The sequence below is a fragment of the Typopeltis vanoorti genome, chromosome 11, assembly GCF_054136105.1.
Source record: "Typopeltis vanoorti isolate ZY-2024b chromosome 11, IOZ_Tvanoo_1.0, whole genome shotgun sequence".
NCBI classification, from domain to species: Eukaryota; Metazoa; Arthropoda; class Arachnida; order Uropygi; family Thelyphonidae; genus Typopeltis; species Typopeltis vanoorti.
In genome coordinates, this window is record NC_143559.1 from 52619329 (window position 1) to 52691417 (window position 72089).

A 72089-nucleotide genomic window follows, 5' to 3' on the forward strand; every position below is an offset into this window, starting at 1 on the left:
ACTGCTTTATAACCTCTAAACCTATATACATTCTAACTATGCAGTACACAGCATATGGTCTTATCATCACAGAGCATATAATCTTACATTTTATCACTTAAATGTGGCAAAATGTAAGATTTTGCCACATCCTTTGCCTATCTAAATCATTCAGCAGAAACTACTACATCATTTTTATTGACTATTTAAATAGACTAAAGATCCCAGGACTCATAACTGCGTGTCTCATAACTGCCACCTCAAGCATGGCCTAGCAACCTATATCCGGCTTGGTCTCAAGGATATAACCCAAAGCGCTGATACAGAATACTTCAAAGGTATTAAAGTTCAAAATATCACCATATACAATGTCTACAAACCTCCATCACAATCCTAGCCTGATCAGATGGACCGACCTCCTTCTCACCCTGCTATCTATGTTGGTGACTTCAATTCCCATCACACCATGTGGGGCTATTCCTCTAACAACCAGGATGGTAATAATTTAGCTAACAGGATGGATACATATAAATTGTATTTGAATTATGATGCCAAGCAAGACGGCACTCTTTACTCAGTTAGATGGAATAGAGCCTACACCCCCAGATCTGTGCATAGTCACTAAAGACTCCGAAGACCACCCTCTATCAACCAGAACCATCCTTAACAGATTCCCTAATAGTCAACATCGTCCTACATTAATAGAGATAGCAACATCAATCCCAGTCAGCGGAACACCAATCGTTAGATGGAATCTCCGCAGGTCCAACTGGACTGCATTTCAGAAACAAATCAAGCAAACCATTAGAGCAATTCCACCCGCTCCTAGTTGCTATCCTAGATTTGTTAAACTACTCAAATCTGCAGCAAAAGCCTCTATCCCTAGAGGCTACAGAAAACAATATATCCCATGTTGGAGTAGAGAAAGTGAGGAACTCCTAGCCAAATATTAGGAATATGATGATCCAACTATTGCTAAGGAGCTCATATCAACCCTGGATAAAAACAGAAATGAAAGATGAATCTCAACCATCAATGAACTCGATTTCATTACATCTAGTTGGAGAAGCTGGTCACTTCTGAGAAAATTAGGTGGAGCAGAGCCAACAACACACAAAACAACAGAGATAACTCCTGATCAAATGGCTAACCATTTATCGAAAATCTCCAAAATTCATCCCAGCTCTACCAGGAAAATTCTGTACAAGCTTCCACCAGACAAATCCTGAGGATGGAACCCGAGTTTCCTGAACTCGTACACCCAGTATCCTCGGGAAGAGGTACAAATAGCCTTAAAACTTACCAAGAATGGCAAAGCTGCAGGAGTGGATGGTATACTCCCTGAGTTGGTAAAACATCTTGGTCAACATGCCAAACATGGCTGGCTGCCCTTTTCTCAGAAATCATCATGACTGGTAAACTACCAAAGCTATGGCAGGAAGCCAAAATAATTGCCGTACCCAAACCAGGGAAAGATCTAAATGATGTGAAAAACCTGCGATCTGTCTCCTTGCTTTGCACCACCTTTAAGCTCTTTGAAAGAATTCTCCTTAAAAGAATATCACCACTCATTGAAAGAGCACTCCCGACTGAACAAGCTTGCTTCAGGCCAGGAAGAAGTTGCTGTGATCAGGTCCTGGCCCTGAAAACTCAAATTGAAGCAGGCTTCCAGAAGAAACTTAAATCTGGAGCCACTTTCATTGACCTAACATCTGCTTATGACACTGTTTGGATCAGGGGCCTCCTCCTAAAACTAGGAAATATTATAAAGTGTAAAAAAAACTTTACAACTTTTTGATTCTATTCTCTCCAACAGAAAGATCAGGGTCCATATTGGCAGAAAAAAGAGCAGGCCCAGATTCCTTCACAATGGTCTTCCTCATGGGCTCTGTGCTATCCCCTATACTTTTTAACATCTACATGTATGATCTACCTCATACCAGATCAAGCAAGTATATGTATGCCGATGACCTAGCAATCTTACATCAATCCACCTCCTTTACCAACCTAGAATCAACCTTCAATACAGACCTGAACACCCTGGAAGAGTACTTTAAGCAGTGGTACTTGGAGCCAAATCCAATGAAAACAGTCTCCTCAGTATTCCACCTGTACAATGCAGAGGCAAATCGACAACTCAACCTTTCTTTCTGTGGAAAAATGATAGAACACGAGCCTCACCCAAAATACCTTGGGGTGAGCCTGGACAGAAGCCGAACCTATAAAAGACACATCATCAACCTCTCCAATAAAATTAAAACCAGAAATAATATCATTTCAAGGCTTGCTGGAACAATCTGGGGTTGTGGTGCAGAAGTCCTAAGGTCGTCTGCACTAGCCCTTACATTCTCTGCAGCAGAATATTGTGCCCCTGTCTGGGAAAGAAGTACACACACACTAACATTATAGACACCCAGCTAAACTCTACCATGCGCACAATTAGTGGGACAGTGAGAAGCACCCGTCTCTCCTGGCTGCCTGTTTTATCTAATATTGCTCCACCACACACATATGGAGAAGACAAGCCTCGATTAAGGAATTTAATAAAGCAGTGAGCAACCCACTCCTGTCCCTACATCAGACTCTCATAAATCCACCTAGTCTATACCTCAAATCTAGAAAGCCTCTCTGGTCCATGGACGAACTCTCTTCAGCTGCGCTGCCATCAATATCTGACATATGGAGAGAACACTGGTCCAACAATCTACCAACAAACGGCTTCCTGGTAGAAGATCCCTGTGCTCTGCAGCCTGGTTTTGATTGCCCTAGGAAGATTTCATCATCAATAAACAGGATCAGAACTAGTCAGGGCAGATGTGGCTACCTTCTACATAAATGGGGCTGTCAGATCACTCTTATTGTGATTATTATTATTATTTATAATAATAATCACAGGAGAATAATAATTGTAATTATTATTCTCCCGTGGCTCAGACAATTACTCATATTGTGTACGACTGCCCAAGGCGCCAATTTCACAGTGGTGGCCTACAGGACATCCACAAAGTGACAGATAAGGCCTTAAATTGGTTTTCCAGCCTGGACTTGGACCTATAGTTGGTGTGACGGTGGTTATGGAAGAAACAGAAAGATCACAGACCCGTCTCACGATGAAGACGTTATTCTCGTAGTCATTCTCATAGTCCGTGTCATAGTATCAACAGAACTCCTCCTCATGTTAGAAGATGATGTAATGTGAAATGGGGCTCCCCTCTAATGGATCACGTTTTCTCACACAAGACACAACTGCTCTCTAATTAAACCTAGGATGCAGCTACATTTATGTTGTGAGAACATGCAGCCTTGTCATACTTGTTACAGTAGGATGATAATTGCCCCTGGCTTGATTATGACAGGTTACTTTTGGTTTATTTAAAAAAAAAAAAGAAAAAGGAAAGACTTAGAAAGCTGGCTGTGCCTTTTATGTGATGAACTTTTATATGTTAAGATTTTCATCATTTATTGCTGGAAATTGTGATTGTACTCTTCACTTACTAGCTTCATGTAGCCATAAGCATAAATAAATAAATTAACTATTAACCTATCTGTTTTGCAATCAACAAACAAACAACTGGATATTTCCCTGTAAATCATTTCTTATATCAATAATATGCAAATTAAATAGACGCAGCCAAAGTGCAGAGCCCTGCAGCACTCTAGGGCATTATGGAATGGATCTCCACATGCAGTATCCTGTCAAATGCCTTTGTAAAATCCAGCAATAGCCATTTAATTCCTCAAACTGAACTGCCACTTTATTGTAAAATGTGAGAGAATTACAAAGGAAGGATCCCCCCACTTTCACAAAGCTGTGCTGCCCTCCATATATTATCATATTTCTTATCCACCATTCCTGAATTCTGCCTCTGATCAACTTCACCTCTAGGACACCAATCAGCCCATAATGTCTACATCTGTCTTGGTGCCTCCTTTAAAATCATGGAACTCCTCCTACTTCCTTGAAATGTTATTATCATTATTAGAGAGGGACTGGCATAATTCAATGAGGCTGGAAAATCGATTAATCTGACTGCTTCCTCCGAACAGCTTCGAGCAATGATAGTGAGGCTTTGAGTACACAACCCCAAATGTGTAAGCAATATTCCATATTTGGGTAGATTTGGGATTTATAAAATAGTTGCACAGGGGAAAAAGTGGAAAATAGTTTTTTGGTGGAGCAGCTGTGGTTAACATATGTGTGTCTGTTCCAGGAAAGACTGGAGCAGCAGGTCAATCCAAGAAGAGAAATCTGAAAATCTGATCGTGTTTTGATATCTGAGTGTTATCAAAAATAAGGAGAAGTGGTGTGAGATCATTCTTGCAGGAAATTATACAGCACTGTGTTTTTAATAGCACTAAAGTTCACAAGGTTATCCTTGCCCACTGAAGAACAGTGAAGGGAAAAGAATTTAAGGCATCTGTTATAGAAGATCTTGAAGCTTTGAATTATTAGGTTCTACAAGGTTTGTCAAATGAGATGGAAGAGTGGAGTGTACAACTGTCAGCATCGCTACTGAACTGAAGTCAACAAAAGCATGCCATTTATGTACAGGAGAAGAGAGTTGGTGAAAGTATAGAGCTCTGGCACAAGTATCTCTCAAATGAAACCATCTGCCATGAATACACAGCAAACAAACAGAGAGAAAGCCAACAACCAGTTGCAAAAGTTTCTATAATGGTATAATGATGGAGGACAGCATGGTTTTTGTGAAGGTAGATCATCCCTCAGTAACTTGCTCACATTTTATAACACAGTGACGGCTAAACTGGATAAGAGTAATGGGTTTGCAGTGATTCTAATGGACCTTTGCTAAGGCCCTTTGACAGGATACCACATGGAATTCTAATCATTAAACTGCAGTATATGGGAATGGATATAGGGTTGGTGAGATGGATAGGAGGGTGGTTGATGGAGAGATATCAGAGAGTGGTTTATTCAGGAGTAGAGTCCAAAAGATGGCCTGTGACTAGTGGTGTTCCGCAGGGTTCTGTTCTTGGACCACTACTGTTCAATTTGTTCATTAACGATATAGGAAAGGATCTGAGAGGAACTGTTCATTTGTTTGCTGATGATACAATGAGTTGGGTAGAGCAATAGTGAGTGCACAGGATGTCAAAATTTTGTAGGATGATTTGGATAGTTTGGAGGACTGGGCTAAAGAGAATGGATGTCAATTTAATGTGACAAAGTGTAAGGTTATGCATTTTGGAGTGAAAAGATTAACAGCAGTATACCACATTGGTGGAACTGTACTCTAGGAGATTGACGAGGCCTGGGATTTGGGAGTGTCGGCAGATAGGGAGTTGAAGTTTAGGGGGCACATCACAAAAGTGGCTAAATCAGCTCATCAAATCACTTGGTTGCTGAAAAATACTTTAACAAGCAGAGACAAACAGGTTATTGTTCCTCTGTATTGAGCCTTGATAAGACCCCATCTAGGCTACTGTGCTACATCCATATCTGGATGTAGCACATCCAGATATGGGCACCAGGGTTTCTTCTTGATGAGTGACCAAGATGATAGCAGGTCTATGGAATGAACCTTATGAGAACAGGTTGAAGATTTGTGGGTTGCAGAAATTGGTTGATAGGCAGAAAAGGGGTGATATGATTGAGACATTCAAATTACTGAAGGGTTTCTATAAGATTAATTCAGAAGATATTTTTGAGAATAGGACTGGTGGTGGGAGGACTAGGGGCCATAGATGGAAGCTGGGCAAGAGTGTGGTTAGCAAGGGTGTTAGAGCTAGGTTTTTTACTTGGAGAGTGGTAAATGAGGCGAAGTATGATATATACTGTGTGAATGCCGAATAGTTGTTCTTGACATGATGTTATATCAAGGAGTCCTTGACATAACATTTTGACAAGGAGTCCATAGACTCATTGAGGCCTCCCTTGATGAGTCTATGGACTCCTTGGAGTTGCCCGTAATAATAATAATAATAATAATAATAAAGATTGAAGACAGACCATAGAATGATAATTTGCTATGCAGATGTCTATGTCAAACCTGATCAAATGCTGAGATGTAAAGATTACAGTAATGCTATTACAGGAAAGTCTCATTTTACAAAGGGGTTAGGCCCCCAAGATACTTTTCATAAATTGAATAAATCATTTATAAATTGAGATAAAATTATAATGTATTCAAATGAGACTGGTTCCTATAGTACAAAAACTGACGTCTACAAGTTAATAATTTTGCAGTTTTTATAAAGAATTACAGTTATTTTATAACTATTTTATATAAATAATGTTTATAAATAACATAAGGTAATAAGTTATAAATTAAAGTAATATTACTGTATACTGGCATAATGGATAAGCCTTAATAAGATGGGCCTGGTTGAGGATTGAGAAATGGTTTCAGAGCATTTATCACAGCTCTCTGGATGGAAGAGCTACATTCTCAGTCAGGATCATCATCATTATCACAAAGAGATTTGTATCTGGATTAAAGGTTCTTTAAGTGTCTTTGTGGTAACCCATTTCCTGCACTTCCTCATCCTCCTCACTGTCCTTCTTAGCAAGTTGCACTTCCAAATCTTCCAAATTTTCCTTCGAAAGTGACTCTCAGTGGCTTTCTAGCAACTCACTGACATCCTCAATGTTAAGACAGCCATTCTATACACATCATCAACCACTTCTGAAACAGATTCAAACCACAGAAAACTCAGAAATTGCATCAGGCCACACATTTCCTCCAGACACCATTTATACATGACTCTGACACTTCTTCCCAGGCTGCTGCTGCAATTTCTGTTATGCCTTTAAGGATAATAAAGGGCTTCCAGTAGTTTTTCATACACAAAATATCAAATGCCTGCACTGCCTCAACAATCCCTTTAAAGGTTGTACATTAAGTAGCATGCATTTAAGGCTGCAATGGCACGCTGGTCAATTGGCTGTAAAAGTGACGTTGTGCTGGATGGCAAATAAACAAAACTTAACACCTTAACTTTTAGATCTGAATATAGTGTTGGAGGGGGGAATTTAAAGACATAACTGTTATGTCTCTGGTTGGTGACAGTGATCACCCAGTACTCACTTAGAAAGTGGCTGTTTATGAATGTTCCATTCAGAAAAGAATGAATGAATGAATGGAATGTTCCATTCCATTCATTTGGAATGCTGAATTCCAAAGCAGAAGTTGTAGCAAACTGAAGAGTATGCCAGATTTTGCACCACGATATCAGTTGTTGCATGGAAAGGATACTGACAGTGCATGGGAAATGTTTAAAATATACTTAAATGATTCAATATCAGAATGCGTCAATAGAATTCAAACAGTAAGTAGGAGTGAAATGGATGTGTAATATTATTAAGCAAGAGATTTGTAAGGAAAAGGTTATGAGAAAGGCATAAAGATGATGTCAAGTATGAAAATTATAAAAAGCAGGCCAGAAGAGTTGCAAATTGTACAGAAAGCTAAATCTTAGCATGAAAAGAAATGACCTATGCAAGTTAAGACAACCCAAAAGAATTCTGTCATTATGCTTTTAAAAGAAAGAATGAATATGGAAGAATAACTCTACTGAATGCAGATGCAGGTGACACAATTAATGAGTGTGCCCAATTTGCCAAATGCTACCAACCTAGTGTATGCAACATTACTCACTGCCTGGATGAAAAACTCAGGTATATGAGAAGGAAATACTAAAGCTGTAGCACAAACTGAATAAAAATTTGGTAATAAGAACAGATAGGATATCAGCATGGATGCTAAAAGAGTCTTTAAATGAACCGGCTATTCCTTTAACCAGGCTATATACTTTGAGTCTCAGAACAGGGACGATTCCACAAGAGTGGAAGGAATGTATGGTAATCCTATTGCACAAGGGTGGTGCAAAGACTGATGTATCTAACCATCAACCTATCAGTATCTCTAGAATTATGGTGAAGATTTTGGAAAAGTTAGTTAGTTATGGTTTGCATTCAGAAATGGGTTGACAGAGAATCTCTACTTTGCAATGAACAGCATCGGTTTACTGAGGGAAGGTCATGTTTTAACAACTTGCTCACATTCTATAATAATGTTACTATTGAGTTAGACAATGGGGTATGGATATACCATGATACTTTTTGGATTTATGTAACAGTTTTCCATGTTACAGCATGGAAGACTGTTGCATAAATCAGAGAACAGGGATTGGATTATAAAATACTGAAATAGATAAGAGGATGGATGACTGACAAATATCAAAAAGTGATATAAGGGGGATGCGAGTCTGCAAGATTTAAGGTAAACAGTTATGTACCATAAGGATCAGTTCTTGGTCTATTGGGAAGTATTTGACATGGGACATACAGCTATTTGCTGATGATGCAAAGATACAGTAGGTATGTAATATGGAGTGCTCCTAATATGCAGTACTTGCAGAATGATTTGAATAGGCTAGTATTGTGGGCATGTGAAAATAGCTATCAGTTTAATGTTACTAAATTCAAGTCATGCACTTTGATGTGATTAGATATCCAATGTCATATTATTTTGGTGGGATTATGCTAGAAGAAACTGATGAGGCTAACAATCTTGGAGTTTTACTAGACAGTTGAAGTTCAAGGACCACATAGCAAAGAATACAAATACCACTCAGAAAATAATTGCAATGCTGAAACAAATCTTGACATGTAAAGATGAAGGAAGTCATTTTGCCTCTTTACAAGGCCTTAATAAGACCTTACTTGGATTATTGCATGTAGGTCTGGTCTCCTGGTTTCCATGCTGATTCTGATACAGTGGAGAGAGTGCAAAGGAGAGTGTTAAAAATGATATCAGGATTGTGGAATACAGATTACACAGATTGAGAATTTGTAGACTGTAGACACTAGAAAACAGGAGAAAGACCGGTAATATGATTGAGACTTACAAACTTCTGAAAAGTTCATACAGGATTTCAGTAGATGGAATTTTGTATTTTATGGAGGGTGGTGAAAGGATGCAAGGCATCTGAGAATGAATGCTGTCAAGAAAGGGGCAGGGGATGGCTAGAGTTTTCTCTCGTAGAGTGGTGTGTGATTGGAATGGGTTGCCACTAGATGTTGTATGCAAGTAGTGTGAATGAATTCAAGAACATGTATGATAGATGATGTGAGCAGTAAGCGACCTCCCTCAATGAGTCTCTGACTCCTGGAGGTCTCTCTTAATAATAATAATAATAATAGTAATAATATGCAAGACATCAGTATGTAAATCTTCAAACTTTGTACAATGGTGTTGTACAAAATCAATTTTATTAGGCAAGTTATTTGAAGCATAAAATTTGACACTTCTGGACAAATGAATGAATGAGCTATTCGGCAAGACTGTCTGGGTCAGTCATGCTTTTTTTATTAAAACAACAGACGAAAAGCAAATGAGTGTGTCTGCGTGGCAGTGATTTTAATGTGAATATGCCTTATGTATTATCACCCAGCAGCAATGAGAGTTGGTCTTTTGCAGTCTTAACCAGGACTAGCTTTTTCTTCATAGGCTATGTATATCCTACTAGGCATCTTTCTCCAGTACAGACCTGTCTCACATTAAAAACCAAGTGAAGGTTGTAGCCACCATCATTAATTATTTTCTGGAATTCAGTTGGATTACTCATTTGCTGCGGAATCATTAGTACTTCACCAGAAATTTTAATAATGTGAATTTTTGTCTAATTTTTGAATTGGAAAAACCAACCCTTGCTTGCCACAAATGACTCTTTTCCACCAGCATATTCATCTATTTCATTAAAAAGGACTTTGCCCTGTCCATGGTTACTGCTTGAATTATAAGAATGTTGTTTCCATTGATGTTGTCAATCCATAGCTGTAATAATTTTTCCATTACTTCGTTCCTTGAATATGATGTTCTTGACATTATTGCAATAACAATTCCTGCGTGTTAACAATTTATCTTATCTGCATTGGTTACTTTTGTTGAAACTGAAGAAGATGTTAACTTTAATGCTTTACACACCTAATCAGGTGAGAATGATACTCACCTGATTCAATGCACCAAATTCACTCCCATTTTTGCCTCAGTAGTAAGTGATTTTCTGCTTTTTTTTTAGATGAGGAAAATGTTGAATTGGAGTTATGCTTGGATGACATTTTGAATGCACTGATTAAATACTAATTTAGTAAAACTTTCGCTTCTTTTAATAGTCCATACATAGTTCAGAGTGAACCAAATTGTAAACAAACTGTTTTATAATCTCTACCCACAATGCCATAGAATATAAAACAAAAGCCAATTGACCACTGCAATAAATGCAATGCAGTATTTATGGTTTTGTTTTTGTCATTTGTTTTGTTGTTTATGTTTTTGATTTTTTTGCTATTCGTTTTGAATGTTCATTAATTTTATTATTATTATTATTATTACATGACACCTCCAAGGAGTCCAAAGACTCCTCGAGGGAGGGCACCTACTCTACAACTCTCTGTCTCCACCACTTAATCCACCAACTACAGCAAATCACCACTATCATCATATCCTACACCAACACCACTAGTATTTTTTTGTTTGTAAATTGCATGTGTTCTCAAGATTGATTTGTCTGTATGCAGGATGAAAAACCTGAGTTTCCAGGAGGAAAAAACCTGCTACCTCCGTATGAGATTGGCTATCTCGAAAGGCCTAAGTTCGATGAAAATTGAACTTAAGCCTTTTACAATCAAAGAGCACAATGTACCATCATTCTTCCAAATGTGCTATGGAGGCACTTGAATCTTTATAAAAAGAGGAAATGAAAAATTAGACCTTCCTATACTATTCCCAATATATGAGGCACCTCAGAAAAAAATAGCAACAAATTTAAAGAAATATGATCTCTTCACTGCTTTCAAACTCTATATGAAACTGGCTACACTATCTGCTCTCTAAGACCAACTCCCTCCTATCTCAGTGCCAGATGTATACAAGGTTCCTTATTCTAGCAACCTGTCATATTAAGGCAAACTGGAAGATCTGCCAACATCTATCTTGAAGAAAATAAGAAATGTAACCACTGCCATAATTGCAGTTAGTCTCTGGTCTAGGTGACCATGCCTTGAACACCTCACATGGAATCCAAGGGAAGAAAACTACTTTACTTCACTGCAATAAATATAAACATGAAAGATGTTTTTTTGAAACTCAGCTGCAGATTTAAAAAACCAATCAAATCTTAATAAATGTAGTTGTGTGAAACTATTCAATATTTGGAAAACACTAATTTTTAAACCTCCCACCCAAAAGCGAAGGCTGCTCACCAGTACCCATAAGCTTTATGGGTACTGGTGAGCACTCCCCCACCCACAACCAGGAGTTTAGACTTCCAGTCCACTTACTTTTTGTGTGGTTTGTAGACATTATTACAATTCTTGCACTGTATCTCAGATCATCATCTGGTATGCAGTGAATATGTGACAGACAAAATATTAGAACCATTAAACTGGTCTTTAATTCATTCGGTGTGCTGTTCCATTACACGATGATATGATATTGGTAAGTAAGCCTACATGTTTTACATTTTATTATTATTATTATGTAACACTTCCAAGGAGTCCAAAGACTCATCGAAGGAGGGCACCAACTCTACAACTCTCTGTCTCCACCACTCGATCCACCAACTACAACAAACCGCAACTACCATCATCATCTACACCAACGGCATCTACCGCCCATCATCACCACTAGTATTTTCACAGACAATCACAAACATCCATGCCCACGGCAGGATTCGAACCCGCAGCCTTTTGGCTGGAGAGCAAATATGCTGACCACTCAGCCAACCAGGCCGACAAAAAAAATTAAATGGGTTTTAGTTTTGAAGTAATTTTTTCATTATCACCAGCACAGTGCAAACCTGTTTTGTTTTTGTTTGCATCTTCATCATTATTACTATTAATTAACACGTTCGCTGCCAACTACAAGTGTACTCGTAGTTGGTATATGAGCTTCACAAGCCAGCTACGAATATACTCGTAGTCAGTTACCATAGGCAACGAGATTACCCGTACTGACCTTGAAGAAGTGAAATTGCTTGGCATATGGGAACAAACTATGCCCGCGTAGTGTGGCAGCAAATGTGTTAACACCTCCAGGGAGTCCGAAGACTCATCAAGGGAGGGCACCTACTCTACAACTCTCTGTCTCCACCACTCAATCCAACAACTACAATAAACCACAACTATTATCATCATATACACCAATGCTATCTACTGCCCATCATCACCAGGAGTATTTTCACAGACAATCATACACATCCATGCCCACGGCAGGATTCGAACCCGCAGCCTTTTGGCTGGAGAGTGGATGCTGACCACTTGACCAACCAGGCCATCAAAAAAAAAACCTATCAGATATACTAACCTATTTACTTCAACTTCACACCACACAAATTCAAAATCTATGCATTCGTTATCAACTTCCACACTTTGTGGATTCCTCTGCAATCATAAATAGCACTTCCCCCCGCCCCTCTTTTCACATTTCTATTCTTCCGTAAAATTACATATCCCTCTAATTCTATTCCCAACATGACATCCTCTTCAGACAACCAAGTTTCACTTATTCCAATTATCTTTGGGCATACTATCTCAATCAATGCAACAAACTGAGCTCTTTCGAATACTTCTTAGATTTCTGTATAAACTTAACAATCCTTGCATGTTTGAGGCCATTCTACTAGCCCCAATATTCTTTATTCTAGCTGCTATACCACACCTCTCTCACTCTCTCTCTCTCTTCGGTGTGACCACTCCCGTTTTCTGATACTAACTCAGATTTCCATTCTTACCTGTCTCATCCTCACCTTTATGCATTTCATCATCTTGTGCTGCTACAACCACATCTTCAACCTCATATCCATCTTCCTCCTGCCATACAATCTAGCACAAATCTTGATTCGTGCTATCCTGCTTCACAGATAGACGCTGATCATTTGCTACATTAACTTCTTGACTCTGAGCCTTCTCAGAAAACAATAGACTTTCCAAAATGCCCAACACCAAACCCATTCAAATGTAATTCATCAGCTTTATACTATTCCACCTTCCCTTCAAATTCACTCCACAGATTTACAAATTGAACCCCCTTTGCCTCACACAACTCAGCAATTTGATAACCGTTATTCAGAAGCCAAAAATTACAGACCAATTAGTTGGTTATCAGTTCTGTATAAAATACTTACAAAAACAACTAACAGAATAATGCCTATTCTAAATTTAAAACAATCAGTAGAACAGTCTGGATTCTGAGAAGGATATATTACAATCGACCATATACATGCACTGAAGCAAATCATGGAAAAAATGGAAGAATATCAAAAACTTTTGTGTTTAGCATTTATAGATTAAGAAAAATCCTTTGACAGCATCAAAACTTCTGCAATAATAGAAACTCTAGAAAATCAATCCATACCAAGTAAATATGTGGAAGTGTTAAAAGAAATATACAGAAATGGAACAGCAACCATAAGACAACAAATAGAAAGCAACAAGATCCCTATACAAAAAGGAATAAGACAGGGAAATTCTATATCCCCTAAAATTTTTACAGCAGCATTTCATGAGATGATTAAAATATTAACTGGAGTTCCAAAGGAATGACAATAAAAAGTGAAAAATGAACCATTTTAGATGCTCACATGATATTGTATTAATTTCAGAATCAACACAAAACAAAACCTACAGGAAATGATAAATATTCTGAATATAGAAAGCAAGGGGATAGGTCTTAAAATAAATAGAGAAAAAACAAAAGTAATGATCAATAGGTACTTAAGAGCAAAAACAATAAAATTTTGATGAGCCAATAGAAATAGTCTCCTCTTACAAGGGTGGTCTGAAAAGTTCTCAGCCTAACAATGAAAATACGAATTTATAATTTCAAAAATTATTTTTATTTTTCAACATAATCTGCCTTAAAACTAATAAATTCATTATAGCAATGTTCCAGCACCATTATCCTGCCCCTGTAGTCGTTCTCAGTAAGATCTGCAAAATACCCCTCTACAGCTGCAATCACCTCTTGATTCAAAGAAAAATGCTGACCAGCAAGGAAAAGGTTTTAGTTTTGGGAAGAGATAGAAGTCAGAGGGAGCCAAATCTAGGGAATATGGTGGATGTTCCAACAATTCATAGTGCAGATCCCTTAATTTTCCCATTGCCAAAACACTTTTGTGGGCAGGTGCATTGTCCTGATGAAAGATGATTTTTTCTTCTGCAAACTTGGGTCTGTTCTCACAAATGTTTTCATCTCTGGTCAAAAGATCGGAATAATATTCCCTGGTTATTGTTTTACCCTCTTCAAGATAATTAATAAACAAAATGCCTTTAGCATTCCCTTTCCTGCTGATGGAACCGATTTTGTCTTCTTCTTCGGCATTGAACAACCGGCTTCTGTCCACTGATTTGACTGCTGTTTGGTTTCTGGTGTGTAATGGTGAATCCAAGTCTTATCCATAGTAATAAATCGAAGCACAAAATCAGTTTTATTCTTGTTAAAACACTCCAGGCACTGTTCAGAGATTTTCATAAGAGTGTGTTTTTGATCTGCCTGTGAGCAAGTGCATCACCCATCGTGTGCAAAGCTTTTTCATGTGCAATTCTTCATGCAAAATACATCCTACATGTTCTTTTGAAATGCCTATAGTCTCAGCAATTTCACTCGCCAGTCATCCAATACCATATCGTGCACTTGATCAATGATTCCTGGTGTTGTTACACTTTTTGGACGTCCCTCACTTGGATCATCTTCAAGGCTGGTATGGCCACATTTAAACTTGGTAGGCCATTTCTTAATTGTCAAAAACTTCTTAATTGAAGAGTGCCCATAAACTTTTATGAACTACGAATGAATTTCTTTTGGCGTTAAACCTTGTTTTACAAAGAATTTTATAACCACATGATACTCAATTTTATTCATTTCAAGGAATATAGACAACACTTTTGCTTCAGACAGCTGTATAAAACAAACTGCTTGATAGAATGACTTGCAATTTCCCATGGATGCTTATGACAGACGTACCAACTTAGAAAAAAAAATCTCTTGCCGGATAGTGTTGCCATCTATGGGCGAGGCTGAGAACTTTTCAGACCATCCTCGTATATGTACTTGGAGCAACTTTTTGACATTGAAAATGAATTACAGAGTTAAATTAAAAGAAGAATAGTTAGACTTCTATTCATTTGGGAAATTGAACTACATCTTCAAAAATTGCTTACCCACCCATCTACCTGAAAATTAAAGTATTCAGCTAATGCATATTGTCAATACTAACCTGTGGCTCAGAAACCTGGGCACTGACTAAACAAATGAAAAAACAAATACTGGTGATGGAAAGAATGGAGAGAGCCATCCTAGGAATAACACTAATGTATAAAAAGAGGAAGGAATGGATCAGATCACAGACAAAAGTCTTGGATGCAACAGAAGTTGTAAAAGTATCCAAATGAAGATGAGCAGGACATCTGGCTTGAGGAACGAACAATAGATGGAAAGTAACAGAATGGATACCAACTGGAAAGAGAAGACAAGGACCCAAAAACAAGATGGGCAGATGAAATAGAAAAACTGGCCGGAAAGAGATGGATGGCAGAACCAGAAGACTGGCAAAATCGGAAAATCATGGGGTGGGGGGAAGGCCTTCATTCAGCAGTGCATCAAAAATGGCTGAGAAAGAAGACTCATTTCATAAACTTTGAAAATAATCATCAAATCACACTTGTTTGCTTGTTTGACGAGTTTTCCGGATTGCAACCAAATATGAAAAAAAAAAAAAAATGGACCATCAAAACTTTAGAAAGGAATTCCATAGAAGTGCTAGAAACATTTATTTGATGCAAATTTCAGAAAATCATGAACTCTGGATAATAAATAAAAGAAAACAGTGATGATGGAATTAACTTGAAAAATAGGTAATGAAAAATTTTCTGATGAACCTCAAAATGGGGGAGAGGGGAATATGTTGTTGTTAGTTAACATCTTCTATAGCAATAAGGAAATTAAATGCAGAATCTTTTCCTTCATGGTGGCATGGTGATCAGAATTCATTACAAAAATTATAGAAACAACTACTGTGTTAGAGTAAAATTTCAGTTTAATATAAATAAATTTCTATATCAATGATCTGAATCAAAAAAAAAAAAAATAAGAAAGAAAGAAAAAGAAGAAAATCGGAGATATTATTAGATGATCTAATTGGGAGATACTGGTTAATGTAACTACTATCTGGCTAACAGACTGTGGGCTGAATCCTACAATGTGTGTGGATGTGTCTAATGTCTTTAGGTTGGAGATTAACTTCATTACCCAGCATGAGTTACCCTACTTATTGGAGGCCTGTAAGTGGCTTGATATAAAAATACAGGAAAAGCAAAAATACAAAAAATAAATAAATAAAAAATAATAAAAAAATATATATAAATCCTTTACTCTTTTCACGATACTAAGATACATGGGTGGGACATAAAAAAAAAAAAAAACTACACATATGACCAAAACAAAAGTGGAAGAATTTATATAGAAAGACTGAAATGAAAGCAGAGAAGTCATCTTGTACATCAACAGCTAGAATAAGAAAAAATAACTGAATAAGAAATCAATTAAGAAAAAGAAACTGACTAGCTGGATAGATGGAATTTAGAAACTGAGCAAATAAATGAGAAATATATTTCTAGGATAAGAATAATTAAGAGCAAATGGAAGAAAGTTTGACAGTTTTGTTAAATAGTACGCACACACAAAATAAAAACAAAGGAAAAAAAGTAGCTAAAAAAGATCTGGCACGTAGAATAATTAATCCTACATATATTTCATATTTAATACACTTCAGTACTTACTCAGCTTCTAAGTTACTCAAAGTAGTATGTCCAAATTTTTTAGTTTCATCCTCTGTAACAATAAAATAATACTGATAACTTTTAATAATATTTAATCAAGAATTAATATATAAATCAGCAAAAATCAATGATTTGATTGATATATAATTACACACACACGCACACACACGTGTGTGCGTGTGTGTGTGTGTGTGTGTGTGTGTGTGTGTGTGTGTGTGTGTGTGTGTGTGTGTGTGTGTGTGTGTGTGTGTGTGTCAGGGCAAATATTCCGGGTGTGCTAGGTGTGCAGTGCTCATCCACGAAATATCAGAATCACCCATATTATATTTTGCATTTATTCCCGTTAAAGACTCCCCCAATTGTTTGCAGAATAACAATTGAACACAATATACTAATCCTTCATTGTCCTCTTCAGGAAGGTAATAAAGCATTAGTGCTTCATGAAGAGGGCACTTTATGCTGCATAAGCATCGCATCACATTCGCGTTAATAGCCCAGGTGAGCTTTCGAAATGCATACACCTTTGCACCCTTTGAAAATATGTAAAAAGGGCACAACAGGTCAAATTCTTAGCATTGTAGTATTTTTAAACCGATGAGAAGGCATGACTAGGTGAGCTAAAATTCTGAGTTCACTCAGCACCTAGCATCTATGATTGGTTATTGTGTCAACCAATCCAATTGAACGTTATTACTTGTCATGAGTTGAGAGTTTTTCATATCCGATGTATATTACAAACAGTTGTTATGCATGTTTTCTGGTACTGAAAATTTGAAAGTGGATGTTAGGAAAAAAATGCTAATTGTTTTTTCTTTTGCTTGTGTAGTATAGCATCTGTTGAGGTTGCAAATTTTTTTAACAGTATATAGAGACATTTTTATTCTAGTCTTCGGAAACAACAGACTAAAAATATCTATTCCTGAATATAAATGAATATTCTGTGAATTATAAGACATTGTTGATCTTCAACAAAATACCAGCATATCTAAGATTGATAAGACAGAAGAACCTGCAGATACTAAAAAAAAATTATGAATTTAGGATTCCCAAAAGTGAGGATAATTCTGATAATGATCGGATGTTATGTATACTGAGTCTCAGTAAACAAAATAAAATTCTTGGAAAACGAAGCGAATACACAAACCAGAGAAATACACAACATGTGCAACAAATTTTATGAGATGATTTGCTGCTCCATCAAACCATATTTATTCCTGCAATACTATCTCTCTCTCTCTCTCTCTTCATAAGTTTTTTTTTTTTAAATTATGGCATCATAAATTCACTTATTCACGTTTAGACTTTATAGGATCATGCTATTCACTCTATCCAGCAACTTATTCACACTTATTCTTTCCTATTCTTACATGTTAAAAAATGATGGTTCACATATTTTCATCTTTGAGTATTTCAAATATACCATTCTCCTTCATTGTTGTTTCTAATAAATCCTAAAACAGATTGTTCCCCCACTCTATGCAGAAGTATTCAAAGTTATCCTGCAATTAATTGCATTGAACCAATTAAGATGAATGCTGATGCACTATGCCCTCTCAAAACTTTCATACATCGATAAAATGCAATCACACAATCATGGGCGGGGGTGGGGGGTGGGGGTGGGGGCAAACCAGGCACCTCTTCCTGGGATTGATTAAAAAATTCAACAAATCATAATCATAAAATTTATTGAGATATGTAATCTTACACCCTTGACCCAGAGAATGCTTTTTCTGTCTTACAATTTTATTATGGGTTGGTCTATTTTGGCCCATGGTGGAGTAGCCATAGAACATGTGTTTTATTGCAGCAATAAAACATATATTCTTATTTCTGGTTCATCTTTTTCTGATTTGTGAACAGTGAGCGGTTAGTTTGCCTTCTTTGTCTAGTGAGTTACTGAGTGAACTGTGAACTGTAAATTTATAGTCAAACAAATTTAAACAGAAAAATACATTTTTGTCTGGACGATTTCAATCGAAGGTGAGTTAGCCGATCTCATACGGAGGTAGCAGGGTTTTTTCTCCCGGAAACTCGGGTTTTTCATCCCGCATACAGACAAATCGGCCCTTCAGAACACACGCAATTTACAGACAAAAAATACTAGTTGTGGTAGTGGTGAAGGTGGGCGGTAGATGGCGTTGATGGGGATGATTCGTAGTGGAGGTTCGGTGTAGTGGTTGAGGCAGTTGTAGGTGTCCTCCCGCGATGAGTCTTCGGACTCCTTGGAGGTGTCACGAATAATAATAATAATAATAATAAAAGGTAAGTATATGTAATTTAATATTATTTTAGTTGTTAGTTTTATGATTATTTTGCTTTTAAACTGAAATAATTTAATTTAGGATTAATTAATTAGTTGAATTTTAATAAAATATGCCAGTCAATTTATATATATATATATATGAAATTGTGCTAAAAACTATTAATTCTGAATACCTTCCCCCCCCCCAAGAATCAAAGATCATTAAAATCGATGCAAAACAAAAATAATGTAGTTATAATCTACATCAATAAATAATTACATCAAAAAAAGCTAAAAGACATTTATTGATGTAATTATTTAATTAAATCAATAATGATAAAAATTTATTGATGCAATTATTTGTCTGAAAGCTCCCCCCCCCCCGGAAAATTTTCTGCAGGCACACAACCATCCATACGGTCAAGTTGACGTGAAATTTGTAGTGCGGTCGCATAACCCACACGACAGCACACACCCAACCGAAATGAGCACGGGACACCACTGATATACAGGGTGTCCCAAAATTCATGCAAGAAGTAATTTTGATAGAAAACACAGGTTTTTAATTAAAAAATTGTAATTTCTTATTGATTCATAAAGTATACAGTGTAGGTTATGTATGGAATAGCATATCGGGTAAATGCCTACACGGCTTGGTGGCACATACGCACTCTTTTGTCGAAATTTTCCATGACCGTTTTGCATAAATGTGGCTGAATTTCGTTGATACAGCGCTCAATTTCCTCCTTCAAGGCGTGGGTGGTCGTGGGCTTGTTGGCATAAACCTTAGACTTCAAAAAACCCCAAAGAAAAAAGTCCAACGGCATTAAGTCACATGATCTGGGCGGCCAATTCTGATCACCAAAACGGGAAATTACACGACCAGGAAATGACTCATGCAGTAATTGAATTGTTTCTCGGGCTGTATGGCATGTGGCACTGTCTTGTTAAAACCACATGTCCACATCCATATCTTGCAATTTAGGCACAAAAAACTGGATTATCATGTCGCGATAGCGAGCACCATTAACTGTTATTGCCTTACCAGCCGCATTTTCGAAGAAGAATGGACCGATGATGCCTCCAGCCCAAAATCCGCACCAAACAGTGACACGTTGTGGATGCATTTGTTTCTCAACAATCACTCGTGGATTTTCTGAACCCCAAATGCGAAAATTTTGTCGATTAACGAAGCCATCAAGATGAAAATGAGCCTCATCGCTGAAGATGATTTTATTCGAAAAATAAGCATCCAATTGTTGTTGTTCCATAATCCATTCAACGAACTCTCTTCACTGTGTGTGGTCATTTTTAATAACCCTGAACTGTCAGCTGTCACGCTGTCTTTTTTTTTCTCGTTGGCAGCACTTTACCGCACAAATGGCGCTAAATTTAAATCTTGCGTGAATTTTGGGACACCCTGTATATATATATATCATATAGTTATTTTAAATATTTATAATGCAGCAAACTGGTAAGGATACCAGAATAATTTATTATAACAGTTTACGACTCTTGTCCCAGTGTCAATCCAATTCAGCAACATTTGTCCCATATTTTTTATATTTTAACACTATCTTCTTTTTCATGGCACAATGTAACTATCACTTCTTTTTAAAGACAGCATGCAGAGTATTCACACTGCATGCTCATCTCCAAGGAATGCTTGATAAAGCATTCCTTGGAGATGAGCAACTAGAGACAGTCAACTGTTTTAGGTAAGGGTGGTGTGAAAATTATTCAACACTGCAGCCCTGCTGACCACTTGAGGTGCCAGCCTGAAATAATGAAAATGGATAGACACCTTATGTTCAGCAATTCTGATGTTGGCTGTCCTGCCTGTATGGCCACGGTAGGATAGTTTATAACTACAAGGGACTATATAAAAAACTAGAATTCCTTATCTGCTCCACCAAGACCAGCCATAGTATTCTCAACACTTTCTCAGCCAATGACTATCCCCCCACAAAAAAAATATTGAAACCAGTAAACCACAATCCCCCCCCCCTCACAACAAAGATTACTCTAAATCCATCATCACTATACCCTATATCCGAGGCACCTCAGAAAAAATTACAAAAATCCTAAAAAAAACATGACATAACTTCTTGTTACAGACCATATAAAAATATTGGCATCCCTTATCTGCTCTACTAAAGATCAACTCTACAAAGCTCTACAAAAATCCTAAAAAAACATGACATAACTTCTTGTTACAGACCATATAAAAATATTGGCATCCCTTATCCGCTCTACTAAAGACCAACCTCCCCGCTAGACCTACCTAGTGTATACCAGGTCCCTTGCAGCTGTAAGCTGTCCTACTTTGGCCAAACAGGCAGGACAGCCAATATCAGAATTTCAGAACACAAGGACTACATCCGGTTTCACCAGTACAGCCACTCTGGTTTTGCTGACAATGTGCTGGATACATGCCATAGAATACAGTGGAAGAAAGCCACGATAGTACACCGTAGTAAATACAAGTATGAAAGGCTTTTCATGGAATCAGCTTCAGCCCTAGGAGACAATCCGAACCTCAACAAATTTGGCTGCATGAGACTACCTCAAATTTGGGAAACCTACATCAGAAGACCTTTAGCCCAATCGCCCAAGAATACCAACATTGCCTGCTAGGGGGCACCATCAGGACTTTAGGAAAAATAATAGCTTCTTGCTTCTTCCTCATTTACTGTGTGTTGTGCCTGCGTGCACGTGTCTTATTCTTAAGTTTCTTGAAAATGGCAATGTGACGTTGCCAAAATATTGAAGTATACTAAAATTTATTTTAATGTATATCCTAGTGACGTTGTAATTTCCTTAAATTACTTAGTAAAAAATGCATAACCAACGTGTAAGCATTTCCACGAGAATTACGATAATTCACGGAGATGATATTGCACGTCAAGCACGCCATTATGGTAAAATGAAGTTAAAGCTATCAAGACAATTGATTCGTCTTGCCTTCCTAAAACGCTGCCAGGATAACCAGATAATTCCTAACTGTGTGAAATTCAAACACTGTTTCTCTTCGCAAAAGGTACTTCGTATTTATAGCCGTGCCAGCCAAGCCTTACTCAGAGAACAAATGACCATGACTTGCCGTTTCCTGAATGATGCTAACTTAGTTATACAGGCACTCGAAGATGACCTTTCAAGCACCTTAAGCCACGAAATTTGGTCTATTTTAAACGATATCTCATGCACTGCAGCAGAGAAAGAATTTAAAAAAGGTCCAAGATCGACACATCAAAAAATTTGAAAATTTAAAAAAGAACTCGATCTCGAAACCACAACTTCCTACCGAAACGGTAGTCAACCTTTCATCAATTAGTGTAAAACCTGAAGCACACAACGCCCTCGCACGTAGCCACAACTTCGCCATTGTGCCCACAAGAATATCTGCTGAAGATATTATGATAAGAATTGAACACAGGATACGACACATTCCAAACCACGTCGCCAACGATATTAGACTGAATGTAGCTTGTGTTCTGATCAAAGCTAAACCACCGAAAGCCAACATGTCCAGCAAGGAAATTAAATCTCTACTGTTATTAAAGAAAAAACATGAAAATAATAATCACCAAAGCTGATAAAGGGAACGCCACAGTATTGCTTAACCAAAAGGATTACACAGGTAAGCTGAAAGCTTTATTGTTAGATTGGGCTACTTACCTCCCTATCAAGTACAATCCCACAACTCACAAATTAGAAAACTCCACAGGCTCCTTAAGAAGGTCACTTCTTGGCCTGTGGAAATCACTAACAAATTAAAACCATTTAACTCCATACCCCCCCCCTGTATTTATGGACTCCCAAAAATACATAAGGAAAATGTGGAATTACATCCCATAGTGAATGGCATTGATTCCCCCCCCACACACACACACACATACAAACTAGCTAAACATTTGGCCAAAGCTTGCTCACACTATACTGGCAACATACCTTCACACATAAAAAACTCAGATCACTTCAAAGCCAGCATAGAAAACCTTACACTCAAACACAATGACATAATGGTCAGTTTTGATGTCTCCTCCTTATTCACAAATGTCCCACTCAAAGAATCCTTAGAGCTAATCCAAGCTAAATTTCCTCCCGATATCACAGCCCTTTTTCAGTTCACAATGAACTCAGGCTATTTTGTTTGGCAAGGAAAATTTTACAAACAAATAGAGGGGACAGCCATGGGTTCTCCACTCTCCCCACCCTTGGCCAATTTCTTTATGGAGACCTTTGAAGAAAAAACCTTAGCCTCTGCCCCACAAAAACCAACCATTTGGCTTTGCTATGTTGATGATGTGTTTGCTATCTGGCCACATGGCTCCGATGCACTCCTCTCTTTCCTAACACATATAAACAACCAACACCCCAGAATCAAATTCACCCTGGAAGAAGACAAAAACAACTGCCTTCCTTTCTTAGACACATTAGTCACCTGCCAGCCTGATGGAACCTTGGTTTTCTCAGTCTATAGAAAACCCACCCATACAGGCATATACATTCACCAACAATCCCACCACCCCCTCTTCACAACAATATGGAATCATTAAGACACTACACAACAGGGCTAAACTTATGTGTTCAAATGACAATGCCCTAACCACAGAACTAAACCACATTCTCAACACTTTCTCAGCCAATGGCTATCCCCCCCCCCCCAAAAAAAATCCAAAAAATATTGAAACCAGTAAACCACAATTCCCCCCCCCACACACACACACAACAAGGATTACTCTAAATCCATCACTATACCCTATATCTGAGGCACCTCGGAAAAAATTACAAAAATCCTAAAAAAACATGACATAACTTCTTGTTACAGACCATATAAAAAATTGGCATCCCTTATCCACTCTACTAAAGACCAACCCCCCCCCCCCAGACCTAACTGGTGTATACCAGGTCCCTTGCAGCTGTAAGCTGTCCTACTTTGGCCAAACAGGCAGGACAGCCAATATCAGAATTTCAGAACACAAGGACTACATCTAGTTTCACCAGTACAGCCACTCTGGTCTTGCTGACCATGCGCTGGATATCTGCCATAGAATACAGTGGAAGAAAGCCATGATAGTACACCGTAGTAAATACAAGTATGAAAGGCTTTTCATGGAATCAGCTTCAGCCCTAAGAAACAATCCGAATCTCAACAAATTTGGCTGCATGAGACTGCCTCAAATTTAGGAAACCTACATCAGAAGACCTTCAGCCCAATTGCCCAAGAATACCAACATTGCCTGCTAGGGGGCACCATCAGGCCTTTAGGAAAAATAATAGCTTCCTGCTTCTTCCTCATTTACTGTGTGTTGTGCCTGCATGCACATGTCTTGTTCTTAAGTTTCTTGAAAATGGCAACGTGATGTAGGCGAAATATTGAAGTACAGTGGTATCTTGCTAATCCGAACCTCTTTAGTCCGAACCCTCCAGTAATCCGAACTGCAGTTTGAAAGTAAAAAGTTATGTATTATTATTTTGTGTACTATTATTTTATAAAATAATTATTATTTTAACTATTATTATTTATTTTATTATTATTACAGTACAGTATTTTTTTCATACTGTGGATTGTATGGTTATACTGGAGAATACAGTAAGTACTGTATTGTCGGAATGAATCACTGCTGTCGTTAAAAACTGTGGCCTTCTAGAATTTACCAAGATAACTACAGTGATAAACAAAAAGAGGAAATTCAAAACGTGCATAAGTTGGTTAAAAATATAAATCCAGATGTTGAAATTTCACAAACAGATGTTACGGAATGGATTACAGGTAGAACCGAAAGTGAATTCGAAATCAAATCAAATCAGATGCTGAAATTATAAATATGAGGTTACAGAATGAATTAGAAGATAATGATGATGATAAAGAACTCAAAGAAAAAAAAAAAAGTAAAACATGAAGAGGCAAGTTGACAGTTTTAATGAGTGAAAGAATGGGCTAAGCAGAATGGTACGCCATTCCACAATATTTTATTGCTGATAAAAATACTTTTTTGTGTATGCTATTTGGTGAAACTTTTTTTGTGTGTGTGTTGTGTACAAGAAAGTGATATTTTTTACGCAAATTAAGTTATGTACTGAACTACGCAATTTTATTAAATCAGAATACTCAACAATACAGATATATATACAAACTAAATTTTTTACTAAAATAAACTTGTGTACTGTATTATTTTTTAAGTTTTACATTACAGTACAGTAGCTTTTTTTCTATCGGTTACTTCATTTATTTACGGAATTAAATTGAAGTACCATTAGAATCTTATTATTTTTGTCTTAAATGCTAGTTATTGCGGTCTCTCAGGTGGAAATTCGCTAATCCGAACTTTTGACTAATCCGAACGAGCACGGTTTTTATTAGTTTGGATTAGTGAGATACCACTGTATATTAAAATTTATTTTAATGTATATCCTAGTGACGTTGTAATTTCCTTAAATTACTTAGTAAAAAAAAAAAAAAGAGACTATATGGTGTATTACTCAGGACATGAAACAAGTCGTAAAAATGGAGTATCTGTCTTACTCAGGAAAAAGACTGCTAGGTATGTATTAGGTTGTAATCCAATGAGTGACAGAATCATTTCTCTCAGAGTGAGTGAACATCCAATGAATATGACCATCATTCTGGTTTATGCACCCACTACAGAGACACCAGAAGAAGACAATGAAGAATTTTATGGCAAGTTACAAGAAGTGATAGATGCAACACCAAAGCAAGATTTATGGCTACTTATCAGAGATTGGAATGAAAAAGCAGGAGAGACTGAGGAACAAGGAATAACAGATCGTTTTGGTTTAGGTATTCGTAACACTGCAGGGAAGAGACAAGTTGAGTTTTCTGCAGAGAATTCTTTGTTGTTGCTAAGACCTGATTTAAACAGGTCTTAGCAACAAAAAAAAGGGGAGAAAATGGAAACTGTTAACAATTTTGTGCTCCTAGGATCCTGAATCGATAAAGATGGTTATTGTACTGAAGAAGTTAGAAGATTATTATTTGGAAAGAGAGAAATGACAAATCTAATCAAGATCTTTAAAGATATTGGCCTCACAACAAAAATCAGTGACAAAAATCTATGACAAGGTGCCAAGAGAGAAGCTATTCAATACGCTGCAGTTATATGGTGTCAATGGGGCATTATATCAAGCAATACTTAGTCTTTATTTGAGTTGTAAGTCAGCAGTTAGAATTGAATGAAGTACAGGAAGATGGTTTAATGTTAAATCTGGTGTGAGACAAGGATGTACATTATCCCCTCTGTTATTCATTATCTATATGGATCACATTATGAAGGAAAGTGGTATTAAACCTGATATCAAAATTGGAGATGTTAATGTCAGCTCTTTGCTTTATGTGGATGATGTTATACTTCTAAATAAATCCGCTACGAGTCTGCAAGATTCTCTGACTAAATTCAATTGCTGTTGTAATAGATATGGTATGAAGGTCAGCAATAAAAAGGCAAAGACAATGAAAATAGGCAGAATCATTGAAAATGTCAACTGTGTTGTGAATGGAGAACCTGTGGAACAAGTAAAACATTTCAGCTACTTAGGCACGATTTTTACTGAAGATGGTAAATTAAATATAGAAATAGACAACAGAATCAGCAATGCTGGTATGGTGGGAAGTCAATTGAATAAATTCATATGGAATAAGAGAGAAATTAGTCAGAACACTAAATTAGCTGTATACAAGACAGTGTTCAAACCAGTTTTAACTTATGGATCTGAGAGCTGGGTCAGAAGTAAAACACTTGACCAAAGACTAGAGACCGCAGATATGAGAGTCCTGAGAAAGATTAGAGGCATGAATAGATGGCATCAATGGCAATATCATATTAAAAATGAGGATATTAGGAAAGAACTTGACATTGTAAGCATCCAGGAATGCGTTAGCAGAGCTAATCTCAGGTGGTATGGTCACTTAAATAGAATGGGAGAGGAAAGATTAGCAAAACAAGTGTTCTCTGCCAGGCTGGCAGGAAAACGACCCAGAGGAAGACCAAGATATAGGTGGATTGATATGGTACAAAGTGCCTTAGACGGTAGAAATATAAGCTCTGATAATGTTGGAGTCTTCACAAGTAACAGACTGATTTGGAGGAAAATTGTAGATAGGAAGTTAGTAATGATGTAATTTTTTCATATAGTGCTGTCATATCCTGTACACCCCTTGAGGGTACATGGCAGGAATTTGATGATGATGAACAAAAATCAGAATCGTGAAAGCAATGGTATTCCTTGTGGTACTGTATGGATGTGAAAGTTGGACCCTGAGAAAGAGTGAAAGAAGGACGATAGATGCTTTGAATTATGGGTTTAAAGACGCTTATTAAGAATACCATGGACTGCAAAGTAAACCAATAAATCAGTGATAGACAAATCGATACAAAATTAATAATGGAAAAAACTCACGTATAAAGATTATTTAATAGTATAATTTTTGCCTGTGTATCACAGGTATCTTCAGTACATATTAAGCTGAAATTAAACAATAACTGACAATTCCAAAAAGCATGACCTAAGTAGCTGGTGTAAGATAACTAAAAAGGGCAATAAATTTCCTAAAAAAAAATTTTAAAAAAAAAAAAAATCAATACAATAAAAAGTTAGGAAAGATTAGCTGATTTGTAAAGTACTATCTCCCATAAAGGGGATAGACGTAAGCCGTCGGATCTATTTAAGTTAGGAGAATGAAGTACAGTTTCATATGTTTCTTTATAAAGGTGTTCCATGAGGAACTGACTTTTGTGAAGAACTGTTGTCTTTCTCCAATGAACTCAATGTCTAGTGAAGATGGCATGTTCTGCAAGTCCAGACTTTTCAGGTTTAAAGTATTCAATATAAGATTGGTGTTCTTCTAGCCAAATAGAGGCAGATCTTCTCATTTGTCCGAAATAAGATAATCCACAAGAGCACGGAATCTGGTGTGGAAGCTTGTCCTTAGGAGAAGTGAGAAAAGTGGAAATTTTTCTAAATGGTCGAAAGGCAACAAAAGCATTCAGTGGTTTTAAAACTTTTGCTATACATTCACTGATGCCTTGTACATAAGGGATAGGAATGTGTGTTATTTCTTCTGTATTTGAAATGGAAGACATATTAAAACTACTCAAAGTTCTTTTAATGAAGCAATTCTTATAACCATTAGATAGAAAGGAAGAAGTTATATATTGTAGTTCTTTCTGTAAAAGATCGTCTGAAGAACAAAAGGAGTGGGCTCGATGAACCAGCGTTTTAATAGTTCCTGCCTTTTGACTGGGATGGTGATAAGATTCTGCATGGATATAATGGCCTGTATGAGTCTTCTTTCTATAAACAGAGAAATGTAGATTACCATCTGGTCGGCAAAGAATTAGAAGATCTAAAAAGGCTAACTGCTTATTTGATTCTACTTCTAGGGTAAACTTGATCCTAGGATGAAGTGCATTTAACTTGGTGAGAAATTGTTGAAGTTCATCTGAAGAGCCATTCCATACAGCAAATGTCACTGACATATCTGAACCAATGAGTAGGTTCAGATATGTCGATTTTTAAAACTCAGTGATAGACAGAATAAAGCCAGACTGCTCCCTCGAAGTTATGATCATCAAACAAAAATTGTCATACTTCAGACATATTATGCGAGCAAATAACAGTCTGGAGAAGATGATGGGCTTAGAAATTCTGAAAGGTATGGCCAGGGACAGATCTGAATGGAGAATGTATGTTCATAGAATCACCAGGAGTTGAAAACGACTTGATGGAACACGACAAACAACAACAACAATGTATAATGCTATACATTATGGGAACAGACACTACCCAGACCAGTTTCGACCTTTATTGAGATCTTGTCAGTGGGAGCCAGACCCAGAGGATTAAAACCTTAAAACCAGTATATAATTTCTTGGTATCTTTAATTTATAGTATAACCAAGTTGTAAAACTTCCAACAACAAAGATCATAACAATACTTCCTTATGTTCTTTGAAAACACATTCCTCGTGTTCAAGGTATATCTGAAAAAGACAGGTAAAGTTCTCCACAAACATAATCTCCATACAACCATCATACCATACATTCAGTCAACTTCACTGTCTTGCACATACAGGAGTGCAAAAAGTTCACTGTGTCCAGCTTGCCATACTTTGCACAGACTGGTAGATCTGCTAGTGTCCACCTTGTAGAACACAGGCCCATCTATATGGCAAGTCAGGAGTGGCAGACCAATTATGGTTATTCCTTCCCACAGAATTAAATGGGGGAAGAGAACTACATAGAAGTAATTACAGGTCTGAGAAACTATTTTTGACATCAACTATGTAGCACTCCCTTAACTTTAAAAACTAGGGCTATATTAATTTGCCAAAGATCTGGGAGAAAGTCTTCTCAAGACCACATTAGCACAAACTTCTCTGAATTAACTTCAATGTTATACAGTCGCTAGAGGGTGCTTTGTTAGCACATTAGTTCCTTTCAGTTACAATATGAACTTTCTCATAACATTTTAACTTGGAGCTGTGTCACTGTAGTTGTAATTTGTACTATGATGATGCTGGTTAGAAAACAGGCAAACTATTATCAAGCTCAATAAATTAATTAATTCTTGTTTCTTCTTCTGGTGTTGTTCATAATGTGAAGCACTGCTATGAATAACAATGATGATGATAATATTAACTGGATGATAAACTAGTGATTAGGACAGGTGAATTGCTATCAGATAGGTAACTTAGCAAGTTGTGTATGTGGAAGGGGGGGGGGATCATTGTTGCAAAAGAAGAAAGTCATTAATGATGTGCTGCAGGGGTCAGTTTTGGACCATTATTATTTCATTTGTATATTAATGATACACAGTACCGTCAACAGGGTATAGCACAGAGGCATCCTGCCTCAGCTTAATAAAGGTGCTTGTTCAGCCATTATGGAAAACAAAATATTTTACAAATATACACCACTTAGTTTACCAAATAAAAAAGGCACCATTTCCTATTGACAGTTAAATGTGTGCTTAATATATTTTATTAATAAAAAAATTATAGTCATACATACTAAAACTAAACATTTTAGAACCTACTTATTAGATACTTAAGGAAACAACCCATAAAGTATCATATGATGTGAATTTCATAAACTTTTATAGTCTATATATATATATATTAAATTATATTATGCATGAATTCTCCTACTCAAATTGCGAGTTACTATTACCCCAATGCGAATGTCGGGGGCGATAACTCGCTCCCTGCAGTAAACAATATGCCCTCCACAACAGCAACTATACTACAGAAACCGGAAAAACAATTAGTTTTATCATGTCACTGAATAAGGTTCACAGACATTTGCAGACTGTGTAATATATTTCTCAACAAATAGTGCAATTAGAGACAACTGGGATAAAAATAGCACTAACTAATGAATCATATCTCCCCTCCCACAGAAACTGCTGTATAGACTCAAGCAAAACCATATGTTGCACTGGTTATATTTGCAACCATATATTTGCTTGACACTACCCTGTCATGAACGTGTTAAAACTAAGAAATATATAGTGAATGTATTTCAGATAATATGGAAATCGGTTGAAGAGAATTAGCATTTCAATTCAATTGTCTGCTTGCTTTTTCTTTGGGTCGCGAGATCTTTTGTTAATACAGCATCAATCATACTTCTTCATAGCTGCTCTTTCTCTACTGGCCCATCATCATCATGCTCAGCTTTCAATTCTCATTAGTCATTTGTGAGGGTGTTGTTCATTACGTATCTCAAGTTTTGTATATTACCGATAATTTTTGCTTGACATAATGGGAAAGAAGATGATGCTTTGGGTTGACATTGCCAAGGAAACCCTCTCGAGGCCAGAAGAAAAGTGATGATGAATAGGAGTTTCTTGGTAAGTCATACCCATTTTCAGTTTTTTTCTGAAAACTTTAGTTTCCGATAATCCTGGCATATATCACACACTACAATTTTTTTGCTTAAATTCTGGGGGAAAATGCGAGCTATATTCTAGTAAATACAGTAATATTTTTAGCTTTCAAATTCTTAAAAGTATGGATCATTGGTTAAAGACTGGATTTATAAAACGCACAAAAGAGAGCAATATAGCAGATATCGAAATAAGCAATTTCACTCCTCTCATTGATGATAAATTATTTATATTAAGTAAAAATGTATAGTATCTTTATAAATTTTGTTCATTTAAAAATAAATCATATTTTTTCGTATATTAATATACATCTAAATTCAAATAAAGCAGACACAATGAAATATTTTTTTAAAATTTATTTATTATTATTATTATTTTGATAAGGTACTTGGTAATAATGAAAATTTAAGAAAGGGTACATGAATATCTGAAGTTTTAAGAAATACTGGTTTATCCAAATATTTAGTCAGAAACACAGGTGTATATTACACTGTTTGTTTTCTTAAATTCTGCTTCGAATTTGCATAGACAAAACAGTGTGATATGCACTTCTTACATTTTTTCAGCGTCATTTCAATTTTGAATGTGAAACATATTGAATTTATTATGTATTCTGTGTTTAAGTGACTTCGGACAATTTTTAGCTTTGATTTTAATTGTGTACTTATATTTGAATTTTTAATAGACAAAATTTTAAAGATTTGGAAAATTGGAAAGACTTGGAAATTGCTTTCCAAGTCTTTCCAAGCTATAGTATCAAGATGTTGCTTCATAACTTCATCAAACAATGTGAAAAGTTCTATCATTTTTAGAAAATTTCCGTTGTTATGGGTATAAATTGTAGAGGACGATCCCCGAAGTGCAAGATTTTGTGCTACTATGCAATGAATTATTGTTAACAATCTTATTAAAACTGCTTTCCAGCATTTTGTTTCATTGTCAAAAATTCTTTGTTGGTCTGCATCAATCGTTTGAAATTCAACCGGATTGTCAATTCCTTCCACTCAGAAAAACAACAAATATGGGATCGTGAAGTTTCATGCATTTGAAGTTTTCTGTTGATATTTTTCCAATAATCAAAACCTCTTTTCGACGTATGGCCATTTTGTTCTGATGAAACAGGATTAAAAATTTTGCAGCAGAAATAGTAAACAGCATCATTTTTCCCTCGAATATAGAAGCCATGAACATTTGACATTTTTAGAATTTTTAAGTATTTGTCGATAATAATTATTCGAAAATGTTCTGCCTTGATCATTCAAAGGATATTTATTTAATTTTACTTGAATAGGACCTTTTTTTATAAGTTCAATTCTAGATTTGTTATCAAATTTCTTTGGCCAGTAGTATGGATCAGTTTCAATAAAATAATCTTGATGTTTAATTGGATTATCTGTTTGTAATTTCTTTTTGTCACTATCATCGTTTACCTCATCATTTTTGGAATCATCAACGGTTATGGAATCACCACAAATGGTTGTTACATCAGTATCAGTGGCTGATGAGGAGGAATCATTGGTATTTGTGGATGAGGATGTAGAAGCTGCTTCAACGGCTGGTGCTGAAATTTTTATAACTTTTTGGTATTGGTTCTGCTGAAAACTCGTTCTCTTTGGTGTCTGTGTGAAATTCCAAATGTGAAATGTTAAAATTCCAAACCTCCTTATATCGCTTGTGCTTTCTTTATTGAGCAGTGGCAAAAGATCTGATGTAGATGCAATAGATTTATTTGAAGTAGTAAAAATTCTCAAAAATAATACAAGAGAAAAGTGTTCCTCACCAAATTTTATCATATATATATTCAAACAAAATCTTGTAGAAATGTATCCCAACGTAACCACCACCCTGAGGATATTGTTAACAATTCCTGTTAGCAAAGCAAGTGCGGAAAGACGTTTTTTCCAAGTTTAAACTCGTTATGAATTATTTGTGAACAGCAATGACCCAAGAAAGATTGGTTGATCTAGCAACTATATCGATTGAGGCAGACATTGCTTATAATTTAAATTTAGAAAAGCTTATAAACAGTTTTATTTGGTGAAATTTGGTAAACAACAATGGGATGCAAAGTATACACTTGACAGGAAAGTTGAGAAGATAAGTGACCTTGGAGTGGGGGTGGTGGACAAGGATATGAAACTCAGAGGTCACACTGCACAAGTTGTGAAGACATCACATCAGATTATGTCAATAATGCAGACCTTAACTTGTAGAAATAAAGAGGTTCTAGTTCCATTGTATATAATGCCTCGATCAGGCACCTTATATGGATTATTATACACAGATTTGGTCCCCCAGTTTTCATGGCAATGAGAATATATTGGAAAGGGTCCAGAGAAGACTGAGTAAAGTCAAAACTGGTTTTTGGAATGTGAGGACAGATTAAGGGAATGTAATTTTCAAAGCTTTGTGAGTAGGAGGAAGAGAGGGTATATGATTGAGATCTTTAAGTTGGTAAAGGGTTGTCACCAGGTTAATGTGGAAGAAATTTTTCACAGAATGGGAAAATGAGGACAAAACAAAGGAACACACATGGAAGATGTATAAGGAGGGTGTAAACAGGGGCATAATTAGTAGGTTCTTTGCATGGAGAACTAGTTTGTGAGTGGAATGCATCTCCTGAGATTGTGGTGAATGCATATACATTGAATGAGTTTTAAAGCATGTTTGATGGGCTTTGTGTGTAACGGTGTTTGCCTCCCACGTGAGTCTTTTGACTCTGTGGAAGTCTGGTGTTAATAATAATAATAACATCTTCCTGAACCTAAGATGATGGAAATCTATAACTACTCATGGCTTTGTTGATAAAAGACTCACTGAAGCCATTTGATAAACAGTAAAACATAATGTGTTGTATTAAATTCAGTTTCATATCTAATGGTTAAAAAAGATGCAGATTTAATGGGTAGTATTTTCTGACAAGGCCTCAGAGAGGTATAGTGTTTATGGAAAATATTACTGTTAGTTTAGTTAACTGAAAATGAATTAGGAGATGTTTTATCAACATAACAATATCAAAACATTGTTATGTTGATAAAATTATGTTAAAATGATATTTTACTGTAAGAATATAGATACACTGCTTGTATTTATAACTAACTAGACCATTAAGCCTAACCATGCCTTGTGGTTCAAGTCATCAGCCAATCATTCAGCAGCATGAATAATCAGCAAGATGTGCATACCTGTTCACACTGCTGTAATTAAAATACCCGAATATATATATATATATATATATATATAGACGGTTTTTTTTTTTTTTTTTTTAAATACTGAGTGCAATGAAATAATATTCAAGTGGAGAAGAAACTTCACTGCAGCAAAAATAAGCATATTCATCAGTCTGCCATTACTAAAAAAATTCTCTTTGCTGATTGTGATACCTACTTATATATAGACAGGTTTTTTGTTTTGTTTTTATACTGAGTGCAATAAAATAATATTCAAGTGGAAAAGAAGCTTAATTGCACTGCAAATAAAACTATTCAGTCTGCCATTACTAAAAATAATTCTCTTTGCTGTTTGTGATACCTAGCTGTTGTGACATCATTTCATGTTTCATATATACACCATATGCTCAACTGTGATATGAAAACACACAGCTGATGTCCATGAGAGAGAAAGCGAGAGAAGATATTATTATTATCCAGGCCTCCATGGAGTCAAAAGACTCATCGTGGGAGGTCGTTTTTAGGAAACACAAAGTTTATCATACCACTCCTTGAACCCACTGACCATTCCCGTTCCAACCACTCCCTCAGGCAATGCATTCCAAGGTTCAAAAACCCCTCCACACAAAGAAACCACTCCTCACCCTCTTGTGCACAGCTTCCTTTCTGAACTTCCATGGATGGCCCTTGTCTTCGCTCCTTCCTGCAGTTCCACAAAGTGAAAGAACTCTCCAAATCTACCCTGTAACTACTTCTTAACAGTTTAAAAGTCTCGATCATATCACCTTTCCTTCTGCTATCCACCAAACACTGCAGTCCACATTCCCTCAGTCGATCCTCATAACTCCTATTGTACAGTCCTGAAACTATCTTTGTTATCTGCCTCTGTACCCTATCCACAGTCAATTTATCCCCATCAAATCCTGGGGACCAAATCCGAAAACAATAGTCTAAGTATGGTCTGATCAGGGTCTTATACAACGGAATGATAACTCTCATTCTCAGGTGTGTCCTTCTCAGTATTGCAGCAATCCTTCTCTGAGTTACCCTCACCACCTTTGCAATATGCTCCCTGAATTTCAGTTTTCTATCAATCATCACCCCCAGATCTCTTGTCTCCCCTACCTCCTCCATTACAGCTTCTCCAATCTCCAATCGGGGGGGGGGGGGGGGGGGGGGGGGTTGTTGGTGAATGTACCTGCCTGTATGTGTGGGTTTTCTATAAACTGAGAAAACCAAGGTTTCATCAGGCTTGCGGGTGATTAGTGTGTCTAGGAAAAGGAGGCTGTTGCTTTCCTCTTTTTCCAGGTTGAACTTGATTCTGCAGTGTTGGTTGTTTAAGTGTGTTAAGAAGGAGAGGAGTGTATCAGAGCCATGCGGCCAAATAGTGAACACATCATCAATGTAGTGAAGCCATATGGTCCATTTTCGTGGGGCAGAGGCTAAGACTTTTTCTTCAAAGGTCTCCATAAAGAAATTGGCCAAGGGTGGGGAGAGTGGTGAAAACTTCACAGGCTCATTAGGAAAGTCACTTCTTGGCCTGTAGAAGTTACCAACAGATTAAAGCCGTTTAACTCTATACCCCCCCCCCATATTTATGGACTCCCAAAAATACATAAAGAAAATGTGCCATTACGTCCCATAGTGGGTGGCATTGATTCCCCCACATACAAATTAGCTAAACATTTGGCCAAAGTGCTCACACACTATACTGACAACACACCATCACACGTAAAAAACTTGGCCCACTTCAAAGCCAGCATAGAAAACCTTACACTCCAACATACTGACATAATGGTCAGCTTTGACGTCTCCTCCTTATTCACAAATGTCCCACTCGTGGAAAATTTAGAGCTAATCCAAGCTAAATTTTCTCCCGATATCTCAGCCCTTATATCAGTTCACAATGAATTCACGTGATTTCGTTTGGCAGGGAAAATTCTACAAACAAATTGAGGGGACAGCCATGGGTTCACTACTCTCCCCAACCCTTGACCAATTTCTTTATGGAGACCTTTGAAGAAAAAGCCTTAGCCTCTGCCCCACAAAAACCAACCATATGGCTTCGCTTCGTTGATGATGTGTTCGCTATTTGGCCACATGGCTCTGATACAATCCTCTCCTTCTTAACACACTTAAACAACCAACACCCCAGAATCAAGTTCACCCTGGAAAAAGAGGAAAACAACAGCCTCCCTTTCCTAGACACACTAGTGATCCGCCAGCCTGATGGAACCTTGGTTTTCTTAGTTTATAGAAAACCCATCAATACAGGCAGGTACATTCACCAACAATCCCCCCCCCCCCACAACAATATGGAGTGGTGAAAACAATATACAACAGGGCTAAACTAATCTGTTCTAACAACATGGCCCTAAACACCGAACTAAATCACATTCTCAACACTTTCTCAGCCAATGGCTACACCCCCCCAAAAAAAAAAAAAATCCAAAAAATATTGAAACCTACAAACTACAAGCACCCCCTCCCTCTCTCCACAACATGGATTAATTACTCTAAATCCATCACCATTCCTTACATCCGAGATACCTCGGAAAAAATTACCAGAATCTTAAAAAAACACGACTTGACCTCCTGTTACAGACCTCCTTATCCGCTGCACTAACCAACCACTTCCCCTAAATCTACCTGGTGTATACCAGGTCCCTTGCAGCTGTAAACTGTCTTACTTTGGTCAAACAGGCAGGACAGCGAATATCAGAATTTTAGAACACAAGGACTACATCTGTTTTCACAAGTATAGCCATTCTGGTCTTGCAGACCATGCTCTGGATATACACCACAGAACACGGTGGAAGAAAGCTACAGTAATACACCGTAGCAAATACAAATTCGAAAAACTATTTATGGAATCAGCCTCAGCCCTAAGAAACTCAACAAATTTGGTTGTATGAGACTGCCCCAATTTTGGGAGGCTTACATCAGCAAACCTTCAGCCCAACGGCTAAGAACACCTACTTAGCCTGCTAAAGGGCACTATCAGGACCTTTAGGAGAACAATAGCTTCATCACTTCATTCTCCATGACTGTGTTGTAGTGCTTATGTGCACGTGCCTTTTTTTATAAGTTCCTTTTGAAGATGGCAACGTGATGTTGCCGAAATATCGGAAATATTTATTCAAGTATAATTTAATTTATATTCGTATCTACGTTGTCAATTCCTTAAGTGATTTAGTAATGCATAACCAACGTATAAGCTTGTCTATGAGCATTGATATAAAGGTTCAGCAATACAGGTCCCAGTACTGAGCCCTGTGGAACCCCACTTGTAACCTTCTGCTTCCTTGATATTGCCCCACCATACACAAGTCTCTGATACCTCCACATATATATGAAATATATATATGTCATCATCATCATCTTCCTTATACCCTCTTTTACCTTGCGGTGTCGAGGATCCATTGATCATCGGACCTCACTTCGTTTACAGGATAAGGTGGTCAGCCTTATGCCCCGGTGTATCCTATGTCCTGTAGTGTTGGGTTCTCAAGGCCAGTTTGCCTGCTTTGCGGGATGAAAAACCCCAGAATAAACTGGGGAAAAAACCCTGCTGTCCACGCCCAAGACTGGCTAACTTGGCTATGGCTGAGGAAGATCCTTCAGCTCCTCACGTCACCGATGGGAATCGAACCTAGGACATGTAAAAAAAAAGAAATAAACAGAAGAATATATGGAAGAATTGGAAATAATTCCCTTTAAGAAAGAAGGAAAAATATAAGGAATGAATGGCTGTATTTTGTGGATTCCTCATATGTTCAAGTTCCTATTCAGAAATCTATACATCTTCATTGTTGAAATTTTGAGTTTTTTTTGATGAAGATTAGATGAAACACTATTCTTTGTCCGTGTAGAACTGACAGCTGGCAAGTAAAACTGCTGGAACATTCCATGTTATTTTCTGCTTCAGTACTGAACAGCTAAGTTTTATGAAGCAAACTGTTAATGTTTTGGGTACTTATTATTATTATTATGTGATATGTCCAGGGAGTTCAAAGACTCATCGAGGGAGGGCATCTATTCTACAACTCTCTGTCTCCACCACACCATCCACCCGAATACAATGAACCACAACTACAGCAATGCCATCTACAGCCTGCCACTAGTAATTTCAGAGACAATCACAAACATCCATGCCCACGGAGGCTTCGAACCTGCAGCCTTATGGCTGGAGAGTGGATATGCTAATCACTCGGCTAGCTACACCGGTTGAATATGCTAGAAGTAAATTGTGTACCGAATACACTGGTATGAGTTATCATTTTCTTGTGCAATTGTGTGCAAGAAAATTTACTGCTGCTTAATATTTCTGGGTTTTGTCATGATTTATCTCATAAGGGTGGAGATAACTATCACAGGAGATTAAGACAGAATACTGGTAAATCATCCTTTAGTAAACTTAAGTATTGATGAGGATCTTGCCTTCCCAGAAAAAGATTGCAAAGTTTTCTTTATGCCAGAAGACCACCGAATAGCTTATTAAGGTTATGAATGTGCATGTGTGAGAGCGAGTAAAAGGGTAACTATTGTTTTTTATGTAGTGTTTATAAATTTACACACATGCACGCATGCACACACACACACACAGGTATATATGTGTGTGTGTATATTTTTTTACAAAATGATTCACTCGCTTTAATGACATGTTTATAATTATTAACTGACTTAAACACCGACAGAACAAAAAAATAAGTGATTTAATGAGGTTTCACTACTAGTTTCATCGGAAACACTGAGTCCAAGATATTTAGAGAGACATCTTGGAATCCAAAGAAATAGCTCTCAACCCTGCCCATCTAAACAACAATCTCAGTTACAGCTTACCCAATTCACATAGCGCTGTCATCCAGTTTTGGTGTACTCATGATTTCATTCACACACGTTATATTTTTTATAAAATTCATGTTTCACTATGCATACGAAACACATTTATTTAATATAGATTAAATAAACTTTAATTTATACTTTCCGATATTTCGGCGAATTGTCCTACTTTGGCCAAACAGGCAGGACAGCAAATATCAGAATCTCAGATCACAAGGATTACATCCGATTTCACCAGTACAGCCACTCTGGGCTTGCAGACCATGCTCTGGATACTCGCAACAGAATAAGATGGAAGAAAGCCACAGTAATACACCGCAGTAAGTTCAAGTATGAAAGACTATTCATGGAATCAGCCTCGGCCCTTAGGAACATGCCAAACCTCAACAAATTTGGATGCATGAAACTGCCCCAAATTTGGAAAACGTTTATCAGAAGAACTTCAGCCCAAAGGCCAAGAACTACCAATATAGTCTGCCAGGGGGCACCATCAGGACTTCAGGAAAACGCTAGCTTCCTAGCTTTAGTCTCATTTGCTGTTATTAGTACTTGTGTGCACGTGTCTTAGTAGTAAGTTCCCAAGAAGATGGCAACGTGACGTTCGCCGAAATATCGGAAAGTATAAATTAAAGTTTATTTAATCTATATTTCTAGTATACACTGTCAATTCCTTAAATATCGGTTATCATGTTTAACCAGCATATAAGCCTCTCAACAAGAATAATGATCATCCACAGAGATCTCTTCGCACGCAAGGCCCGCCATTATGGCAAACTGAAGCTGAAATTATCCAGACAACTTAACCGTCTGGCATTCCTAAAACGCTGCCGCGCTAATCATGTCATCCCGAACTGTGTGAAATTTAAACACCGCTTCATCTCACAGAAAGCTCTCCGTATTTACAACCGCGCTAGCCAGGTATTACTTCGGGAACAAATTACCGCTACACGCGGTTCCCTAGCCGACATAAACAGAGCTATTTCAACGCTAGAAAATGAGCTTTCACTTACGCTGAATCACGAGCTTTGGTCGATCCTACATGACGTCTCGTGTACGGCAGCTAAAAAAGAATTTGAACGAGTACGGAGCCGACATATCAACAAGTTTGATAAATTAATAAAGAACTCGGCGTCCAAACCTAAACTACAAACCAACACTGTTGTTAACCTTTCGTCAGCTACCTTAAAGCCAGAAGCACTCCACGTTCTGTCACGTGGTCACAACTTCGCCATTGCTCCTAAGAAATTACCAGCCGAGGAATTAATGATCCAAATTGAACGCGGGATTCGCCAACGATATTAGATTGGATGTAGCCTGTGTTCTCAATAAAGCAAAACCTCCAAAATCCAACATATCTATTAGTGAATACAAGGCACTACAAGAAGTGAAGAGAAACAAAAAAATAGTGATCACCAAAGCGGATAAGGGGAACGCCACTGTGTTACTCAATCTTAAAGACCACACAGGTAAGCTCAAGGCTTTATTATTAGATCGTTCCACTTACCTCCCCATTGATTACAATCCCACCAACTCACAAATTAGAAAACTCCATAGGCTCCTTAAGAAGGTCACTTCTTGGCCTGTGGAGATTACCAACAGACTAAAACCCTATAACTCTAGACTACCCCACATATATGGGCTCCCAAAAATACACAAAGAAAATGTGCCATTACGTCCCATAGTGGATGGCATTGATTCCCCCACTTACAAACTAGCCAAGCATTTAGCCAAAGCGCTTGCACACTATACTGGCAATACACCATCACACATAAAAAACTCAGCCCACTTCAAAGCCAGTATAGAAAACCTTACACTCCAACATACTGACATAATGGTCAGCTTTGACGTCTCCTCCTTATTCACAAATGTCCCACTCGTGGAAAATTTAGAGCTAATCCAACCTAAATTTCCTCCTCCCGATATCTCAGCCCTATTTCAGTTTACAATGAACTCAGGCTATTTCGTTTGGCAGGAAAAATTCTACAAACAGATAGAGGGGACAGCCATGGGTTCACCACTTTCCCCACCCTTGGCCAACTTCTTCATGGAGACGTTTGAAGAGAAAGCCTTAAACTCAGCCCCACAAAAACCTACCATATGGCTTCGCTACGTTGATGATGTCTTCGCTATTTGGCCACATGGCCCGGATTCACTCCTCTCCTTCCTAACACACTTAAACAACCAACACCCTAGAATAAAGTTCACCCTGGAAAAACAGGAAAACAATAACCTCCCCTTCCTAGACACACTAGTCACCCGCCAACCTGATGGAACCTTGGTTTTCTCAGTTTATAGAAAACCCACCCATACAGGTAGATACATTCACCAACAATCCCACTCCCACCCTCACAACAACATGGAGTTATTAAAACATTATTCAACAGGGCAAAAATAATCTGTTCTAATGATCAAGCCCTAACCACTGAACTAAATCACATCCATGACACTTTCTCAGCCAACGGCTACCCCCTCCAAAAAATCCAAAAAATACTTAACCCAGTTATCCACAACCCACCACCCCCTCCCCTTCACAATAAAGATTACTCTAAATCCATCACCATTCCCTACATCCGAGGCACCTCGGAAAAAATCAATAAAATCTTAAAAAAACATGACTTGACCACTTGTTACAGACCACATAGAAAACTGGCATCCCTTATCCGCTCCACCAAAGACCAACCACTTCCCCTAGACCTACCTGGTGTATACCAGGTCCCTTGCAGCTGTAAACTGTCCTACTTTGGCCAAACAGGCAGGACAGCAAATATCAGAATCTCAGAACACAAGGATTACATCCGATTTCACCAGTACAGCCACTCTGGGCTTGCAGACCACGCTCTGGATACTCGCAACAGAATAAGATGGAAGAAAGCCACAGTAATACACCGCAGCAAGTTCAAGTATGAAAGACTATTCATGGAATCAGCCTCGGCCCTTAGGAACATGCCAAACCTCAACAAATTTGGATGCATGAGACTGCCCCAAATTTGGGAAACGTTTATCAGAAGAACTTCAGCCCAAAGGCCAAGAACTACCAATATAGAACGCCAGGGGCACCATCAGGACTTTAGGAAAACGCTAGCTTCCTAGCTTTAGTCTCATTTGCTGTTATTAGTACTTGTGTGCACGTGTCTTAGTAGTAAGTTCCCAAGAAGATGGCAACGTGACGTTCGCCGAAATATCGGAAAGTATAAATTAAAGTTTATTTAATCTATATTTCTAGTATACACTGGCAATTCCTTAAATATTAGTTATAAAGTTTAAAAAATTCTTGCATTTTACAAGTTACTAAATTCTTAGTAACATGTAAAAATTGTTTAATAATTTTTATAAGTGGAACTATCTTTTAAGAAAATAAAAGAAACTCAAGATAGATGGGAAAATAAGAAAAGAATTCAGAAATAATTAGAACATTTACTATAAGTATTCAAAAAATAACATCTTTACAGAAAAACATAAATAATTAAATTACATAAATATACGTGATATATTTTAATTAAAATTTCACGGTTTTTGATTTCATATTCACAAAATTAGAAATAATGGTTTTAATGTCTAATTCTGCACATATATCATTTTCAATAGCTATTAACTCCAAACTAAGAAGCCTTTTGTGACATACTTGCTCTTAAGTAGGTTTTAATCAATTTTAACTTGGAAAAGGAACGTTCACTGCTTGCTGAGGCTCGTAGTCAAATTGTCGTGTCTTCTTTGGTCATTGAACTTCCGTACCAGTTTTAAATTCTTGTTCTCCATCCCCTTCTTCACTCCATCCACCTCTTTTAGAACTTCCTTAAAATTTGTATCTGATCGATACGCTCGTAAGAATATTTTTAAGTTTTTGACAGATTGTAAAGCAAGTGTAATGTTCATATTTTTGTCTTGAAGCATTTTACTCACAGGTTTATTCTGTTAAGTAAATCATGCCATGTTATAAGAGAGCAAATAAATTTGTAGTCCTTTATTTTAACACATAACGTTTGTGCTTCATTCTGAGTTTCTTTATTAAAATTTTCATTATTTAAAATTTCATAAAGTGCATCATAAATTTCTCCTAACTGATATCATAGAGGGCGGATTGCATTAATTTTACTTTCCCATCGCATTTTTGATGGCTGTTTCAATGTTAAATTTTTTACAAACTTTAAAAGGATTGCCCAATGTTTGTAAGAGAATGAAAAGAAATTGTATATTTCTTAAATAATTGCAAAGAAACTAATTGTATCTGCATTCACTTTGGCTGCATCGTTAATGATTAAATTTAGAGTATGAGCAGCATATGGCATGTAAAAAGCTCGAGGATTTTTGTTCAAAAGGAAATTTTGGAGCCCATATTTTTTTCCCGTTCATATTTGCCGCATTGTCATACCCTTGACCTCGCATATCTTCAATGGGGATGTTCCATTTTTTCAGTTGTTCCATTATTGTTGCGCATAAACCACGTCCTGTGGAATCTGATATATCTACAAAACCTAAAGTTTTTCCTGATCTTGACGATTCCATTGTCACAGGAAACAAAGCGAATAATAATGGTCATTTGTTCTGTTTTACTTGCATCACGTGTGCAGTCTAAAATTATGGAATAATATTTAGATTTTCGAATTGATAATAAAATTGTATCCCTGATTGTGTTACAGTTTCCAATATTTCATTTTGTCTGTCTTTACTCAAATAGTGTTCTCTATTGTTTCGATGTAGGGCCTTTCAACATGATTTTTCCATAATGGGATCAAACTTTGCAAACAGTTTGACTAATTTTAAAAAATTGCCGTTATTCTTTTCATATAATTTATCAGATGATCTGCGAAAAGTTAAATTTTGGCTACCAAAGAATTTTATAATTTCAATCAAGTGTTCTAAAACACTCATCCAATGTTTCTTTTCCATTTCATACATGCTTTGAGTCTGGCAATAAATAGTAGTTTTGATTATTGTATTTCCATTTTAAGAAATTTTTCATGTGAGTTAAACTACTTGATTACAAGACTACTTGATTCAGTAGGTGCAAAACGTTTGCAACAAAAGCAAAAAACAGAATTTAAAGTTTCGGAATAAATGAGCCACGTTCTTGGCATGAACTCCCCGTTTTCCATTTTTCTATTATAATACGTGTCACCAAATTTACAACCTATGCATCTCTGGGATATATTATATTTTTCTTTTGAACAGGCCCCATTTCAATTAAAACAACTCTTAATTTTTCATCAATATTTCCCCATTCACCTGGATCTTCTAAATTTACAGAGACTAACAATGTGTTAGTTTGGTGGTCAACTACAACCAAATCTTCTCCTGTTTTTCACTTAAATCATGCGTCTTGTTATCTTGTTCAGTTGCAATAGTACTTTTATGAACACTGGATTATATGCACGGTTCTTCAATCTGATTTCTGATGTATCGAGTTGGTTACAATCTGCATCAGAATATTTTAATATTTTAACAAATTTATTAAAAGCCCCAGTTTGTTTCTTAATAACTGCTTCTATCGAAGCATGACGCTTACGATTTTGTGCACCGGATAACTTTTTTTTTAATTTTTGATTCCATTTCTATTTTATACCCACAAGAAATTATTACACAACATGACACAGAGATGAAATAATAGTCCACACTGTGCTGCTGTCAGTAGCCTACTGAGATGCATACCATATGACTGGCTAACTAGCAACAAATGTTTTGTACGAAAGTTCAAAAGATGAAGGCAATCTCATTCCTTCATCATTCCTTCTCATTCAAGGGTTATTTTTCCACTGATTAGACATCCATGATATCTCACCTTTTGAGAAGCCAGCCAGCTCTGCTGTTTTTAAAATCATGGCTCAAGCCAGATGGGTAATCACAACAAGCCCTTTATCAAACTCTGAAAAATCCTTTGTTTTTCCCATTGTGGTAAACACTACTGATTACTGTAGTATTCTTAAATAGTTGCCTAGAACATGTAACGATGCACCTGACCAAGTTGCATATACACTGTGTAATGATGTTTACATACATCTGCATAAAGGTTTCTAATTCAGTGGGCGGTATGTGTATTATACAAAAGGGAAATCCCACCAATATTCATTGGGGGACTGGGGGGGGTAAAATTCTGTGTATTCCTACTATGAAATATTTCTCACACTATTCATCTTCTTAACCCCCCAACTGGCCATGCCATTTATAGACGTCAAGATAAATCTGGATACGAAGCTCTAAAACCCATTGAATAACATGGATAAGAAGTGCAATTTGGTGCCACTATTTCATCTACATTGGCCGGTAGGGAGGTTAATTCACTGTTGTCTCATAGCCAACCACAGAGATGACTACAGAGAAATTCTGGCCATTGAAGGCTGACTGAAAGGGGTTAACTTAGTAATGGCTAATCACCTAGTACCAATCACCAGATTTTTATTATGTTTGGTCTTCTGACTATTCAGCTGAACAATTCTTTTAAAAAAAAAATAATAATAATAAAACATTTGGCTGCATTATAATATAAAAGGACTGCCTTTCCTCAACTTTAACTGTTCACCTATCTCTTTTCTCCTAATATGATCAGGCTTTCTTTTGCCCTCATATATTATTTTAGGCTAATGAACATCCTCTTCACTATTTCACCTCAATAAAGGTGCATTAAATTAAATGGTAAAAATTTTGAGCATAATGACAAATAGACTAAGAAAGAAAGATAGCGTGTTAGGGATGTTCACTGAAAATGCAGGACTAGTTTCATCAAGAAAGAAAAGTGATAACTGTGGAAATAAGGAGGGAAATTTGACTCAAGATTCAATTCATCACACCAGTAGTCAGTTGTCATGTGTATACACTAACCAGAACCATCATAAATAAAGGCTAGAAGTTCTTAGCACTAATAGATGTAGTGAAATCAAAAATCATAGGTATCATGAGATGCCAACAGAGGAGGATACTGTTGTGCTCAGAGAGGAAAACAAGATAAGAAGGCAGAGGAACACTGCTAATAATCGCAGAGAGATTAAGTCCAAGCATCATGTACACTAATACTAGGAGTATTAGGAACAAGAAGGAAGAGTTTTTGGCCATGGTTGGCACTTCCAGACTACAGGTTATAGGTATTAGTGAAACATGGCTGACTGTAGATGATATAGCTAGTGGGATTGAATGTGATGGGTATAGTGTGTTCAGAAATGACAGAGAGAATAAAATGGGGGGGAGGAGTATTGTTGATGATAGCTGATGAGCTCCAGCCAAGGAGAATAGAAGTTGAATTGCAGGATAGAGAAAAGAGCACATTTGAGGCCATTTGGTGTGAGATTGTGGCTAGCAGAACTAAATATACAATTGGGTGCTGCTATAGACCAGGTGATGGAAAAGATGGTGGAGACAGTATGCACAAGCAAATAGAAGAAATGGGTGGAAGGAGGGTGATTATTGTGGGAGATTTCAACTATGGTCGCATTGATTGGAGTGAGGAGAGGACACACGGGAGGAAGGAACTGGATTTTATGCGGTTATTAAGGGATAACTATCTGCGACAGCATGTAATGGAAAATACTAGGGGTCAGAGAGTGCTTGACCTAGTAATTACATCTGAGCATTTGGCTGTAACAAATATGACCACATTGCCACCAATCGGTGAGAGTGATCATAGGGTCTTAACTTGGGAGGTGGCTAAAGGTGTAAAATTTTCAATTAAGACAGGGTACATGTGGAATTATCGGGCTGGAAAGTATGGCAAGCTTAGGAGTTTGATTGGTTCAGTGCCATGGCATGTACAACTGCAAGGACTAGAAGTTGATAGTGCATGGGAGGTAGTTAAGAAGTGCTTGCATGAAGCAATGGCTGATTGTATACCTAGAGTCCGAATAATAAATCAACTAGGGGTTAAATGGATGAATAACACCATTAAGCTTGAGCTGCAAAAAAAGAAACAACTATGGAGGGAATTTAAGGAGAAGGGTGACCGGCAGGCACATGAACGGTATAAAGCGCAGGCCAGAAGGGTGACGAGTGTGGTAAGAAAAGCAAAAAAGGATTACGAAAGAACATTGGCCATGCAGGCTAAAGAGAATCCTAAACAGTTTTTTAGATATGTAGCAAGTAAAAGGAAAAATGTACATGGCAGATTGATTTTACAGAATGCCGATGGTAGGGAGGTAACTGAATCAGTTGAGATAGTTGAGTTACTGAGTGAGCACTTTGCAAGAGTATATCATCCAGGTGGTGACATTGCAGAAACGAATAAACCAGTAGATTATACGGGAATTGTGGTTAATGAAATGGAGGTGAGTAGTCTATTGCATAACCTCAATGTCAATACATCTGTGGGATTGGATGGTATACCAGCTCGTGTTGTACGAGAAGCAGCTAAAGAATTGTCAGTACCCTTGACCATTTTGTTTAATTTGAGTCTCGGGTCTGGGTTAGTCCCGAACGGGTGGAAAGAGGGGAAAATAGTTCCACTGCATAAAGGTGGTTCCAAGACTGCTGTTGTAAATTACCGACCGATTAGCATATCAGGAATCATTGTCAAGGTCTTAGAGAAATTAGTCAAGAAAAGAATACAGAGTTAGATAGATGAAAATGGGATATTGTATGGGGGACAACATGGTTTTGTGAAGGGTAGATCATGCCTCAGTAACTTGCTCACGTTTTATAACACAGTGACGGCTGAACTGGATAGGGGTAATGGGTTTACAGTGATACTACTGGACCTTGCCAAGGCCTTTCATAGGATACCACATGGAACCCTAATCAGTAAACTGGAGCAGATGGGTATAGACATAGGGTTGGTGAGATGGATAGGAGGGTGGATGAAGGAGAGATATCAAAGAGTGGTTTATTCAGGAGTGGAGTCTAAAAGACGTCTTGTGACTAGTGGAGTGCCACAGGGCTCTGTTCTTGGACCACTGCTTTTCAATTTGTTCATCAATGATATTGGAAAGAATCTGAGAGGAAATGTTCACTTGTTTGCTGATGATGCAAAGTTGGGTAGAACAATTGTGAGTGCACAGGATGTCAAAATTTTACAGGATGATTTGGATAGTTTGGAGGACTGGGCTAGGAAAAATGGATGTCAATTTAATGTGGCAAAGTGTAAGGTTATGCACTTTGGGGTGAAAAGAATAGCAGCAGTATATCGCATTGGTGGAACCATACTCCAGGAGATTGATGAGGCCAGGGATTTGGGAGTGTTGGTGGATAGGGAGTTGAATTTTATGGGGCACATTGCAAAAGTAACAAAACAGCTCACCAAATCACTTGGCTTCTGAAAAATACTTTAACATGCAGAGACGAACAAGTTGTTGTTCCTCTGTATCGAGCCTTGATAAGACCCCATCTGGACTTCTGTGCCCAGTTATGGGCACCAGGGTTTCTTCGTGATGGGGAGGAAGTGGAGAGGGTCCAGAGACGAGTGACCAAGATGATAGCAGGTCTGTGGAATGAACCTTATGAGAATAGGTTGAAGATTTGTGGATTGCAGAAATTGGACAATAGGTGAAAGAGGGGTGATATGATTGAGACATTCTAATTACTGAAGGGTTTTTATAAGATTGATCCAGAAGATATTTTTGAAAATATGACTGGTGGTGGGAGGACTAGGGGCCATGCATGGAAGCTGGGCAAGAGCGTGGTTGACAAGGGTGTTAGAGCTAGGTTCTTTACTTGGAGAGTGGTAAATGAGTGGAATAAGCTTCCAGAGTCTGTTGTGGGTGCTACGACCGTGAATGAGTTCAAGACAAGGTATGATAGATACTGTGTGAATGTTGAATAGTTGTTCTTGACATGATGTTAGGGCCTCCCTCGTGAGTCTGTCGACTCCTTGGAGTTTCCCGGAACAATAATAATAATAATAATAATAATAATAAGCAGAATATAAATCTCCAATGGTGGTGGTAGTATGAATAAGATAGAAATGGGTTTGAGGTTGTTTGATGGGATATGAAGGTATTAGGACAAATTATAGCGGTACATTTGATGAACAGTTAACTAAATCATGTTTTTTATGCAAAGATTAAAAAATATAAGTGATACTGTCAAATTAAAAAAAAAATAGAAAGTAAAAGAATTAATCATTTTGGCCAGAATGAATGATATAAAAGGTGAAAATTATGGACATGAAAGAGTTAGTGAAAGAAGAGTGAGAGAGTAAAGTTTTAAACTCTTTTAGCAAGATATGATAGCAATGAATTGAGAAGATGGGACTTGAATGCAAATAAACAAATGCATAGGTTGGATAAGATGAAGATGAAAACTGTAAAGCTTGTAGATGTGGATTTTATCCATCCTATCATTGGATTGAATGATAGGATGGATAAAAAGACATGCATATGCCTCAGATTGCACTTAAATGGGTTTGGAGTTAGCTGTTTAGAAAGGGAGTTCTTTAGTGAAAGAATGGATGTGCAAAATCAGGAAAAAAATACAACTATAAGTGGAAATGAAGGCTCCCCATGAGGTGAATGAGTGATAAGACAAGATAAGAAGATAAGACCTGACATCTTAGACACTTGAGCAACTGTCTAAGATGTCAGGTGTCTAAGGTGTCACATGTCTTTAAACAAATGTCTATAATAAAGACATGTGACACCTTAGACAAGGTGTCACATGTCTTTATTATAGACACTTGTGGATAAAGTATGAGTTGATTTAGCAGCTGCAGTTTCATTTCCCTAAATTCCAATGAGGCCAGGAATCCAGCACAAATGAACATCAAAATTAAGGAGTTTCACTTTGTACAACAGGTGTAACATTAACCTCATACAGCACCTGGATGTGGATTGTACATAGGAGATGAGACAGCTTGTAAAGAACTTAATGAGTCTGTATAAATTACACACTTTTGGAAGCAGTTTTCTTTTATATGCACAAGTGCAAGCTGAATAGCATGCAATTCTGCTGTATAATTACTGCAATCAGGTGGGATATAATAATGTCAACAGATGTATCAGTTCTTGAACCATTAGTATAGTTACACCATTAGTATAGAAATCAGAGTGGGCTGCTTTGTGTGCATTAAACAATTGCAGGTAGATAGATGATGGAGTATGAGGCTACTGTAGCTGACCAAGTGAGAGGTTGCATGATGGAATGCAAACCTGCCATGGAGGGATGCTGTTATGTTTAGTGTAGGCAATGTTGTCAACATTCATACTAACAGCTTATACAGTCTCTTTAACACACATACCAAAAAGATGTATGGCAGTCTGAAGCGTGCGTGCGTGTGATACTGAGCTTTCCCAATGTAGAGAAAAAAGACTAATCCATGCTGGATGATCTGGGAGGGACTTTATCTTTAGGACATAATTAAGAGACAACTGGTTCTATCATCTAAGTGTGATAGAACCAGTTCATTTGCTTCAACATTAAAACTTTGAGTGGGTGATGTGCAAAGGGCACTAGTAGCTATCCATATACCCGGATGATGGATGGGATCCAAACCATCACAAGTTACTCTATCTTTGCAGAACCACAGACTTGAGACCCATAATCCAGCTTTCAATGTATAAGTGTACGATAAAGACGGAACAATGAAGATCGATCAAACACCCCACTCAGTAGAGGATAGATTGCAAAGGAGGTACAAGGAGTGAGAGTATATTCCTTACACCCATTCATCAATAAGAGTTGATGAATGGGTGCAAGGAATGTAAGTTTTCTGTCAAAGATGAGTGCCGAGAACTTGGCTTCTGTAACTACTGGAATGATAGTTTCTCCCATTCTTAATTCAGGATCTGAGTGAAGAGTACATTTTTGACAGAAGTGTACACAGATACTTTTTTTTCTGTTTAATACCTGAATCCATTACTAAGAGCCCACAAATAAACTTAATCAATAACTTTAATAGCAAAAAGTGTCTCACTTAAGACAGAGCCTTTGGGGCACCCTGTTTTTGATGATATGGTTGAGATAGTGTACTTCCCACTCTGACTTGGAACGTTCACCTGGACAGAAAGTTTTAATAAATAGAGGAAGGTGTCCTTTGAGATCCAGGTTATAGAAGTCTTTAACGAAATTTCACCGCAGAACACGTAACCAGTTCTGCGAACTGGTTACGTGTTCCGCGGTGAAAGATGTCACATGACACAATTCTAAGTGTAACTGGCTACTCTGATCCTAACAACTGAAGATTGCTATGCGCGTTGACTTCTAAACCAACAGAACAAACACAACTGAACACAACTGAACCAACACAACTGAACCAACACAACAGCATGTTGTGACACAGTAAGCATTATGTTCGGCGATGAAGCAAAAAAGGAAATTATGAAAATTCCTCATTCGGACAATACAATAAAAAATAAAATTGAAGATACCACAGATGATATTGAGAAAACCAATAAACCAATATCAACAAACTTTCTAACAACATTTTGCTTTACAAATTGATGAATCCACTGATATTAGCAGTAAAGCTCATATACTAGGATTCGTTTGTTTTATTAATGAAATTTCTTTGCAAAGCATATCAGAAAAAAAAATGCACTTGATATGTTTCCTTCGCTCCATAATAAAAAAGTTGAGGGAATTATTTCTGTTATAACAGAACATTTAACAATACTGGAAGAAAAGATTTCAAGTTACTTTTCTTCCTTAAATACACACATTGAATTGTGAATTTTCGTTACAAGAAGAACAACAATTAGTTACCTTGTCAACGGATCATACTCTAAAAATGAAATTCTCTGAAATAACTCTTGAGGAATTTTGGATTTTTATTTTGGAATATTATTCAAGTCGAACACCCAGCACTCTCCACAAGGGCACTGAAAATTTTGTTACAGTTTTCAACATATTTGTGTGAGCTCGGTTTCTCAATATTAACCAACATAAAAACTGAAAAGCATAAAAGACTTACTAATATAGACAAAGAGGCGAGCATAGCTATATCATAAATTAGACCTGATATTGCTGAAATCTGCAAAAGCCGCCAAGCTTTTGATGTTCCCCAAATTTTTCTTATAATTCAAGTGTTCTGTGACTTCGAAAAGGTTAAGAATCACTGATATAGAGCACTGTCTACACTGGGATGAAGCTGTTTAGTGATTGAGTTAACTTTAATAGCAAAAGTGTCACACTTAAGACAGTCTTGGGAAACACCCTGTTCTTGATGATATGGTCAAGATAGAGTACTTCTCACTCTGACTTGGAAAGTTCGCCTGGACAGAAGTTTTTAATAAATATAGGAAGGTGTCCTTTGAGACCAGGGTTATAGAAGTCTTTTAATATGCCATATCCATTTTTTTCCATTTTCCATTTTTACATATTTCTCCATTTCAAAGAAACCTGAAACAAGATGTTCTTTCTTGAGAAATGCACCTCTTATACAATTTTCTAAATGAACCAAATGTTCTAAAGTTGAACAACTTTAGAACATTTGAAACAATAGAAGAGTTCTTTTTAACAAATGGCTGTTGCTGAGATTCTGACAAAATTTTCTCCCCAAGTGTCTGCAGTAGCTTTGGGATTAGCAATAACACTTCCATGATAATCTAAGGTAGACAAATGATGTGTTCTAAATCTACCTCTCATTTTCTGGATTTTATCCTATACAATTTACGGACTGGTCATTTGATTAACCGATGTAGTAAATTGGATCCATGATTGTTTTTGACTCTGATGTCTCACACAACGTGCTTTAGCCAGAGCATGCTTAAAAGTTATTAAGCTTGATATGGTGGAGTATCCACAAAATATATCCCATTCTCTGTGTTGATCTTTTTTGACTGTCTGAGTTCTACCAAGGCTTTGGATAGAGCGGAAATCAAGATGGTGTTTTTGGAATGGAAGCCTTTTCTGCCTGGACAATGCACTCTGTTATATATTTTACTGCTTCATTGATAGGTGTTTGACTGACGGTAGCAGCAATAAATTTTGCAAGAAGAGACAAAGTGTTCCAGTCAGCCTGTCCCATTTTTCCATGGAAAATGGGACAGGCTGACAACATTGTGAAAAGATATCATTGGTAGTATTAGGCGGCTATCTCGGTATATACCGAGATAGCCGCCAGTCTGGAACTTGGGGGGTTGGGCGGCGTAGGCATCAGGGGGGCGGAGACCCCTAGTTATACTATAAATTAAAGATGCCAAGAAATTATATTCTTCATTTTATCCTTTATCCAAAAGCAAACAATATTTGTGCAAGAAGTATCTTCACAACTGGACTACTTGTATATAGAGGCTAATGACTTCACATCAGTTGCCTTAGTATCCCATAATGCAAAGCAGACATCTTTACAGACATCTATAATGCTATGCATTGTGGGAAGGGTCGCTACCCAGACTGGTTTAGCCTCTTATTGAGGTCTCATCAGTGGGAGCCAGACCCAGAAGATATTTCACACATACACTCATGTTCATAGAAACCACATCACCTGCAACTATGTTTTTTTGGTAATTGGGGCACTAGAGTTGTTGAAGAAATGGAGGTGGATTTGAGCTGTGGTAAAAAAAAAGTGTTTTTAAACAGTGTATAGTGTGACTTCTGTCACGAATAGTGCTACATTTTTTCTCAGTAACACAAGTATTCTTTAGTAGTGCTGCTTTTGGAATTTAGTTGTTGTTTATATAATGTTATTTTGGGGTTACTGAGAAGGCGAGGTCAGAGTCGGATGCATCTGTGGTGGAAGAGAAGATAAGTCTTCATTATTTAGTACAGTTAAATATAGTTTATGCTTATAGTATCACATAAGTAAATTAGCTTACAGTAGAGCACATAACATAGTAGTTAGCGTTTAGTTGTAGTGAAGTTTAGTTGAGATACATCAATGGGAGGCTGCATACTCGATTGGAGGAGCTGTAATGGAAAAAGTAGGGAGACAAGAGATCTGGGGGGGGGGGGGGGGTAATGATTGATAGAAAACTGAAATTCAAAGAATATATTGCCAAGGTTGTGAAGGTAACCCAGAGGATTGCTGCAATACTGAGAAGGATGCTGACCTCAGAGATAAAAAATTTATTGTTCCATTGTATAAGATACTGATTAGACCACACTTAAACTATTGTTCTCAAATTTGGTCCCCAAGATTTGAAGGGGATAAATTAACTGTGGAATGGGTATAGAAGCAGAAAACAAAGATGGTTTCGGGAGTGTACAATGTTAGTTATGAGGATCGGTTGAGGGAATGTGGACTGCAGAGTTTGGTGGATAAAAGAAGGAGAGGTGATATGATCGAGACTTTTAAACTGTTGAGAGGCAGTTACAGAGTTGACAATGGGGAGTTCTTTCACTTGGTGGAACAGCGGGAGCAATTACAAGGGGAGGGCCATCCCTAGGAATGGAAGCTGTGAGTAAGAGGGTGAGGAATGGTTTCTTTGCATGGAGAGTGGTTGAAATGGAATGCATTGCCTGATAGTGTGGTTAGAGCAAGAACAGTCAATGAGTTCAAGGAGTGTTATGATAGACTTTGTGTTTCCTAGGAAGGACCTCCAATGATGAGTCTCTTACTCCATGGAGGCCTGAGTAATAATAATAATAATAATAATAATAGTAATTAAATTTGAATGCCTGTTTGAAAGGGCTAATAACACAATAATTGTCACAAACAATAAAGAATATAACATTTTTGTTTTTGGATTAATATTTGGCTCCTTTGAGTATAAGATATTACATAATTAAGAAATGACAACAAACTTGACAAATTTGCAAATATTTCAAAATGGAGTGGACAGTGATATTTTCAATGGAAAAACAAACACTGTATAAAAATTTAGTTCAACTACAAAGTTTTACTAACATTAAAAAGTTAAAAGTTAATTTTTTGCTGTTTAATACTTCGTCAGTCCTCCTCTTGCTTCTATTACAGCTAGGCATCAGCAGGGCATTTACAAAATCAATTTCCTGATGGATGCAACTGTCAATTCATGGTTCTATATCCTTATAATGGCTTCTTGTAGCTCTCTTGAAGCATTTTCAGCTTCTTCTTGTGTATTTCAGTCTCCATTTTGTATCATAAATTCTCAATGGGGTTGAGTTCTCGGCTGTTTCCTTGCCATGTTAGTCACTGAACTGAGTGTTCACTGAGCCACTTATTAGCCTGCAACAAAAACTAAAGCTTTTTTTAGCAATCTTTATGCAGCTGTAGATAAATGTCACTTACGTAGTATACATGCAAAATATTTGATCACGTGTGTCACTACATGTTCTAAGCAAATATTTAAGAATGCTACTAGTCAGTAATCATCAAGAGTGTTGATCACAATGGGAAAAACAAAGGATCTTTCAGAGTTCGATAAAGGGCTTATTGTGAATGGCCATCTGGCTGGAGCCACAGTTTTGAAAACAGCAGTGCTGGTTTCTCAAAAGGCGAGATACCTGCGTGTTTAATAAGCAGAAAAATAAAATGGATTGCTCCTCTAAGAGATTTAACTGTGGTCCTAAGACAGCATGTCTGGAATGAAATCGCTGTCGTCTAAGAAGGCTTGTGTAGACAAACAGAACTTCTTCTTCTGTACAGCAATTGACCGAAGCATTTAATGACAGCTATTCCCACCCAATCTCTCACTGAACTATGTGCAGGAAGTTGAAGCGGGATTGTTATTGGCATTCACTACAGAAGGTCCAACACTACAAGTTTCTAATTCAGTGGCTGGTATGTGCACAATTCATTATAAAAACTGAAGGTTTAAGGAAATAGAGTATGATTTATTTTATGATTTATTTTTTAATGATAAAACGTTTGTTTTTAATGATAATGTTTTTATTTTTTATCAAGATAAACCCTAAAAATCAGCTGTCTTGCTGCCAATTATAATTGGCAGCAAGACGACTAAGATGACCAATTATAATTATTCAACAAAAAGTCAAGTGTTCAGAAAAATATAAAACTTACCTAAAGTTCCTGTCATGTTAATAGGTAAAATCACACCAATCGTTACAATACCCACGATAAAGAAATGAAAAATAGTATGGCGCTGAAAAGATAAATACTGCACAGCATCTATGCCACTTCGCCTTATGATGTGATTATCTCTGAAAGATATTTATAATAGGAGTGTTAATTATAATGCAATATCCATATAAACAAAGTTAAACTACCAATTTTTAAGAAGAAATAATGACTAAAACAGTTTGAAAAACTAAAAAAAAAAAAAAAAAAACTAAAAATTAAATAAAATAAAAGTTGCCTGCTCTTACTGCAGATAACTTCATATATCTCTGCGATGGAAACTGTCATTTTAATTTAGGTTTAAATTATGGAAGGTTTCATAAAATATAAACATATTTACTAAAGAAAGAGCTATAAGGTTCATTTCAGCAATATAAAATTACACAGTTAATACTAGATCCAACATTATTTTAAAGTCGAATGTTTGTAGAAACTATTAAAGTTTCATAAGTTGACCTCAGAGCTTACGAGAATACAATCCTCGGCATCACCAAGTTGCCTTAGCTTGCACTACTAAAAAGAAATGAGTGCTGCCCAAGAGTCCATATATTCACCTTTTATTAATGCATTTTATTAAAGGTTTCACTGGCCTGACAGATGTTTCGAACTGGTTAGTTCTTTTCAGAGACCACTATATAAGTAATGGGTCTGCTCCAAAAAAAAAAAGATAGACAAATCTCCAGATCACTCTAAACTCAGTGAGTAACCTGAAAAATCATTTAATTCAGCAGTAGTTCTACTCAGTGACAGGTTCACCCTACCACCAAGCAGAACCACGCATATTCCAGAGAAAGGCATTCACCGAAGCAGCCCCGATAGAGGCCATCCAGGAAAACGCCAATCCCTGGATACTCTCCCAAGCCTTGTTTATGGGTGGGGAGGTCTCCATAAACTCTTAATCCCTCAGGTCACCCAACAAGGAGTGACCCAAAGAATTATTTAACAGTGGTAGTTCTACTCGGTGACAGGCTCACCATACTACCCAGAAGAATCACTCATACTCCAGGGAAATGCATCTGCCGAGACAACTTCGATACAGGCTACCCCAATGGACACAAATCCCTGGATGCTCAATAGCTTGCTCAAGGCAGCTTATTTAAGTGTGGGGCTACCTCTCCAAAAACTCATGTGATCTCTCAGATTACTGTACTCGAAGCACAGCAAGCAATCTGAAGGATCATTTAACTCAGTGGAGGTTCTGCTCAGTGACAAGCTCATCCTGCCACTTAGCAGAACCACTGCTAAGTGGTTTGGCAATGGTTCTGGAAGCATCCACTGACAAAGTCCCTATAAAGGCCTCCCCAGAAAACACCAATCCCTAGATGGTCAAACACTTTCTCAATACATAAGTAAAGAGCATGTCTAAAAATCAGACAATTCTCCCAGACCACTTCCTATGATTGATGGAAGGATTGTCCAACTCAGCAGTGGTTCCACTCAGTGACAGGCTCACCCTACCACTAAGCAGAACCTCTCATATTCCAGGGAAAAGCATTCACCGACACAGCCCAGATAGAGGCCATGCCGGAAAACACAAATCCCCGGATGCTCAAACACTTCCTCAAGGCAAAACCTTAAGAGAGCAGAAACTCTTGTTCAGTACTAAAAAAATCAAAATGTCAGAGAAAAATATTTTTCATAAGTGAACTCTCAGTCAGTGTGTAAAAGTAATTACTAAAGAAAGAGCCATAAGGCTTCGCTGAAATGAAGCCTTATGGCTCTTTCTTTCTTACTAATGAAAGAGCCATAAGGCTTCATTTCAGCGATATAAAATTACACAGGCAAAGTGGATACTAGATCCAACATTATTTCAATGCCAAATGTTTGTAGAAACTATGAAAATTTTGTAAGTTTACCTGAGAACTTACGAGAATACAATCCTTGGCATCCCTTGCACTACTTAAAAATTTTGAAACAGTTGTCAGGCCAGTGAAACCTTTAAAAAAAAATGCACTATTAAATGGCGAACATATGGATGCTTGGGCCATGCTCATGTCTTTTAAGTAGTGCAAGCTAAGGCAACTCGGGGATGCCGAGGATTGTATTCTCGTAAGCTCTCAGGTCGACGTACAAAACAGTGCATAGAACAGTACGAAACATATGAAGAAAAAATTTCAATATACAGGCAGCCCTGGGTTTACAACAATTCAATTTATGCCAATTCACAATAACGGCGGATGTTGCGCATGCTTTCTTATTGTCTGACTGAGAAACGATGAGTGTTTGAGTGTTTACCGAGCTACTATGACGTATATGTATCAAACCTAATTTTACTGTTGAAGCTACCTAATTGTTCTATTTAATTTTTTTACATAAATACGTGTTTAAATTGATAAAGTACGTAATTACATACCATGTCTGATAAAAGAAGTCCAGAAAAGTTAGCAGAACTTGGTGTTAAGAAGGCATGGAAATCAATCACACTTGAAAAGAAGATGGAGGTGATTCGAAGGATGGAAGATGGGTGGACACGTGCTAATGTCTGTAGAAATAAGAACTTACCTCCATCGACTGTTACTACAATTATGAAAAATTCAGATAGAATAAAACAGTCTGCGCAACAATCTATGGCAGTACTAAATGCAAAACATGTAAGTTATAGGAGGGGTAAACTTCATGAAAAAATGGAAAAATTATTATCATTATGGGTGGATGATTTGAATCAGAAAAACAATCCTCTGATGCAGGCTGTTATAACTAAGAAAGCAAAAACAATTTTTGAGGATCTTAAAAAAGCCAGATGGAGGTGAAAAAACATTTTTAGGAAGCAAAGGTTGGGTCATGAGATTTAAGTCTTGAAGTAAGTGCCACAGTGTCAAATTATGTGGTGAGGCAGCAATGCAGATGTTGCAACAGCGGCTGCTTTTCCTAAAGAATTTAAAGACTGTGTAGAACAAGGAAGTTATCCTCCTGGATCTCATTTTTAATCTTGATGAGACTGGGCTCTACTGGAAAAAATTGCCATCACGCACCTTCATTTCCTGTGAAGAATGTTCCGCTCCAGGTTTTAAAGCTGCAAAAGATAGACTTAAGCTTTTGTTGGGTGCAAATGTCTCTGGAACACCACGTGCCTTCAAAGGTCTAAAAGCCATGCTGGCAGTCTACTGGAAATGGAACATTTCCAGTAGATTGGTTTTTTATAGATTGGTGCACAAATTATTTTTGTCCTACCATGCTTCGCTTCTGTAAAGAAAATGATTTGCCAGCCAAGACATTGCTTCTCTTGGATAATGCCCCTGGACATCTTCAAAACTTTGCTGAAGTAAGAACACCATTGGATGTCAAGGTTGTTTACATGCCCCAAACACAACATCACTTTTGCAACAGTGGATCAGGGGATTATATCAACCTTCAAAGCCTATTACCTCCTTATAATATTTATGGAAATGGTAAGAGCCTACACTTTGGGAAAAACTATTAAAGACTATTGGCAGTCATTCGATATTTTGAAAGGCCTTAACAACATCAAGTCAAGGCAGCTTGGAACGAAGTGTCAGCAAAGTGTTTAGAAGGAGCATGGCAAAAACTTCTTCCAGCATTTATGCATGACTTTGAAGAATTAGAGCAAGAGGAGACCTGTTTGAAGACGTTACCAAGCTTGCGTGAGAGGCAGGATTTTACGACATTACAGCTGAAGATGTGACAAGTCTTAGAGAGCCATGATAAACTGCTTTCCAATGAAGACTTAAAAGAATTAGCTGAATAATTAAGTCAACATTCAAAGGAGGAGAAAGAAAATGAAGAACGTCTTCTGAGAGAATAGAAATGGCCAATTTACAGCATATCCTTGCAAGCATAGAGACATTGACTGATGAATTCTGCGAAATGGACCACAATTGGGAATGGAGTGCGAACGTAAAAAGGAGTGTAATCGCATCTATTTGACCTTACACTGAACTCCTTAAAGAAAGAAAAAGAAAATCTGGCAGTTAACACTGGATACTTTTTTCAAAAAAAATGCAGGTGATCCGAAACCAGGAGCTTCAACATAGAAATATGTATCATCTTTTCGAAGTTTCATATTTTTTGTATATAATTTTGTTTTGTTTTCATTATTAATAATTTTATTTTAACAAATATATATATATATATATATATATATGTATGTATTATCAAAGCTTTAAATATAATAATGTTACACATACTTCATGTGCATATTTTTTGACTGAGCAGACTTTGTATCTCCCATTAAAATTGGGTTCGTTTCAAGTCGATTCGGTTTACACCCATTTTTTCAAGAATGGAAGTGAGGCATAAACCGAGGGCTGCCTGTACTTGAACAGGTAAAGCAATTTACATACCTTGGCAGTCTCATTACTCACAACCTCAACAACACAGAAACAGTAAAATACAGACTTAACAAAGGATGGTCTAATATGAAACAGCGCATAGAACAGTACGATTGTGTGAAGGAAAAAATTTCAATATAAAAAGTAAAGCAATTTACATACCTTGGCAGTTTCATTACTCACAACCTCAATGACACAGAAACAATAAAATACAGATTTAACAAAGGATGGTCTAATAAGAATAAATTAAACAAAATATAGAAAAATAACAGCATTTCAAAAAGCATCAAACTGAAACTCTATGAAACCATTATTATACAGCTGAGATATGGAGATGCTATCCGAAAGAAATACAGAAAATCAGAGCATCCAAAATGAAATGCTTAAGAAAAATACATAGGACTCACTGGTCAGAACAAAACAAATGAGCAAGTCAAACATGAATTAAACTATAGAGAAGATCACTGTTTGGAAAGAAGTCAACAGACTCCATAGTATGATGAAGAAACAGCCATGATACCCACCTTAATAAGATGTAGAACTTCCTCTCATTATAATGGCTGCAGCAATCTTATGGAGCATACTTTCAACAAGTATATAATACCAATCGATGCAAATTTTGGAGCATTCTTCCTGTAGGCGTGTAATGACATCCTAGACTGTTGCAGGGCAGAAATACCTTCACATCACCCAATGCTCCAGTTCATCCCACAGATTTTCAATAGGGTTGAGATCGAGGTTCTGTGAAGGCCAGTCAAGTGTGTGGTGAGATTCGTGTCCACAAACCATGCAGTTATAGCAGCAGCCTTACAACATAGCACACTGTCTTGCAGAAAGAGACACAATGGTCAGTTTCATAAAAATGCCACAAAGTTGGAAGCATCGCATTGTCCAAATTATTCAGATATCTCAAAGTTCAATGTTCGTTGCACCACAAACAGAGGTCCGAGGCCAAATCAGGAAACACAGGGCCATACCATCACACCATCACCTCCAAATTTCATAGTTGAGGTTATGTAAGAGACATCTGCCACACTCACCCATCATCTGTTTGGCAGACAGTGTAATGTGATTCATCACTCCATAACAGAGCTTTCCGAACTTCCACGTCCCACTGAATATGCTCGTTGCACCACTGAAGAAGATTCTGCATGTTGGTTCAGATAATATGAGACTTGTGTATTGATGTCCTATCATAAAAACCCATGTTGTGAGTCTCAGTTCTGAATGTTTTTGTGCAGACTGATGTTCAAATTGATGTCCAAAACTCCGTATTCAATGCATCGGGTGACGAATGGTGGGTTTTACTTTTACATGTTATTGTTCATAGCACCCTATGGTTATGTTCAGTAAGCGTGGCAGGTTGTCCACTTCAGGACAACCTGCACTTCCATCTCAGTATGGTATCACTGACTGTTGACCCGATAGCCCAATTTGTCAATAATTTGCCGAACAGATAGATCTCCATCATGACAACCTCTGTCAAACTCCATTAGTTCACTTCTGACAGCCATTTCACTCAGACACAGTTGCATCATATTCCTCCAATTTACATAGGCTTCAAACACATGACTTGTTACATGGCATGATGCCACCAAGCCAATGAGGATGTCCACTGACTTCTTTCCAAGCAGTGTATCATATCTATAATTCTTAAACAGCAATTAAGATGATTTGGATACCACCAGAGAATGTCCTTTCAGAGATCTTCAAATATAGTATTGAATGGAATCAGTGGTGGAAGACAATCAAGAGGCATACCAAAAAGAACTTGTCTTTGAAGTAACAGTGTCACAATTACTAAGCTTCAGAGAGAGAGAGAGAGACAGAGACAGAGAGAGATGACAGACATGGCTAGTGATAGAGACAGTTGGCAAAGATTTACTCATAGGAGAATCAACCCATCATCTCTTGGATGAGAAAGAAAAAGAAAATTAATTTAATCAATCTAGTAGAATTTAATTTGAAACTGTATTCTTAATGTACAAAGCAAAATCACTCATAATTTCTGCAGGAATGAAATTGATCATCAATTAGTTCTAAAAAAAAAAAAAATCAGCTAACGCCTTTTTATTCCCGTATATAGGGAGTAGGCGAGGCCGTTTTTAGCCCTAACTTTTGGAGACTGAGTGGGCAGTTCAATCTCCGCTAGTACCCAATCAGAGATAGCTGGCCCAAGGCTATCACTAATTAAGCGGCCCTTAGTGGAGAGACGACTCAACAAGTACCGCCATCTCATGGTCCCTAACCCTAACACTCGTATTTAATGTCTGAAATAATGCGAGTTCTACGGTCAATTTTCTTGAGTTTACGGGAGGAAAAACCCGCTTGCCCGTGCCAGAGATCGATTAACTTGGGAACGTCAAAAAAAGGCTTAGAAAAATTTCCTTTAGACTCGAAATCAAGTCTTCCTTCATGCAGCCAAGCGCTGTGGTATGCAAACACCACATCCACTGAGCAGATTAAAAATGAATATCTATCGAAAAGAAAAATATATAAGAAAGATTAAAAATTAATTAAATTTCAGTAGCTTTTAGAGGTGAACTGTAGCTCTATTACACAAATATTATTCAAGAAAAAATGAAAAAGTTTGAAAATAAGTACCAAATCTTACTCAGGAAAACAATGAATTATTCAGTTAGGGAAGCACATTGTGTGAAGTTCAACAAGAACTGAAGAATTAGAACCCCACACTTCTTTCATCCAGGTGGATGCAAGTAGATAAAAAAACAGTCCTTGAAAAGAAGAAAGAAAATTGAAAGCTCCTAGCAAGTAAGTCAGCAGATACCCTAAGAGAATACAGTGAAAAATGTAGCAAAGCTAAGCTATTTGTGAAAGTAGATAAACAAAAGTCATGGGAAAACTAGTAAGAATAGCATTATGGGATCATGGACATATCCCTCGACTTACATCCTTTCGAAGATACGTCCATGATCCCATAATGGAATAAATAATAATTATTCCATTATGGGATCATTTAATTTAGCAACAATGCATCATGCAACAATATAGTTGCAACAGCGCATTCAGCGGCAACCTCCCTCGGCATTCGGCTTCAACAGTTCCTCTGTTGATTTTGTGCTTGAAAAATATGTTATTTGTGTATTTTCGTTAAATATTTCACAATATTTTGTGCAACATGGCCCCTACATGGCCAATTAAAAAACCTAGTGAAGAATCACAGAAAAACGGGCGAGCAGTTGATCTTGAAACAAAGTTGCAAGTTTAACGATAGTGACGAAGCAATGACAAGGTCCTATCAGTGATTGGAAAAGTTACTTCCATCATGCATAGAAGACCTGAACCTAAGGCACTTCAACATGTTGAAGGAGAAAGCAGGACCCAATTACGACAACGAATTCAATGCTTCTTTGGTTGGTTAATGAGATTCAAGCAGCATTTTGCACTGCATAATATGAAAATGTATGGTGAATCTGCAAGCTTCGATGAGAAGGTTGCCAAGGAGTTTGTAGAGAAATTGGATAAAATTATTACGGAGGAAAATTATTTGTCACGGCAAATATTTAACATGGATAAGACTCCTTGTTTAGGAAAAAAATGTTACAGAGGACAATTCATCCACAAAAAGCTAAAATCTATGCCTGGTTTCAAAACTCTTAAAGACCATGTTACGATTCTGTTAGGGGATAATGTGGCTGGATATAAACTTAAACCATTTGTGATATGGCACAGTGAGAATCTACGAGCCTTCAAAAATGTTAGGAAGCATACTCTTCCAGTTCATTAGCAGAGATAAGAAGTCGTGGATGACTCAAAATTTGTTTGCGGTTGCCTTAATCAACTGTTATGCGAGTGAAATGGAAAGCTATTGTGGGAAAGAAAATGTAGAATTTAAAATTTTATTAATTGAAATAATGCTCCAGGTCATCCGTCTTATAGCGATAAACTTCACCAAGTTCAAAGTCATATTTCTTGCTCCAAACACTACTTCATTCATCCAACCGATGGATCAGGGAGTTCTAGTAGTGTTTAAGGTTTATTATCTATGGAGAACTTTATCACGAGCCATTTCTGCTAATGAAGGAAACAACAGACTCTCATGCAATTCTGTAAAGCATTCAATATTTATCATGCTATTAAAATTATTGCTGTATCTCTCAATGCATGAGTGGCATATGAAAAAAGACATTAAAAAGGTTTGTGCATTGGAAGTTTTGAAAAAAATTGAAGGCCTTTGTAAATTGAGTGAAGAAATAGTGGGCCTAGCAAACAATCTGAATCTCGAAGTGAATGATGATGTTCATTCACTTCGAGTTCAACTCATAGGAAGTTCAACGACATAGTTCAACTCATAGGAAGTAACCCTGAAGAGTTGACCAACGAAGAATTAGTCGAACTGGAAGAACAGCATGTTGCAGAATAGGAAGAACCGAGAAAAGGAAGAGGAAAAAGAAAACAAGGAGAGGTAGTTAAGCAATTCACAGTGAAGGGTCTTGCAGAAATGTTCTCTGAAATTAGCGATGTTCTCAAAATGGTTGAAGACATGGACCCCAGTGTTGAGTGCTACTTATTAGTAGAAAGGAAAGTTCACAGTGAGTATGTTTGCTATAAACAAATTTATGATGAAAAGAACAAGAGGAATAAGCAAAGCACATCAGACATTTTCATCAAAAAAAAAATATTACACCAGAAGAGCCACAGCTTAGTCCTTCACATAGGGAAGGTAACGAAGATGTGATTGTGGAGGAAGATTTGGGTGATTATTCTGTTTTATAGTGGCAGTAACACACGGTACAGTTTAATAATAAAATTTAAAAGTTAAAATGACAGTACACTTATTACTGTTAAATCCATAACCCCTATAACTCTGTTGATTTAATGTATCGACTTAATGGAGGTCTGATAACATCTCCCTTGGCGAAAGGCTAGCCATAAAAAGTATTAAGAATAACAAAGACATTGTTATCATACAAGCTGACAAGGGCAACGCAACCGTAGTGCTAAATAAAACAGATTACCATGACAAAATCTTGGCATTATTACAGTCAGATACATACTTGGAAATTGAGAGAGATCCAACAATGGAGATACATAACAAAACAAACAACCGCTTACAAAAAGCCATGAAACTTCCACGAAACATACACCTTGCCACTCGCTCTTTACATCCACTCATCCCAAGGTTAAATGGTCTCCCGAAGATACACAAAGAAAACTGCCCACTGAGACCTATCGTAGATAGTACTGACTCACCTACCTACAGCTTATCTAAGTTTCTGGCTTCATCCTTGAAAGGTTTTTCAGGAAATTCTTCTTCATATACAAAAAACTCAACAGATTTCGTCTCGAAAATCAAAAATTTAAAACTCCAGCCTTCTGATATTGGTGAGCTTTGACGTAGTGGCTCTCTTTACAAACGTTCCAACTCAAGAGGGTCTCGATATTTTGAAGAACAAGATTTCAAAAAAGATGTTTTCCTTGCTATCACATTGCATTCACTCTGGCTACTTCCAATATGAGAAAAGAGTCTACAAACAAAATAAGGGATTGGCAATGAACAGCCCCTGTCTCCTATATTAGCTAACATCTTTTTTGAAGATTTTGAACAAAAGGCAATCTCCTCAGCTACTCTTAAACCAAAAATTTGACTGAGATTTGTCAAATAAGAAAAGAAATATGAAACGTGTAGATGACATATTTCTTATCTGGGAACATGGCACTGATAACCTTCAGTCTTTTTTAAATCATTTAAACAACTTCCACCAAGACATCAAATTAACAATGAAGGCTGAAGAAAATAGATCTCTTCCCTTCCTGGACGTAAGACTTGCTAAGACATCTGATTCTATAAAAATCTCAATCTCTAGAAAATCTACACACACAGATAGATACCTACATGTGTCCTCACATCACTATCCTGCACAGAAAAGTGGGTATCATCTCAACTCTAGGGCATCGTGCCAGATCTGTACTTTCAGATGATGAAGAGCTAAAAAATGAACTACAACATCTACAAAGAACCTTCACAAGTAATGGCTACTCGTCGAAAACTATTAATAAGCATCTATATCACTGCCATCAAAACAACTCAGAAACACAAGACAACCCCCAAAGGTTATATCTCCTTACCATACATCAGCTTGCTCTCCACGAAACTAAGAAGAATTTTACGAAAGTTCAACATAAAAAGCTGCTTCTCTACTCTTACTAAACTAAGATCGATTTTAAGCAAATACAAACAAGCTCACAACCATCTACAATTCCCAGGAGTGTACAAAATCACGTGTGACCACAGGAAACAATAACCCTATGAAATCCAATTTATAGGGATACAATTTTTCTTATAGTGTTTTTTATTTGCTTTCTGTGTTCCCACGCCTGAAGAAGTTGGACAATCCAATGAAACATGTTGCATTTTGAATAAATTTAATTATTTTTTCTCGGTTCTAAGTCAGTATATATAAATATGAATATATATTTTAAAGAATAAATTTTAAATGATTTTAAACCAAGATAAAATATTAAATTTAATGATAATGATACAACTAGTTTCAGCCTTTTACAGCCTTCTTCAGGTATCCACTAAAGGTAGAACACAGTAATAAAAATTGAAGATACAAAAAACTGAGAATTACAGGCAAAAAATGCAATACATAATTGACACAAAAACGTTGTACTTTTCAAGTCGTTCTATCTAACGCGTTATTGTTTGTTGCATACGTGCTTGCAGGTTCTCGTGAATGCCAGTATTGAACAACTGCAGTATGATTATCAGGGATGTTATATCTCAAATTGCTGTTCAAATGTTCAGGATTAAGGAGGATTTCCCTGGACTCCACGATTTTCCTTTCAAACTCATCACTACAGTGAAAAATGTTTTCGGATTTATCCCAGCACACTGAGCGACTCTGTAGATTATCATGAGGATTGTTAGAGAAAAGAACATGACTGGACAGTGCAGATGCATGTGACCTTTTGTAGGAGATGTCTCCCTTATGCTCCTCAATACGCAATTCAACAGATTTGTTAGTCTGTCCAAAATAAGGAAAGGGAATATTACAATCGCACCATAACTTGTAAACACCTGGATATTTCAGGTTATGATGAAAAGGCTTCAGATGCGTATAAGAGAACGGACTTTAGTGAAAAACGTCCTGATGTATTTTTTAAGGACTTTAGCCAATTTATTGGAGACTGAACTAATGCAAGGTACTGAGATGCTACCTTTAAAATCAGTATTTTACGTAACACTGCCTAGGAGGATTCAGATGAAATTTATTAATTTTTTTTTCAGAATATCCATTTTGTTTAAAGATAAGCCGTCCGAAGCCTTTTCAGCATAACCTGTTTTGCATCTGCAAAAAGTTGCATACAACAAGTTAAACCCGTTCCAATACCATTAATATACAAATTAAACAACTTATTAAACAATTAAGTGCCAAAACAGACCCATGAGTGAGCCACACCACTATTGACTTTTCTCCTTCAGAATACAGGAATACCTTGTATAGCGCTGTTTTGAATAACGCGGTTTTAGTCTAATGCGGTTTTTATTATTACACTTATCATTATTACACTAACATCGTCAACACTGACCGGCAACTCCCAGGTGCCGCAAGTGACAGTCGAGAGCCATGTTTATGCAGTAGTTAATCGATTAGCTCTCACGTAGACACATTCTTTCCCCACGGCATTGTATTATTTACGTTAATATTAGTATTTAATATTTTTTTTATTATTTAAGTATGAGTGAAAAGAGACAAAACAAAAAAGACACTGTTGGAGTAACAAAAAAACGCAAGTGGTTGACATTAGAGAAGAAACTTGAAATTATAAAATGTCACGAGAATGGCGTTTCGTTTGCTAAAATAGCACATGAGAATTCAATGAATGAGTCATCTATACGAACAATTATTCAGAGCAAAGAAAAGATTAAACAACATGGAATGAGCACCACTTCTTATATGTCAAAAGTGATCACGAGAAATCGATCTTCTACAATGGAAAATATGGAACGCCTTCTAATGATCTGGATTGAAGATTGTAATCAGAAAAAGATTCCTTTGAGTTAAATGATAATACAGGCAAAAGCAACAAGTCTATATGACAAAATAAAAGAAAATGAAAGCGAAAATGAAGGAGGTACAACCAGTGAAACTTTTATAGAGTCACAGGTGGTTCAACAATTTCAAAAAGTGTATGGGACTCCATAACATAAGAATCCAAAGTGAAGGTGCAAGTGCTGACACTAAAACTGCAGAATTATTTCCCAATTAATTAAAGGAGCTTATTGAGAAGGAAGGCTACACAGATGATCAAATTTTTAATGCTGACGAGACTGGCTTGTTCTGGAAAAGACCTTCGTGCACATTTCTAGCAGAGAAGGAAAAAACACAAGCTGGGTATAAAGTGTCAAAAGACCGACTGACACTTTTACTAGGAGGTAATGCATGAGGTGATTTAAAATTGAAGCCACTGTTAGTGTACAGAGCAGAAAACCCAAGAGCTCTTAAGGGCTTTACAAAGAACAATTTACCTGTTCACTGGCGTTCGAATAAAAAAGCGTGGGTGACTCATTCAATTTGACTGGTTTAAAACTTTTTTTTGCCCTGAAGTTAAAAGACATTGTAAAAATAATGATATTCCTTTCAAAATTTTGCTTTTATTAGACAATGCACTAGGCCATCCAACTCTATTGACTGACTTAGATGAAAATGTCAAGATTCGTTTTTTCCCTCAAAACACAACAACAATTCTGCAGCCGATGGATCAAGGCGTTATCTCCACTTTCAAGGTTTACTATTTAAGACGAACTTTTGCACAAGCTATTAAAGCTTCAGCAGAAGAAGATTCTTGGACTTTGAGTGAATTTTGGAAGAAATTTAACATAAAATATGCCATTCAAAATATTTATGAATCTTGGCAAGAGGTGACTCAAAGCAACATGAGAGCCGTAATAATATCTTGCCTCATTGTTCAAAGGACTTTGTTGCCTTTGCAACACAGAAAGAAGAAATCTCAAAAGAAATTGTGCAGATGGGCAAAGATCTTGGTTTTACAAGTTTAGATTGTAACAATGTGAACGAATGTATTGATTCTCATTCAAATGATCTGGATGATGAAACCCTTTTGGAGTTGGAACAACAACGAGCCTATGAAGCAGAAGAAGACGAAGATGACCCACTGATGTCATGGTTGAAGAATTTTCCTTTGCTGACCTTTCAACTTTTGTGAGAAAAATGGACGAAGCTTCCGACTTTCTCATAAATGCTGACCTGAATTTGGAAAGAAGCATCAAAGTGAGGCAAAGTCTCAATAATGCCATCAAATGCTACAGAGACCTAGTACTTGAAGAGACAAGGATGGTTCAACGAACACTAAAAGACTACTTTAGTTTTAAAAAGTAAATTATACTAAAATTGAAGCAATATTATTTGTTTTGTTTTCTACAACTTTTATATCGGCTTAAAAGGATTTTATTTGTTATTTAGTTAATAAAAATAACAATTTTTTTTTTCATTTTTAAACATTTTTATTATCCTAAATTTTTTAATAAACAAATTAAATTAAATAAAAAACCTTTATAAATAGACCTCGAACAATGCGGTTTTGCATAGTGCAGACGCTTCTTGGAACCAATTAACCGTGCTATACAAGGTATTCCTGTATATAGATTATATAGACTATGTCCTCTGCAGCAGTTGCCATCTATTATTTTCATTCATTAATTATCATTTTTACTATAATTCTGTTTTCTACTTACCACATGTTGAAAAGACTCCATGGAATCTTTTTGGCCATATTAACTAATTTCTGCTTATACTGCAATTTTGCTCTACTTACCAATTGAGTCACTTTCCTGACCTGTCTTTAGACCCTTTGTATAAATGATTATTACCATTATTCATCCTGTGCTACCTCTACAGTGCCTTTTTCTTCTTCTTCTTCCAGATTTCATACTTAATCCCTTCATTCATCCATTAAATGCATACCTTATTCAGCTTTTTTGACCTTTCGAATACATTCACTCAATGATGCAGTTAAATATCTCTTGGTCGTGCCAGAGTAGCATTTACCTCCTTCCTGCTTAATTCCTCATTCCATGCTATAACTCCAAGCTGCCTCCTAAGCTTTTCATAATAACTGGCCTCATAGTTCTACATACATCCTTTCCTTACCAAAGTTTTCATATGGCTAGCCACCACACAGGTTTAGTTCATGAAAATTCTTTACAAACTGGAGGGAAGTGCAAATCTCCACTCCCAATCACGTCCTCTGATGAAATGATCAGATCTAAGAATCTCAATCCTCGCATATCCTCCTTTACTGCCTGAAATAGCTGTTTCAAGAACTCAAGAAATGCATTTCCTTATTCCCAAATTCTATCTATCCTTTCATTCCAATTTATATTACCATAATTAAAATCACCAATAATGACTGCTCATCATTTGTTCAACAAACCAAGTTACTTAAACATTTCTTCATTACCACTATCCACATTTCCTAGCCAATAGCAACATCCAACTAAATATGTCTTCCTGTCAACCTCCACCTCACACCATATAGTGCCTCAAAATCATTGCCACTATTTTCCTCATGAACCTTATGTGGACATAATTCACATGCTATCTTCATCAGCACTCCCCACCCACCTCACGCACATCTCCCTTCTTGTCCTTTCTATTCTTGAAAAAAACATTTCGAAAACTTTTATTCCCATCAGGATTCAACCATGTTTCACTTATTCCAACAGATTTTGGGTGAATAAACTCATTCAGTGAAACAATTTCACCTTCCTTATGTCAGCGAGGTTAGCCTAGTGGCTATGAGCTTAGCAACTATATGCCTGAAGAAGGAGTGTCCTAGGTTCGATTCCCGTCAACAATGTGAGGAGCTTAAGGATCTTCCTCAGCTATAGTCAAGTTAGCCGGTCTTGGGCGTGGACAGCAGGGTTTTCTCCCCAGTTTATCTGGGGTTTTTCATCCTGATAAGGAAAACCGGCAACGTGAACACATACGGATACAGTCAGGAATACTTAAGACAATCCCTCCAGCCATAGATCTGAATTGTCAGCTATGCCGGTCCCGAGCATGAATAAAAATGGGGGGGGGGGGGTTGAGGTAGTGCCATACCTCCCCATAAAAGGGGCTCATGGCCATTGAATCACCATACAAAATGAATGAATGAACCATTGTTATTTCTGAAACGCATGGCATTTGTAAAAAAAACCTATAGCAGTTCACTTTTTAGTCTGTAATGAATCCTATCCATGCCCCTCAAGAGGCGTACAGGATATCATGATAGTATTACATGAAGAACTTACATCATTACTAACTTCCTATCAACAATTTTCCTCCAAATCAATCTGTTATCTGTCAAGACTCCAAAATTATCGTTCGGATTTCCCCAATGCACCTGTCCATGCCCAATCACTTTTATCATCACTTACCTCATCTCATCCTAGGCCATTTTATTCCAATGTTGATCATCCCCATACACGTATTCACTATTACTTCCAACATTGCTCTCCTTAAGCTGTGTCTAACTGTCCAACCTGATTATCCCTGTTTCCCTGTTGATTGCATCTGTAATAAACACAAAAGAAAAGCCCACAACCATACAGTCATACTAAGTTTTCAAAAATATTAAGTTTGCAATTTTTATTATCATCATCATCAACATCATCATCAAATTCCTGATATATGCCCACGAGGGATGTACAGGATATGATAGTACTACATAAAAAATTTACATCATTACTAACTTCCTATCTAAATTTTCCTCCAAATCAGTCTATTACCTATCAAGACTCCAACATTATCAAATCTTATATTTCTATCTGCTACTGCACTTTTTACTGTATCAATCCACCTATATCTTGGTGTTCCTGAGTATTTTTCCTGCCAAGTGGGCAGAGAACACTTCTGTTTAAGTGACCATTTAAGTGAGATTAGCTCTGCTAACGCATTCCTGGATGCTGACAATGTCAAGTTCTTTCCTAATATCCTCGATTTTAATATAATATTGCCATTGATGTCATTTACTC